The 72,089-nt window shown below is 35.5% G+C and overlaps 2 protein-coding genes and 1 long non-coding RNA gene across 4 annotated transcripts; 1 reads left to right on the top strand and 2 right to left on the bottom strand.

The window, feature by feature from the left end:
• Positions 1-26,221: 26,221 nt before the first annotated feature.
• On the bottom strand, positions 26,222-27,994 carry LOC131024195 (transcription factor MYB15-like). The gene is made up of 3 exons (XM_057953705.1): positions 27,274-27,994; positions 27,013-27,142; positions 26,222-26,808 (listed from the first exon to the last, which is right to left on the bottom strand). The coding sequence occupies exons 1-3, from the start codon at positions 27,404-27,406 to the stop codon at positions 26,466-26,468; spliced, it is 606 nt and encodes a 201-aa protein (XP_057809688.1). The 5' UTR covers positions 27,407-27,994; the 3' UTR covers positions 26,222-26,465.
• Positions 27,995-49,507: 21,513 nt separating this feature from the next.
• On the bottom strand, positions 49,508-50,717 carry LOC131024194 (uncharacterized). Its single transcript, XR_009101689.1, has 3 exons — positions 50,682-50,717; positions 50,019-50,073; positions 49,508-49,645 (listed from the first exon to the last, which is right to left on the bottom strand). It is a non-coding gene; the product is annotated as an uncharacterized LOC131024194 (long non-coding RNA).
• A 7,360-nt stretch (positions 50,718-58,077) lies between these two features.
• On the top strand, positions 58,078-70,847 carry LOC131024190 (uncharacterized). 2 transcript variants are annotated; one of them, XM_057953698.1, is made up of 24 exons: positions 58,078-58,112; positions 58,208-58,392; positions 65,737-65,954; positions 66,035-66,140; positions 66,225-66,326; positions 66,415-66,474; positions 66,611-66,689; positions 66,784-66,931; positions 67,047-67,170; positions 67,258-67,458; positions 67,540-67,688; positions 67,764-67,866; positions 67,951-68,046; positions 68,299-68,339; positions 68,434-68,557; positions 68,872-68,934; positions 69,015-69,074; positions 69,225-69,386; positions 69,527-69,600; positions 69,685-69,778; positions 70,011-70,147; positions 70,231-70,311; positions 70,399-70,504; positions 70,593-70,847. In XM_057953698.1, exons 2-24 carry the CDS (start codon positions 58,213-58,215, stop codon positions 70,665-70,667), a joined length of 2,583 nt encoding a protein of 860 aa, XP_057809681.1. In that variant the 5' UTR covers positions 58,078-58,112; positions 58,208-58,212; the 3' UTR covers positions 70,668-70,847. The 2 variants fall into 2 exon arrangements, with proteins under 2 accessions (XP_057809681.1, XP_057809682.1); XM_057953699.1 differs by lacking the exons at positions 58,078-58,112; positions 58,208-58,392; positions 65,737-65,954; positions 66,035-66,140; positions 66,611-66,689.
• The last annotated feature ends 1,242 nt before the right edge of the window (positions 70,848-72,089 follow it).

Genomic DNA, 72,089 nt, shown 5'->3' with positions numbered 1-72,089 from the left:
AGATTATTGACTTGGTAAACGTCTCTATCCCTCAGCTCCCGAATCCATTCTAACTTCCATTCCCAAGATCCTTCGATCCAAACCCCCATATTTTTTATGAGGCCCCCTTAATTATTGTTTATTCGAAAAAGCCGAGGGAATCGGTCTCTCAATCTCGTCTCCCCTATCCAACAATGGTGCCAAAAGAGTGTTGAATCTCCCTCTCCGATGTGAATCTCCATATTCTCTCTCAACCATCTCCCTCCGCCCTCCCAACTCAGCCCCAACACCTTATTCCACCAACTCGAAGCTGCCACCCTATTCATTTCTAGTCTAAAACCCCCTTCATCCCAATCTATCTCTCTTTTGCTAGCCCTTATCACCTTGACCCACAAAGAATCCTTCTCTGTCAGAAATCTCCATAACCATTTAGCTATAAGAACCTTATTGAACTTTTCTAGGTCTTTAATGCCTAGTCCCCAATCTCCAGAATCGGCACAAAGGTCTTCCAATTTGACCCATTGGATCTTCCTCATCTCTCTTCCTCCCCCCCAAAGAAAGTTGATCGACAAGACTCTAATATCTGACAAGACTCTTTTTGGGATGATGAAGTAGGACAGTTTATAAATCGGAATGGAAAAAATGACCGAGCGAATCAAAGTAATCCTCCCTGCCAGCGATAATTTCTGATTATGCTACGTTAATTATTAATTAAGCTAGTCATATCAGCATTAAATTTGTCTCAAATCTCGATTAGTAGTAAAATCAAATTAAATTAATAGTTCAGTAATTATCATACTACATTTTAAAGTTTGTATGTACAATTAGAATGTGATGAAAGTTTAATACTTTTTTTTAAGGAGATGAAATTAAGTTCAGTAATTAACATGCTACTTTTTAAAGTTTATATTAAAATTGGGTGAAAGTGTAGAATTTTACAAACAATTAACCTTGATTCAATTAATTGAATCCCTTTTCAACCTCTAAAAATACGGAATGAGATTCAGTGTACCACACTTTATGTCCCACTTTCAATTTTGTTTATTTTCTTGTATATTTTTCTTGAATTTCAACTTTGTATGCTTTAATTTAATTTTGTGATTATTAACTAGGGTTTATTCCATCCATTTATGGTATATAATTATTTTTATTTAATTTCACTTTTATTAGCTAATAATAGTTTGATAAATTCAAAATCATGATATATACTTTTTTAAAAATTTATTTTTTTGAAATAAAAATTAAATATAATTCATAGTTTTATAATAAATATTATTTTTATAAAAAATCTTTTTAATATAATAGATATAAGCATGAGACGCAGTGACACACATAAAATTGTAGAACAGTGGATCTCATCCCAAAAAATACCCCACCAAACATAAGATAGAGATACTCATTTATGCCATTGCCATTGCTAGAACCTGAAACTCTAGAATAAATGAAATACAAGAGAATTTCTAATTACATAGTAGTAAAGTCGAGAGAGTTATGAACATATCTATGTTGGAACTGTCTCGTTTCGGAGTCGGGAGTCGGAGTGTCTTTGAGCGATAACAGTGATGACACCAGAGAAGGCGGCGGCTTTCGGAGGAGGATACGTGGCGGCGACGACGGCGACTCGCGGCGGCAAGCAGCGGCGCGATGAAGCACTGCGGTGGTGCGACGTTTTCTTTTTAAATCGGAGACGGAGATGAGAACTACGCGACGGCGGGCTGAGGGATGGAGACGGCTTCTCGATGGATTTCACGAGCCCCTTCAGCGGCGATTTCGCTGGAATCGAGAAGGATAAATTTATGGCTTTTGTCTATGTGTGTGCTGTTGCCAGAGAGAGGGAGAGGGGGGTGAAGAAGAGAGAGAGGCGCGGCTGAGGCGGAACGAATCCTCACGGCGGCAGCCTAGATTTGGAGAAGAAGGGGGGTGCGGTGGGGGGAATTTTACGTGTGCATGTCCTGTTTCGAGATCGAGAGAGAAGAGTGTGTGATTACAGAGGGGGAACGAGATTTAGAGGGAGGTGTTGGGCTTTTCATTTTTTTTTTTATTCCGGCTTATTACTTTGTCTTTATTGGGCTTCCTTAATTGTGTTTTTAGGCTAATTATAATTCAGTAGTTTGTTTAGCCCAATTGACGCTTCTTTAATTTTTTTGAGGGTAATTCTATTTGCAGCCTCCATTTTATTCAATACAGCCTCTATATAAAATAATAATAAATAAATAATTATAAATTTACAATTGTACCCTATAACTTATAGCCCAAATTAAATACATAATTTTATCCTTATATTACCAATATAATTTTTAATAAAGGAATCCTTACGAGATTAAAACACCAACCTCTGCTCCAGATTCCTCAACCCATTTTTTCTCTGTTCCATTCTGCATTTTCCTTTTTCATTCTCAATCACAATTTTTACCATTTCATTCTCTCTAAACTGATATACGAGTTCATATATTACTAGCCCATCAAATACTCGACGTAGAAAATCGTCACCATTAAATACTCCCTCTGTCCCACGAAGCATGACACAGTTTCCTTTTGGTTTGTCCCACGAAGCTTGACCTGTTTCTAAAAATGGCAAAAAAAATTATCCTTTATTCTTCTTTTCACTTTTTCACCTACCACGCTTACCACACAAAATACCAATTTCTTAATTTTCATGCCGAAAAGAGTTGTGTCATGCTTCATGGGACGGAGGGAGTACTTGACAATAAAGGTGTTATTCAATGATTTAACTGATAATATGTTTAGTTAATGATCTTTGATTCGTAGTTTGATTGCTTAAAATGAAGAAAACAAATGTTGGAAATTGGTTGTGAGTAACCAATGTTTAATAATTTTTCGAGTACCGAAAACATTTAATTTAGCAGAATTAAATGGGACAGGATCGATCTACGTTCCGAGTAGATGATCGTAGTATATTTATTTACTCAAAACCGATTTCCGGTGAGTGAGAAATAATTGTTTAAAGTTGGGTACTTGAAACATGGTGTTGTGGGAAAAGATAAGCATTAAATAAGATTTAATACTTATCCCACATTGGAATGTGGATCACATTTATTACAGTATAAAAGCTATTACATCACAGGATGTAATAAAACTGTGTGCACACGTGACGGGTTGCAAAGCCCACACGCGCGCGCCGCCGCCGCCCGCCCGGCCCCGGCCCCGTCGCCCGACGCCCGGCCCCCGGTCCCGGCCCGTCCCCGTCACCCGACGCGCGGCCGTGGACTTGGATCTTGGCAATTGGTCTTTGGGTGGTCTTTGGGCTGGCCTTTGGGCCTACCCTAGGCCCACATCGACCCTTATCTTTTTGGACCAACGAAAACTTGGTTCGAAGGGGACGAGACCCAACTCGGTTGGGCCTACGCGCATGCACACGAAGCCCACGGGCTGTTACTTCTGTTGCTGCCTGTAACTCCTGACACCATTTGAATACCATCAATAGGTATTAATCCAGCAGGCTCCCCCTATTGATGTGGACTGTGCCTATATATAGGTCAGCCTCCATGCATCATTTTTCACCTGAAAATCATCACAAGCAACATCACTCTGATACTCTGCATACTGCATCTGTTGAGTTCTGTTCTCGCCTCGTTCCAGTTCGCCGGAGCTCGTTGGTGTGCGGTGCTGCTACCTACGAGACGAAGCCGTTTCATCTTTGGGGACGACACGCCAAACCGAGAGCACTACCGGGGCGTATCTCGTCTTGCGGACAGAGGACCCTCCTCGACTCGGCCTTTTTTCTGGTTCTGTTAAATTGTAATTTCAATTCAGCTTTCATCTTGTAATCTCATCTCCTACATTTCTGGTTTCATTGTAACTACGCCCGCGAGCTTGTAATCCAACAATCGCAAGACGAGATAAGCTTGCAACGTGGGAGTTTGAACTTGTAAACTGAACTTAAAAACTTTCGAAACCTAATACATTTGCTAGAGATGTCGACCGGTCCTGCGAACTCCACCGAGGCTGCCAACGCCGTTGCCGCTGCCAATGCCGCTGCCTCTGCCGCCGCCTCCGCCGCGGCCGCATCAACCGTGGCACCCGCCACCTCTGCCGCTGCTGCCTCCACTTTTAGTGGTGGTCCTTTTGGTGGTTCAACACCGCTTCCTTTCATGTTTGGTGCTAACCAAACAACTCTTGGAGGAGAAAGTTCCACGCAAGGAACGGTTGGCCAAACCTCGTTTGGGTCAACATTTGGTTCCACTTCGAGTGGTTCCGTGGGGTCCATGTTTGGACAGAACGTTGGGGCCTTCGGGACCAACATGATGGGCTATGGCCATGTGGTGGGGTCGGTGCCAACACAACCCCCAAGGGCGAATGCAACCGCCGACAAGCCGCCTAAGTTTTGTGGTTCCGACTACAAAAGTTGGCGTCAAAAGATGTTCTTTTACCTCACGACGTTGGGGTATGCGGGATACTTGACGGATAACGAGCCGCCCACACCGGCGGAGAACGAGACGAGCTTCACCGTTCGTGCAGCCTATGATGCGTGGCATAATGGCGATTTTCTTTGTAAAAATTTCCTTCTAGGTGGTCTAGGGGATAGTTTGTACAAAGTGTATGTTGATGTAAAGACCTCCAAAGTGTTGTGGGAGGCGCTAGACAAAAAGTATAAGCTAAATGATGCTAGCACTAAGAATACATGTGTAACTAGGTACATGGAGTACAAGATGGTGGACTCGAGGCCCGTCATCGACCAAGTGCAAGAATTCCAACTTATCTTGCACGACGTACTTGCCGAGGGACATGTGGTCTCCGACTCATTCACCGTGGTGGCGGTGATTGACAAATTGCCCCCAAGTTGAAAGGACTTCAAGACCTACCTCAAACACAAACGAAAGGGGATGACGTTTGAGGACTTGATCGTGAGGCTTCGCATCGAATGCGAGGAAAGGAGGATCGATGGCAAGGGGAAGGGCCAAGTTGAGGCCAAAGCTAACTTGTTGGAGCGTGGTGGCCCATCCAACTCCAACAAACGTGGGCGTCCTAATCCCAAGGACAAAGGCAAAGGCAAAGGCAAAGCTAAAGCTCCTGCCCGCAAGTTCGAAGGTGATTGCTACAACTGTGGCAAACCGGGCCACTTGGCGAAAGACTGTCGCAAGCCCAAGAAGAAGAAGGCGAAGCAAGATGCCAACGTTGTCGAGAAGGACTTCGACGATTGGAACGAGGATGACTTAGCGGCGGTGATCACCGAGGAGGTCAACCTTGTTGAGAACCAAGGTGCTTGGTTCATTGACACGGGCGCAACCGTGCACGTGTGCTCCGACAAGAGGCGCTTCTCTACCTACAAGGCTGTTGAAGGGAAGAAGCTAAGCATGGGTAACCAAGCGTCGTCGGAAGTTGCCGGGATGGGTGATGTGGTGCTCAAGCTTTCATCCGGCACGGAGATAACCTTGAAGGATGTGCTGCATGTCCCGGACATCCGCAAGAATCTCATCTCGGGGTCTATACTAGTTAATAAGGGTTTTAGACTTGTATTTGAATCCGAGAAAGTTGTTGTAACCAAGTTTGGAAAGTACCTTGGTAGGGGTTTTCTCACCAATGGGCTTTTCAAGCTCAATGTTCAGCCGGTCAAGCGTGTAACCGGCAAGCCTATCAATGAAAATGCTACTACTTCCTCTTACTTGGTTGAGTGTTGTGATTTATGGCATTGTAGATTAGGACATGTTAATCTAAATGCGATAAAAAGATTAGTAAATATGGATTTACTAAAAATAAACGAGTTTAACACTCAAAACAAATGTCAAATTTGTGTTGAAGCAAAAATGACGAAGTCTCCATTTCACTCTGTGGAAAGGAGCACTAAACCTTTAGAACTAATCCACACCGACATGTGTGATCTAAAGTTTGTGCAAACTCGAGGTGGTAAGAAGTACTTTATCACTTTTATCGATGATTGCACAAGGTATTGCTATCTTTATCTTCTAAGAAGTAAAGATGAGGCTATTGAAGCTTTCAAGAACTTCAAAACAGAAGCCGAGAATCAACTTGGTAGTCGAATTAAGATGGTTCGAAGTGATAGAGGAGGAGAATATGTTGCTCCGTTTGAGGAATTATGCAACGCTAGTGGTATAATACATCAAACAACTGCTCCATATTCACCTCAATCTAACGGTGTTGCTGAACGCAAGAATCGAACTCTTAAGGAGATGATGAATGCCATGTTGATTAGTTCTGGGTTACCCCAGAACATGTGGGGGGAGGCTGCTCTATCAGCCAACTATATCCTCAATAAAATACCACTTAAGGGAAGGGACGTCACTCCCTATGAGTTGTGGAAAGGCAGAAAGCCCTCATACAAATATCTTAAAGTGTGGGGGTGTTTAGCCAAGGTACAAGTGCCTCCACCCAAACAAGTCACAATCGGTCCTAAAACAATTAATTGTATCTTTATTGGGTATGCACTAAACAGCAATGCACATCGTTTTTTGGTTCACAAGTCAGACATTCCAACAATGACTGTAGAAATGACGATGGAATCAAATAACGCTGTTTACTTTGAGAATATCTTTCCTTGTAAAGACAAGGGAAAAGAAGAAGCTAGTACAAGCAATGATACTAGAGAAGAAGCTACTAGTTCTGTACCTGTTGAGACAGTGCCCGAATCGCGAAAGCGACCAGGCCCTGACCTTGAAGTGTCAGAACCAAGACGTAGTAAACGAGGCAGGATTGCCAAGGACTTTGGTCCAGAATATATCGCCTTCATGCTAGATGAAGAACCTTCATCTATCAAAGTGGCGTTCTCTAGACCAGACGGACTACTCTGGAGGGAAGCAGTCCAGAGTGAAATTGATTCAATCATGCAAAACCACACTTGGGTGTTGGTTGATTTACCTGAAGGTTGTAAACCCTTAGGATGTAAATGGATCCTAAAAAGGAAATATAAAGCTGATGGATCAATAGACAAGTATAAGGCGCGCTTAGTCGTTAAAGGATTTAAGCAGCGTGAGGGGTACGATTTTTTCGATACCTATTCACCAGTAACGAGGATTACATCCATTCGAGTGCTTCTCGCGATTGCTGCTCTGCACAATCTTGAGATTCATCAAATGGATGTCAAAACTGCGTTCTTAAACGGTGATCTGGAAGAAGAAGTCTATATGGAGCAACCTGAAGGGTTTGTAGTGCCTGGACAAGAGAAAAATGTATGCAAACTAGTAAAGTCTCTCTATGGACTAAAACAAGCGCCGCTGCAATGGCACTTGAAATTTGACAATGTCATGTTGTCAAATGGTTTCAAAATCAACGAATGTGACAAATGTGTCTACATCAAGAACACCAATAACGGGTACGTTATGGTATGTCTCTATGTAGACGACATGTTGATTATGGGAAGCAGCAATCGTATCATTGTTGATACAAAGAACATGTTAAAAAGGAATTTTGACATGAAAGACATGGGGTTAGCTGACGTGATCCTTGGAATGAAAATTCTCAGGACCACCGATGGAATAACTTTGACCTCATTACATTGAGAAATTGCTCAAAAGGTTTAATGCGTTTGACAAATCGCCTGTAAAAACCCCATTAGAACTCAACGTTCACATGAAAAAGAACACGGGTGAACCTGTCACACAGGAAGAATATGCAAGAATCATTGGGTGCCTTATGTATATTACAAATTGCACTCGACCTGATCTTGCATGCCCAGTGAACAAATTGAGTCGCTATACAAGCAATCCAAGTAAAGAACATTGGAAAGCACTTGAGAGAGTTTTGAGATACTTAAAGTATACTCTAAATTTTGGAATACACTACACGAGATACCCCCCGGTACTTGAAGGGTACTGTGATGCTAATTGGATATCCGACGCGAAAGACTCGTTATCAACGAGTGGTTACGTGTTCACTATAGGGGGAGGAGCAATCTCGTGGAGGTCTACAAAACAGACATGTATTGCTAGATCCACCATGGAATCAGAATTCATCGCTTTAGACAAAGCAGGTGAAGAAGCCGAATGGCTACGAAACTTTTTGAAAGATATTCCATGTTGGTCAAAACCCGTGCCGCCCGTCATGATAAACTGCGACAACCAAGCAGCTATTGGGAGGGCGAAAAGTGGGTTGTACAACGGTAAGTCTCGACACATACGTCGGCGACATAACACCGTAAGACATTTGATCGAAAGTGGAGTTATCTCAATTGACTATATAAAGTCAATAGATAATCTGGCCGATCCGCTCACTAAAGCTTTGAATCGAGATCAAATGTATAAATTGCTAGAGGGAATGGGTGTAAAATCCACAAAATAAGGATGATTATAGTGGTAACCCAACCATGATGACTGGAGATCCCAAGAACGTGGTTCAATGGGAAAACTAAGCTATAAGATTCCAAGTAGAACACTCATCTACTTGCATTCCCTAGAGAGCAACTGAGTGTTGAAGCCTGCTTAGTGGTAAGGTTAAGTCATTGACTTTGAATGATTCCTAAACACCTCGGGGAGGTTGAGTATAGCAGGATACTCGGAAAAGAATCACCTATATAAGTGAGATGTGGGGGCCGCATCGACCTAACACTTACTAATCCAAAGAGCTGTCCAAGGCCCGCAAAGGACAAAAACGTGAGAACGAAATGAGGTTGAGGCGTTAGTGTGTTAATACTGTTGTCTCGGTATACACGAAGGAGAAATGGTTCAAAGACATCAAGTTCTACCAATTCACCAGTATATCCGATAGTATTAACTAAGGATGTTTCAAGGCCGCAAACCACCTATTCTAATGCACTAAGGTCTCTTGAGAACAGAGCTTGTGTCTGCATTTGCATTTGGCTATTTCCACTCATGTGGGGGATTGTTGGAAATTGGTTGTGAGTAACTAATGTTTAATAATTTTTCGAGTACCGAAAACATTTAATTTAGCAGAATTAAATGGGACAGGATCGATCTACGTTCCGAGTAGATGATCATAGTATATTTATTTACTCAAAACCGATTTCCGGTGAGTGAGAAATAATTGTTTAAAGTTGGGTACTTGAAACATGGTGTTGTGGGAAAAGATAAGCATTAAATAAGATTTAATACTTATCCCACATTGGAATGTGGATCACATTTATTACAGTATAAAAGCTATTACTCCCTCCGTCCCAATATTCAAGTCCCGTATTCCTTTTTGAGCCGTCCCATGTAACAAGTCCCCTTTCCTTTTTTTGGCAATAATTAGGACTCAATTAAGCATTTAATTAAGTCTTTATACCCACTTGCTTTTCTCTCTCTCTCTCTCTCCTCTCTCCTCTCTCTCTCTCGTCTCAACCCCACTGCCTCTCTCTATTTTCTCTCTCAATCTCCTCCACCGCCATCCTCTTCCACCGCTTCCCACCTCTCCACCTTCACCGCCTCTACCACCACTGCGCCGGACTCCAACACCTCCTGCTCCGCCTCGCGTCTCCGCCGCCAACGCAACTCGCGCCGCCTCCAACACCTCCTGCTCCGCCTCGCGTCTCCGCCGCCAACGCAACTCGCGCCGCCTCCAACACCTCCTGCTCCGCATCGGGTCTCCGCCGCCTCGCGCTTCCGTCTTCACCGACTCCAACGCCACCGCCGCTTCGCGCCTCCTCCTACGCCGTCTTCCACCGCGGGCAGATCTGCTCAAATAATTTAGGGATTTGCAGGTATTTAGGGAAAATTGTCTGGTTTTGGTTGTTGGGGTGGGGTTGCATATTTACAGAGGGTGGTGCGGTTGTCGCCGGAGACAGGGAGAGAATAGGGAAGGAAGAGGGCGCTGGTGGTGGCGGCGGACAGATCTCTGGCCATGGTGGTTCTCTGCCCAGCGCCGGACTCAATTTTGCTAGATCTGGGAGAGAGACCGCCGGAGATCGCCGGAGAGAGACCACCGGAGAGAGAAGGTGGTCTGTGAGAGATAAAATTTCCAGAAGGTGGCCGGAGAAACCACCGGAAATGATTTTGATTAATTTCCAGTTTTTTAATTTTGCTATATTCATTGTTGTATTAGTTAATTGAATTAGTAAATAAAATAACATTAAATAAAGTACTCCCTCCGTCCATAAAATAAACTCCCATTTGATGGTCGACACGGAAACTAAGAAAATTGATAAAGGTGTTGTGAGTGAAATATAAGGGTAGTTGACTAAAGTGATAAAGGTATTGTGGGGTGGGGCCATGAGTGGTAAAAGATAATAAATGTGAATATAAAAATGATAAAGGTGTTGTGGGGGTGAGCCCATGAGTGGTAAAGGAGAATAAATGTAAGAAATAAGGGAGGGCATAATTGTCCAAAAAGTAGAATGGGAGTTTATTTGGTGGACAAAAATTTAAGGGCAAATGGGAGTTTATTTCATGGACGGAGGGAGTACTAATTATGTGGTCCCTACTACTTTTACATTCATTTTAACTCTCCTAAATACCCGTGCCCAAAAGAAAGGGGACTTCATTAACGGGACGGAGGGAGTACATCACAGGATGTAATAAAACTGTGTGCACACGTGACGGGTTGCAAAGCCCACACGCGCGCGCCGCCGCCGCCGCCCGCCCGGCCCCGGCCCCGTCGCCCGTCGCCCGGCGCCCGGCCCCGGCCCCGTCGCCCGACGCCCGGCCCCGGCCCCGGCCCCGTCGCCCGACGCCCGGGAGGACCCTTGGTCTCCAGGAAGCTTCCCACGTACTGTTACATTGTAACTGCTGTCGGAGGAGTCATGGCAGATTCAAACAGCAGGGCTGTTACTTCTGTTGCTGCCTGTAACTCCCGACACCATTTGAATACCATCAATAGGTATTAATCCAGCAGGCTCCCCCTATTGATGTGGACTGTGCCTATATATAGATCAGCCTCCATGCATCATTTTTCACCTGAAAATCATCACAAGCAACATCACTCTGATACTCTGCATACTGCATCTATTGAGTTCTGTTCTCGCCTCGTTCCAGTTCGCCGGAGCTCGTTGGTGTGCGGTGCTGCTACCTACGAGACGAAGCCGTTTCATCTTTGGGGACGACACGCCAAACCGAGAGCACTACCGGGGCGTATCTCGTCTTGCGGACAGAGGACCCTCCTCGACTCGGCCTTTTTTCTGGTTCTGTTAAATTGTAATTTCAATTCAGTTTTCATCTTGTAATCTCATCTCCTACATTTCTGGTTTCATTGTAACTACGCCCGCGAGCTTGTAATCCAACAACAAAATCATCATTAGAATCAAACTCAAAAAACAACTTTCAAATTCCTAAATTTGTTAGCATCATGGATAATTTAGTATAAGCAGACTATTGTATTGTGGACAACCTCTGTAAAGATAATCAAGGAGAAAACGAAAAATAAAATCATTATTAAATTGAGATTTAATATATAACATTATAGTAAAACTGTAAATAACATATGAAGATACAAAAAATGAATGAGCAAAAATGTTACGAGAAATCAGAAATTTGCAAAAGAATGAAAGATTGATGATGGGGTTCAATCTCCAACAAACAAGCGGCGGTTATGAAGTAACATTTTTTTTTTTTTTTGCAGAATTTCTCAACGGGGATTATAGGGTTAAAATTATCTACTTTTTGTTTTTTTTTTTAATTATTATTTGGAATGGGGCTATAGAGAGAAAAGTGGGGCTATATATAGAACCACCATTTTTTCAGAATTGAGTTTGCCTAATGAAGTGTTGGGCTGCCCTAATAACTTAAGTTTGGGCCCGAGATAGGAATTTGTTAAATGATTTTGGCTAATGATTTCTTTTAAGAGTGATTCTATTTCATAGTCTCCATTTTATTCACTATAGCGCCTTATTTATTAAAATATTAAATATATTAATAGAAACACTATTTTATCCTTATAAATCTTCAAACATTTTTTTTTAATAAATAACTACTTTAGCCTATAAATCTACCGCAGAGTTAAAACACAAATGCACAGCCTCAAATATGAAGAACCAAGACCAGTAACTATGGCGATAACTGGTAAGATCCACATAGTTAATTTTCTGTAAAGAGAAAATTTGGGGCAAATTAAAAGTTCATGCTCAGTTGAAAAAGAAATAAGAAATCGTGGAAATAAATAACCGAATATATGGTAGAGATCCTGCCACTACCTCCACAAAATAGTAGCAGAATGAGTTAAATTCGATATACAGGTGGATGTCGCTGCCATCTCCACCGCCTATAGCAATGATAAGCAAATAACAAGATGACCTCCGACGGATTTCAATTCATGCCAAAGTACGGAAGTGTCTATCCTGCACATTGTGCAATGCACACTGTCGCTAGGATTATGACACATGGCTACTCCTCAAACCCCATTAATTACAATCCAATCCCTTACAAATTTCCAAAATACAAAATTCCCCACAATAATTTCAATTTAGGCAGAAAACCCATAAAATCATGCAATTGAACAAAATATGGCCCAATATGCTTCCGTAACACTTCAAAATAAATCTAAACATAAATCAACATTATACCTTTCGTCGACTGGTCTTCTTCAGGAGTCAGTTCTCGTCGCGTTTTACGGATCGTCTGCCCACCAAGCTTCATCCAACCACGCACTCGCAAGAGATGGTTGCAACCTTCCTCTTTCACTAAGTGCCGACGTTGAATACTTTGTTGATAAATGGAAGATAATTTTTACTAAACCGGAAAATTGGGCAAAAACAAAGCGTTTATAGAGGAATTATAAAATATTTAATTTATTTCATAATATCTCCCCAAAGGAGGAGACAAACTTGTCTAGCTACTCATTGGTAGCTGATACTTGTATACATAAAATAAAAAGAAACTAAAACTAGAATTGAAAAACTTTGAAAAACAAAATTTAAAATTACAAAGATAAATTCTAGAGAAAGAGTGTGTTGTGTGAAAGTGTTGAGAATTTTCGATGTTCTCTTTCTCTCCAGAGCTTGCTCTTTTATAGAGGTTTGATGCCCTCTATAATTGCTTGGTGGTTGGCCTTGGATTCCTTTCCTCGTGGCCAGCTATCTTGGATTGTGACTGTCACCTTCTTTTGTCGGCCACAATTGCCGACACTAGTTAGTGCCTTCACATGGAGCTGAACCTTCCTTTTATCTTTTATGATAATTGTTGGTGTGGCCCAGCTACTTTTCTTCCACTCAGCTTTGTCTTCTGCTTTCAATGAGTGGAGCTTCTGTAGGATTACCAACTTCCGTCTTTTCTGTTAGTGGGTAATTAGTCTTCATCCACCCACTTTTGTCATTTTTCTTTTAGTGGGTGGTCCTCCTGTCTTGAGTCACATGACTCCCTTTTCTTTGTCGGGCATCTTACTTTTTTGGTGCCCGTGGTGCTCGTCCACATGGAGTCCTGTGCTCCTCATACTCGTTGGACCAGAACTTCTTGTTAGGCTTTGGTAGGAAGCCTTTCCCGAACTCCGGTTCCTTCTGCGTGGGACATTCCGCGCAAACATGATCAACCCAATGGCCCAGATGAGCCATCTTGCAAAACTTGTGACGAGTTTCTTTGCTCCCCACCATCTTATTTCGCCAGAGTATTTGCCTTTTTTCTTCAAAGGCCTTCTCGACGAAGCTTGTAGTTGTTCCTGTCATAGTATTTAACAAGAACGATCCAAGTCCTGAATTATGAGAGAACTTGAATTTATACTTTACTTTGTCCATCTCCGTGAGACAGACCCATAAGCCCCATGCACGCCTTGTGAAGATTTGATCCTCCGGGAAAGTAGCGACAATGGAGATTTGGTGATCTCGTGCCTTAATCCGATTTAAGGCCTCCATATCGGGTCTACGAAGCTTAATAAAATGAAAAGCTTTGTGATTTCCTTTTCCTGCCGGTTCTGGTGTTGCACTGAGAAAATACAATTCCAGAACATCTCCCTTGTTAAGGGACGGATTGTTTGACCAGGCATCATAGACCGTCTCTTGGATCCACCTTGGTAGACCCTTGATTTCGCTGAATGCCGGCGATATAGTATAAACTGAGGCTAGCGCCCCAAATTCATTCCACTCCTTGACCTCCTGAGGATTGGCTCCGGTGGTCATCCAGATACGAGGATATTTTCCTCCAACATCAACCCGGCTATATCCCGGATTGATACCTTTTCTGGTATTGATCTTCTCCCATCTAGACTGGTACAACTGCCAAACAGGAGATATTTCAATAGTGTTAATATCAATCTTAGATTTGCCTGTCAGCGGCCTAAGATTGATCTCTCCCTCTTTTACCCCAGAGGTGGTGGGTTAACATGTTGGTTCGGGCGGTGAAGCCTTAACAACATCTTTTTCTTGAGGATTCGGTTTTGACACCTTAGCCTCAAAACTTGTTCTAGGGGTACTTGAATCCCCTGCTACCGGTAATCCGGCCGGTACGGTAATACCTGCTTCGATCAGGGGAGCCCTAATCCCGCGCATGAGCGGCTTGTGGATTGTATCATGAAGATTTATCATCTTCTTAATACATTCTCGTATACGGTCAGATACTTTGGTTTCATCATCCATTTGTATCCTTCCAGCTTGTTTGGCATGGAGTACACACTCTTGCCATTCTTGTTGTAGCATCTCCATGTTGTCCTGGAGTTGCCCCTGGTTTAAGATGATGGCGTCAACCTCAGTTGGCTTCATCCCTTGTTAAGAAATCTGCAAGAACATTTTCATCAGATTTCAAAATGACAATATTAAAATCATAATATTGGCATTCAGCTTGCCATCTAAGTAATCTAGCCTTTTCAGGTTTAGATTTTATTTTCTTGGTTAAGAAAGTCTTAGCATTAGTGTTATCGAATTTCAAAACAAATTTCTTTGCAAGTAGAAATAACGGCCATTTTTTTGAACGCCTTTCTGACTGCGTAGAACTCCTTTTCGTTGATGTGCCATCGCACAGCTTCACTGTCGGAAAAGAGCCCGCTACAGTATCTGCATGGTTCTTCTCCATAGGGGGTGATTTTAGTGAGCACGGCTGCCCACCAAAAGTCACTCGCATCTGTGTATAGGACGAGTTCGCCCTCATCTTGGGGTATGGAAAGCTTTGGGAGATTTTTGCAAATCTCTTTAAGCTTTTTCATGCCTTCGCAATGCTCATCCTTCCATATGAATGGAACATCTTTCTTCAGTAGTGGACTGAAGATTTTCCTATGTTCTGCAAGGTTTTTGATGAACATCCCTGCAAAGTTAACAACTCCAAGGAAACTCTGGAGCTGCTTCTTTTCCTTGAGATCTTCTGGGAATTTCTGGACCTTTTTCACAATATGATCTTGTAGAATTATTCCAGAATCATCGATCTCTATACCCAGAAACTCCATCTTCTGGGTGGCCATGACTGCCTTCTTTTCAGACAGCACTAGTCCCTCCTGTTGACAAACATCCGCAAAGATCTCCAGATGCCTGACACGTTCATGAATGTTTTTTGATGCAATAAGAATATCATCAATGTAAACAAACATGAATGAAGAATAATCTTTGAAAAGATTATCCATCTTCCTTTGGAATATCTGAGGTGTGTTGGCTAGCCCCATTGGCATGACATTCCAGACATAATGTCCTTGCGGGGTTGAGAAGGTTGTGAACTTCTTACTTCCCTCCTCCATGCGAATCTGATAAAATCCCGATTTGCAATCAAACTTTGAGAATACCTTTGCACTTCTGATGCAGTTGATAAGGTGTTCTCTGCTCGGGATGAAATATTCATCGAACTCAAGGATGTCATTAATTCCTTTGTAGTTGATGACCAATCTTGGTTTTCCTCGTTTGATCTCCCCATGATTTCTCACCAGAAATCCAGGACTGCTATAAGGCGAATTCCCTGGTTCGATCAGCTTCAAATCAAGGTGTTCCCTGATTATACTCCTCATATCCTGTTGATCTTGAGTGTTCATCAGGATGGGTCTGAACCTTACGAACTTATGCTCCTTTCCAGTTTTAACTTTTAAGGTAGCTTTGAGTTGGTTCTTGTCCCACCATGCCAAAGGATCCTCATGATAACACTTCAGGATTCTCCTTTTGACATCGGCTATGGACACCTGTTCTTCTTCCTTAATATCTTTATGTGATATCAAGGAGACTTTAAGGATTTGTGTTTCCTCTTCAGAGAGATCTGGGAATCCCTCGGTTCTGCATTTGAGCAGAATATCTCTGAATCTCCTTTGATCCTTCATTTGTGGTCTCCGGAGTCTGCCATCATCACCACGCTTGCTGCGGAATTTGACTGGCATCGAGCGATTAAAAGCTCCTTCGAGCCTTTGTACAATGATTTGTGGTCACAATTGGTTGTGAACACAAGTCTCCTTGCTTCATTGTCCTGTGTATATCTTTTGAAGGTTTGCAGAAAGTTGTTTTCGAACAAAATATCTGCTCATGTATCATGGAAATAGATAGGTGGAGTCTTAACCTTGTACCAAGGTGTTTGTCCTGCTCCACCGATCAATATTTCAGTCTGTTTCACTCCTGTTGTTAGAAGCAAAATTTTCTTTGAGAAATCCCTTCCCGCAATTCGAGGCAGTTCTTCTTCCACTTCTACTGGAAAGACTCCTCGTTTTGCTGTGCAGATTCCTGCTCCCGAATCAACATAAGCAACAAAATATTCTGCTTTAAACTTCTCGTATAACATCCCTACAGAGATGTATATCGAGAATGGACTTGTCATTAGATCAGCAACCTTTTTCCACCGATTGTGATCTCCATTCCACTTGCTTTCCTTTGGAATATCTGAGGCGCGTTGGCTAGCCCCATTGGCATGACATTCCAGACATAGTGTCCTTGTGGAGTTGAGAAGGCTGTGAACTTCTTACTCCCTTCTTCCATGCAAATCTGGTAAAACCCCGATTTGCAGTCAAACTTTGAGAATACCTTTGCACTTCTGATGCAGTTGATAAGGTGTTCTCTGCTTGGGATAAAGTATCCGTCATACTCAAGAATGTCATTAATTCATTTGTAATTAATAACCAGTCTTGGTTTTCCTCGCTTGATCTCCCCATGATTTCTCACCAGAAATCCAGGACTGCTGTAAGGCGAATTCCCTGGTTCGATCAACTTCAAATCAAGGTGTTCCTTGATTATGCTTCTCATATCCTGCTGATCTTGAGTGTTCATCAGGATAGGTCTGAATCTCACGAACTTATGCTCCTTTCCAGTTTTAACTTTCAAGGTAGCTTTGAGTTGGTTCTTGTCCCACCATGCCAAAGGATCCTCATGATAACACTTCTGGATTCTCCTTTTGACGTCGGCTATGGACACTTGTTCTTCTTCCTTAATATCTTTATGTGATGTCAAGGAGACTTTGAGGATTTGTGTTTCCTCTTCGGAGAGATCTGGGAATCCCTCAACTCTGCATTTGAGCAGAACATCTCTGAATCTCCGTTGATCCTTCATTTGTGGTCTCCGAAGTCTGCCATCATCACCACGCTTGCTGCGAAATTTCAATGGCATCGAGCGATTAAAAGCTCCTTCGAGCCTTTGCACAATGATCTTGTGGTCACAATTGGTTGTAAACACCAACCTCCTGGCCTCATTGTCCTGTGTGTACCTCTTGAAGGTTTGCAGAAAATTATTGCCGAATAATATATCTGCTTCGGTATCATGGAAACATATCGGTGGAGTCTTGACCTTGTACCAAGGTGTTTGTCCTGCTCCGCCGATCAATACTTCTATCTGTTTTACTCCCTTTGATAGGAGCAAAATCTTTTTGGAGAAATCCCTTCCCGCAATTCGAGGCGGTTCTTCTTTAACTTCTGTTGGAAAGACTCCTCGTTTTGCTGTACAGATTCCTGCTCCTGAATCAACATAAGCAGCAAAATATTCTGCTTTGAATTTCTCGTATAACATCCCTACAGAGATGTAAATCGAGAATGGACTTGTCAGTTGGATCAGCAACCGCCTTCCACCGATTGTGATCTCCACTCCATTTGCTTTCCCTGACCATGATTGGTAATTGTCCAGGAAATCCCGTCCTAAGATCAGGACGTCAGCTTTTTGCCCGGCTCTGCCTTCGATCTGGATCTCAAAGCCTCCAATCTCCAGAATACCGATATATCGATTGCTTTCTGAATTTGCCAAATAATACAACGTATTGCAAGGAAATTGATTTTTCCTTTTCAGTTGTATCAATCTTTGTGGAAACATTTCTCCATCCTTCGGGGCATTTGAGTTTCACTCTTATGCCTAGAATTGATATTTCCTGGATCGCCTTTCTCTCGTAGGAGTGAGAGAAACTTCTTTCTAACGGCCTTGAGGTCAGCCTATCTCCTTGGAACGATAGCCTTGGTGCTCCCAATTTGAGACTTTGATTATGTTTCAGCACCTGCTTATCCCCAACTTGGATGTCAATTTCCCTTATTATGGGAATTTCAACCCGGTCAAGGCTTACTGCCTTGGCTACTTCTTTGAATATTTCGGGGACCTCAATAAAATCCTTCCCAGAAATAAATTCGTGTCGTGGGAATTTGATAGGGCATACGATATTTGATATGTGATCGAGTATGGCTTATTTCCTCCTGTCAATAGATCCTTCTTCTTGTAGTCCTGATAGAGTGTCAGAGCTCGACTAAAGGATGAATCTTGAAGATTATAAGCGATTGTGGATATAACTCGGTTATAATCTTCTTGGCGTAGAGATTGTCTGAGAAGGCTCCCAGTACTGAATCCTTCGTATTTGTGACCCTCTTGTCACAAATTACAATATCAATTGGTGTATCCGTCCCTGGTTTAAGTCCGGACTTGATCACCAATTGGATTGCGCCAATATGAATCCATTTCATCGTTCTAACGACTTCTGGCTTCATTTTTCTGAGATCCCTCCGCACATCTTCGGCTGGAACTAATTGGATCTCCACTTGGTTGTTTGTTATCTCTATCGAAAGCGCCAACTCTCGACTTGTGGTGCCAAAAAAGACATGATGCTTCCTTTTGAATGGACTCAAGCTTTGTATAACTTGATTCATTCTTCCGCTCGAAAACCCTTGGAAAGTTTGTACATCCATGGTTTTGTCCTTGAGCTTTTTCACGAGCTTATCCACCACCTCGTTTTGGGGAATCAGGAAATGGCTGATAAAACCTTCCTGATCCTCTTTCTGAAGATGGGTAGCCTCGTCCTCCTCCTTAGTCTGACTCATCTCCGGATGATCCATAAGTTGTATCCGAATTTTCAGAGCTAAAGACTTCTTCTTGCTCGTATATACTCTCATCAGAGGATATATCTTCGAACTGATATATGGGTATTAGTTCCTGGTTGTAAAGGGCGTCTTCGATATCCGGTGTGGATTCGAATCTCCTTATCCCTCTTTTCTCGTTGTCTGGGCAAGTGGTAGAAATATGCCCCTTTGCACCGCACGTCCAACAGTTGCAATCTTTGAAACTTTCATTTGTTTTGGCTTGGGTTCGCCTGAAAGTTTTCCTTGCCGGGATTCACTTTTGAGATGAAAACCGGCTCCTTGATGGTCCGCTCCATTGGCCTATTTTGTAGGAGCGTGCCTTCTGTCTGGTCCACATAGTTCTTGGCTTCCAAGAACTCCTTCTTGATTTTCTTTCATAGGGTTGGTACCTATGTTTCTTTCTATTCCTCCTTTGATACAGCAACTCAGCTCCAATCTCTGTTGGAAGATCAATGTTGTCACATATCAATGGAGAACTTTTGTTGAGTCTTCTCAATTTCTTGAGATTTCTCTGGTCCGCTGCTTTCTGGCACCATTCGGACAGCTTCTTGTGGACATATGACATCCTTCATGATGCACTATCAAGTGGATATTCTCCTGGTGACACGTATTCGTTGATGAGCATCTCCCTCCATGGACTTGGGAACTTTGTGAAAAAGAGGTCCCTGGCGGTCTGATCATCAACTACCCCCATATGTGTATATAGGGCGTAAAGGCGTAGAAATTCATCGAGAGCTTTTGGCTCTAGCACCACCAATCTTAGATTGTAAAGTGCCTGTTGATATTTCTTGCGCTTTTCTTCTGCTGATGCTTCAAAGAAACCCATTCCAAGAAAATAGATTTTTATCTGGTGGGTAGCATTTTCAAGGATCTCCAGAGCTGATTCTTTGGTGAACAACTCATTCTTCGCCTCCGTAGATGCCTTATCCCAGAATTGTTTTACCATGCCGAAAAAACTTGCCTCGAAGATTTTGATAAATTTATTTTTATCATATTCTATCGTGGCAATTACGATCTTCATGGCTGAAGCCCAGTCCTCGATGAGAACTTCCCAATCTTTAAAACTGGCTTCATCAAGGTTGAGAATCAATCCATATGGGTGGATTGGTTCAAGTGTAGCCTTCCCTACATGAGTATCCTGCATCTTGGGCCTGCGTCTTCTGGTTCGTTGCTACTGACTCGATTCTTCACGCGCCGCACCTTTCCTAATGATTCTTCTTGTGGATGCTCGGTTTTGGGCACCTCTCCTCCTTGGTTCATCTTCAGATCAACCATTTTTAAGTTAGCAAATGACTCTGCTAACTCTTGTAGATCTTCTAATCCGATTCGATCAAGGTTATTCATGTTTTTTTCCTTTCACGATTCGGATTATATCTTCCGGCTGCAACTCCTTGGGCGCTGCATTAAGTGGTAGTGGATACGTCGGGTCTTTAGACCATTTATTCCGAAGTTTTCCGGAAACACGGTGTCCACCTTTCGATGTCCTCCACTCTTTTCAGGATATCACGCAAGAGTTTTTGAATTTCCTCTTGTTTGAGTGTTATTTGGACTCATCTCCATCGGTAGATTATATAGCTTGATGCCATAATATTCCACCGTTCTTTGGATCTCCCGCAAGTTGACGTTGTCGGAAGAGTTTGGCTCGATCTTTTGATAGCTTGGGTAAGCTACCCCTGCCTTGTCCTTTGGTTCCATCAAGTATGTAGTTGATGGAGGTCGGCTCTAGCTCGTTCATTTGCCGATTTGGCCTCAGCAATCTCCAGTAAGGCCTCAACATCCATTTAAAATATGCTCGTTCATTTACCGATTTGCTGATTTAGGGTGGCCTTCTTTTAATTATTAAGACATGGGCTTAACATCCATTTAATTTTGGGATATAATTATATTAGTTCCAAAGGACCGATTAAGTGTTAATTGAATTGCCTTGTAGTAGTGGATTAATTTAATATGGATTTAATTAAGGGTAATTTTAAAAAGGGATAATTGCCCCTAAATACATTACTTTTCCCCATTTTTTGGTATTGCACATCACCTTTGAAATCCGCGTCAGAATACATCACATTTCCTTTTTTTTTCTTTCTGAAATTGCACATGGTCAGCTAACCACAAAACGTGTAAATGACGTGGAAGCCAGAAACGCCACGTATACACGCCGAAAAATTATTTTAATTGACGTGGCAAGCCATGTAGGCAAAACTACGTAGTTTTGAGTTCTATTTTTTTTTTTAATTTTCGAAAATACAAAAAATATCAATAATTCTAAAATCTGAAATTAAGCTAATATCCTAATTTTCGCACCATACTTCTTCTCACAAGCTTCACAAAAAATAATTTAATAAGCTTGGGCCTTTTAGCTAAAAACCTATGTTGTATTGTTGAAATGGCATGACAAATTTACAGTTTATATAAGCATGTATATAGTTTCCGGCATGTATTCAAAGAGTACTCTCGTACTCAGCTTTACATATCTTTACAAATGTGTAGGTTGAGCAATGATTGATGATGATGGTGCGAACGAGTGGAGCTTGTTTCGTACTTAGTGAATAAACTTTTGGTGATACATGTTTTCACTAAATGTATGATACTTTTGTTTTTCACTTGCGTACACTCAGTAATGACACATTCTAAAGGGATATTTGCCGTAAAATACACGAACTTTTAATAAATTTTGAATTTTTTCCATGACCATTAAAATTTGAAAAAAAAAATACACCACCTTTCATTTCTTTCTAATTTTTCCCACGGCTACGAAATACCCTCAAATAGAAGCTGATTTTAGAGCTTTTAACTCATTTTTTTTATATACTTAAGCGTGAGTGATTTTTATTTCACAAATACATAGACTTTATTATGACACCTTTATTACGTTTTAAAATTCAGAAGTTTATTGAGTAATTGATATTTTATTTTTAAATGATATTGTACATTTATTTATATTTTGATTTTATTTAGTATTTATTTAGTTTTTTAAGGGTTCGGTACCAATTTCCACCCCTAACGTTGGCATCCTTATCGTCTTTAACATCCCAGAGTCAGGATTGACGTTGTTCACTACCATAACGTGCCAAAAGTGAAGCAAATTCCCCCTCGCGTTTTCACGGTGAATTAACACAGTTTGAATTTTTTTTTTAATAATTGTGGCCCGCCGACCTCCTTCCATCCACCCCAGTCACCTCATTCCCCACGCGGTAGCAAGTGCTCCTCTCGAAGCTCGCTATTGCCCCTCACGACGATCATCGTGAACTTGTTGTCTTCAATTAGTAGCTGGATCAGCGAATCTAGCGCCTTCAGCTTGAACTCTAGGCCACTGATCTGGAGGCGCACGAAGAGGCCTCTCACGAAGAACATGGGCTCCTCCTTCGAGGAGGTCGGGTCAGGGCGGGAGAGGACAATGGCGGTGGAGTGGTGGAGGACGTAGGAGCTCGAGGTCGCTGATTTGCTTCGACAACCACCCCTGCCGCCATGTCGAGGTCAGATTGCAACAACAGCTTGCCGCGGCAGTTGTGGCAGAGGATCTCGGTGCGGCGAAGGGTGGAGATGAGTGCAAGGAGGAGCGGCGGAATGAGTGGATTGTCCGACCAGTGTGGGGGAGTCGAAGATTTCGGCGGTGAGAGCTTGGACGACGGCGAGCTTCGAGTGGAGCACTTGCCACCGTGCGGCGAATGAGGTGATTGAGAGGGTGGATGGGAGGAGGTCGGCGGCCCACAATTATTAAAAAATAAATAAAAAATCAAGCAATGTTAAGTCACCGTTAAAACGAGGGGAGATAATTTGCTTCACTTTTGGCACGTTAGGGTAGTGAGCAGCGCCAACCCTGACTCTGGGGTGTTAAAGGCGATAGGGGAGCCAATGTTGGAGGAGAGGATGGAAATTGGTACTTAATCCTTTATTTAAAATGTCATTTAATTTTGATTTCACCATGTATCGCACGGATGGTTATACTAGTTTAAAATTAAACATGAGGCCCAAGTAAAATTAATTAAAACAAGGTCTCTTCTTATTAAAAGCAACACAACTCAACATCTTTAAAAACGACCCAACTGAATTAATAAAGTAGAAGAGGGCCCAACTGAATTAAAATGAAAACGGCCCAATTAAGTAATAGGGTAACCCTCACTTCTTCTTCTTCCTTAAAACTCACATAGAATAGGTTTATCTCTCTCGGCTCTCATCTCAGAACCCGCCGGAGCCACGGCGATGAGCCGCCTCACAGCCCTCGACTCTTTCTTCTCCCTTGGAAAATAGGGCATGCTTACACACACACATCTTGGTAGCGGCAAGGCGGCGCTGCCTTCCTATCCCATTCCGACGACTGCAACGGCCAGCCTGCACACTCATAACCCCTAAACAATTTTCAAATAAAACTTTAAGTGTGAGTGATTTTCAATTCACAAATAAAATTTTTAAGGCGTGAGTGTTCAATCTGTTGAGTTCTCATTTTTGGTCAACAAAAAGTATACGAGAATCTAAAGCATTCTTGAGGGATTCGCCAAGGATGTCATTTATGTTTGTCATTGGTGCACAAGGCCTCTCATCTATGTTATCCTCCATGGAACAAAATCCTACAGCTTACATGTGTTAAGGTCGCAAAGGTCTGCTCCTCCATCTCCCACTTATTATTTTTTTTTTTTTGCAGATGATAATATTCTATTTTTTAAGACGGAGAAGACCAATGTCCATAATGTGAAAATTGCTCTCGATCTTTAATCAAAATCCTCATGACAAGTGATTAACTTTGATAAATCGATGGTTTCTATCAACCCTAAATCCGTCGACATCCAAAATCGAAGAGGTTACTAAGGTGTTGCAAGTCAAAGAAACCACGGGACACTCCATGTACCTTGGTCTCCCAACATTTTCTTAGAGGAAAAAGAAGATGGAATTCGGTTATCTTCGGGAACGTGTCTGTGGCAAGATTAGTGGGTAGAAATCGAAACTATTATCTGATGGACGTAAGGAAATATTGACTAAGTCGGTTCTCTAGTTAATCCCGGCATACACTATGTCATGTTTTTCGCATGCCAAAGGGAACATGGCTTGATATCTATAAAATGTGTGCAAACTTCTGGTGGGGTAACATCGAGAATGGGAAATGAATGCATTAGATAAAATGGAAAATATTTGTCTTTCTAAGTCGAAGGGAGGCGTGGGTTGTCGAAAGTTTTTGGCCTTCAACAAAGCCATGATGGTAAAACAAGCGTAGCGTCTACTTCAATTTCTTGATACCTTAATTGCCAGGGCCCTCAACGAAAGGTACTTTCGGGACACAACTATTTTGGATGCCAAGCCCACTACTAACACATGTAAGGATCGGGGATGGAGCTTCAGTAACAATCTTCAAAGATAAATAGATCTTAGGGATGAAAGAAAGGTTGGATCGCTTTTGTTGGTGAAGCACAACCTAACATGCGAGTTGATGATCTCCTTCCTGCTCCAGGCTCGTGGAATCAAGAGAACATTAGTAATTTGTTCACTCCACTTGAAGTCGAGGGTATTCTTTCTATTGAACTTAAAGGCAGGGAAATCGAGGTTTTTTGTTATTGGGGGCACGATGAAAAGGAAAATACACGATCAAATCGGGTTACCTTTTAGCCACCGACTTCTACAAGAAAAACGACACAACCTCTAATGAAGATAAACTTTGGTTGAGATGAATTTGGTCTGTGGTAGTGCCACTCAAGGTTAAACATTTCTCTTGACGGCTGCTAAACAATTTTATTTTCGTCGATGTGAATTTGAGATATTGTCATATTCCCACAAATGACATATGCTTCAACTGCACTAAGGATTGGGGAACAATGAGGCATTGCATGTGGTTCTACTGCATGGTTAAAGATTTTTGACAGGTAACTTATTTTTGGGAACAAATTCGGAAGCTACCGCACCTTTCAATGGAGGACGTCAGTAAATTGATCTTGAATGCTAGGGTGGTCGGGGGCTCGAGGAATGGTTTTATGATGTTGTAGCTAGTATTGTAGCATCTTTGTGGTAAGAAGCATGGTAATACTGAGTTGGATGATTCCGTTATTGTTGGCTCCAGTCTCTCTTTGCTAGATAATTTTCAATTCGCTAGTTGTCGGGTAGCCATCAATAATGTGTTACTACCTAAGGAAGGAGCTCATGTTTGGATGCCGCTGAAGCGTGGTGTTCTTAGGCTGGACATAGATATACCTATCCATTGGGATACTTTGAAATTAAGAGTTGGTTCGTAGTAAAAGATCATAAAGGACGAGTTTAGGCAAATGCTACTCGTTGAATCGGATTTGTGGAAACAACCCATGATGGAGTTGCACGCCATGATGTTGGGCATTGGATTTTGCTTCATAAACAATCTTGGCCAAGTGCACTTGTTCACTGACTCTCTCCTCGCTGTTCATGTCATACATGATTCTCACCGTGGATCTGACTCACTAAGTAATGGTATGAGGCTTTTGCTCACGCTAGGAAGCACATGGTCCTTGATCTTTCTCATGCTCGGAGGGAGGCCAATCGTGCAGCCCATAGCTTAGCAGACTTTGTTGTTTTATTTTCAGATGTTATGATATGGAAGTCAGATTTTTCATCATAGCTCCTAGATATTGTTCAATCTGATTTGGCTTAATCTAATCGATTAATTCTTTCCCCTTAAAAAATAAAAATACAAATAAACATAACTTAACCAAGAATTGAACTTAAGATCTCTTGGTTCATAAACTAACACATTTTCCATTTAACGGATCACAATATCTTTACTAATTATTATTATATATTTCACTTACAAAGTAAAAAAGATAAATTGTGATAATATATACTCTCTTTGTTCACAATATCGTTGCAACTTTTGATAATTTGATCTGTCCACAATATCTTTGCAACTTTCATTTATAGTAGTAGGATCCACAAACTCCACTCACTATAATATCTACTACTATCCACCATTTTCTTATAATCCGTGTCATTCAAAGAGTGATAACGATATTGTTTGACTTCCATTTATAGTATATAGCTTGTTCCACGAGACTGGTCTTATATACGAGACCAACATGCAAGAATTTGTGACATACAAATTTATTTTCTATGTTGACTATGGAAATAAAAATTCAAAAACAGGAGCTATTTGATCAAATAATATATCGTGCAAAAAGAAGAATATATTTTCCAATTAGTTACATTTTCTTTTTACCGTTGGTAATGGTATATAAGATATGAGAGGGTGTGAGAGAGATACATGTTTTATTTATACAATGTTTCTCATACAACAAATCTTCTAGTTTACAATTAGGATGCGAAGTCGAAGTGAGAAAAAGAAATAAGACAAAAAAAGAACAAAATAATTCTGCTGCCAGAAAAAGAAAGAATGGCCGAGTCAGAAACTCTCCCTGAATCAAGAGAAAAAATATGAAGAAAAGGAAAGAAAAGGAAAAAAACTTGGCCCTCAAAACATTTAATTTCAATTCCCTTTATAATGTTTCAAGGCCATTTTGCTCCACAGATAAATTCAAATCCCATTTGAAAGCATTCAAAACTACTGAGGAATTCGAGTTCGATGATTCCAGAATAAACATTTCAGAGTTAGATACCTTTGACTTTTCTGATTTTCTGCTGCAAGATTTCGGATCTACCGATGTAACATCGCTTCTCGCGGATGATTTCTCGATTTTTTTGCGATTATTGCTTGATTTTTCTTCGTCGGAAATCTCAGTCGATTTATTTGATTTATCTCGTTTCTGGAGATTCGTCATCCAGTAGTTTTTTATATCGTTGTCTGTTCTTCCGGGCAGTTTCGCTGCAATCCCAGACCACCTATATTCATTTATTCGTTCACACAAAAATCAATTGAATTAAAAATACTAATAAATTGCTAATGATTATTGGGGAATCTGGTGTTCAGATTCAATGGCTACCAAAATACTAGTAAAAAAATTACCAATAGTCGAATACGATCTGTTAAGACGGTTTCACTCAAGTTTGACGAAATAAGTAAAATAGTGTTTTGAAAAATCATACTTGTTTCCGAGTTCTTGATGAAGTTTGGCGATGAGATCTTTTTCTTCTTGGTTGAATTCCCCTCTTTTCACACCAGGTTTCAGGTAATTCATCCATCGCAACCTGCAACTCTTTCCACATCTTTGCAGCCCTGATATATAAATCCAACAATTATTGATAGCAACAATTAATTCTTTTCAACTCTCTCTTGCATTTGGATTGAAGGACAGAGAGAGTCAAAACAAACTTGATAATCCAAATATTAAATCTAGAATTTGTTACCGGCAAATTTGGGCAGCAATCGCCAGTTCCAATGACCGTATCTCACAATATAAGATCTCAATTTATTGTCTTCTTCTTCGCTCCACGCGCCTTTCTTCAACCCATCTTTATCAACATAAGCGGCCTTCACCATTTTTATCCGACACAAAACCGATGCTATTAATCCAACTTCAAAACCTTTGAAACAACCTTAGTCTTGTCTATATATGCCCCTACCCCTATATGACCAATTAAGTTGGGTGGAAAACAAACTATATTGCTTCGAAAAGCATACAATATTTGTTTTGACTTGTGAAAATAAGTTTTGATTTCCGTAATTAAATTAAATTTAATATTGCGTTATTGGGTTTTGGTCATTCATGTAGAGTTTGCGGTGGGCGACCGCGTAGTTTCTGAGAGTGTGGCAGCACGTGATGATTTTGCCTCAGCTCCCAAGAGAGAAGTGACACATGGAAATGCTCATTTTGTTGAAATTGCGGTCATCTTGTCCTCTAACCAAAACACCTTAATGTTGCGGTAGTTGGCCTAGCTAACCTATATATATTTCCCACTTTGTCTAAACCTATTTGTCAAAGATCAACTACTTCTTTTCTTACAAAAGTTTGTGGGGCTATGTACACCTTATGTTTCGAATTTTGGATTTTTTTTTTTTTTAATTTCCCAAACTTTGTAGGAGGACTACAATTTTGATACGCCGCAAAAAAAAATCGACATTCAAAAGATGATTCAACTCATCGAATTCTAGCACCAAATATATAATAAATGAGTGCAATTATATTAACTGTATTCGGAAAGTGAAATTACAAAATCAATTTAGTTTTCACCTCATTTAATATATAGTTGAAGTAAATATATGGTTAGCTATTTCAGTTTTCCGAAATCAAATTACTGATCATGGGTCAAAATTGAAACGTTATGTGAAGTTTGAAATTCTTAAAAAACAAATGAACATTTGGAGTATTTATTAAAAAAAATTCAGAATTTGGACCATAAACTATAAGTAATCCAAATTTTGTGAATAATTGTGCGACTAGTCAAGATTAGTTAAACGAATTAAATATCTAGATATTCAAACTCATATCCAATAATATATTTAGGACTTGTTTGCTAGAGACGATTAGGAACTATACCTATAAAGCAAGACTCAATATGTATATTATACATATCTTTGGGATTCTGTATACCGCCGATATGCCATATAAATTACAATTATACTATTTATTAATTATTTAATAGATTAAACTAACGTAATTTTACTCATCTACCATATATTAATATACTTATTAATCTACTAAAATGCCATTATCTTACCATAATTTATAAAGCAGATAATTTATGTAACTAAGCATAATGTTAATATCTTATACACAATTATAAGATATTTCACTCATATACATCAAATTTTATCTTATACGTAGTCATAATATACTCCCTTCATCTCTTAAAAGTGTGTATCACTTTTGAGGACACAAATTTTAATATATGTTACGTGATTAAAGAAAAAAAAAATCTATTTTATTGTATTATAATGTGATGGTATATGTTTAAAAAAAAAATATATACATTCTCATGAAATGCATCAAAATAATAATATAGGATAAAGGGAATACTAAATATTTTAAATCTAAATCATGACATCTGAGACTGTGTCTAGTACTGGAGTCCGTCCAGTTTTATATTAACAGGGACCCCTTAGTTTGGTAGTTAATTAGTGGGAGTGAGGCCTCACGATTGCAACATTTTAGGTTGTATTTTCACTAAACATGCGTCAATAGTTTTAGCGGTATGCATTTGTTTGACTTATATACCAAATTGAACTTTGATTAGCTTTCGAATGACAATTAATCGTGATATTAATTTAATTTTTGGTTCTAAATTCTGATTAAATAATGATCCTATTTTTATAATTCGATGTCATTAAGTTTATCTTATTTTATTTTTTATTGGTAACTCGATCTCGACATGTTCCTAATTTTAGCCTCCACCTGTCGCCAACTTGAGTAGGTTTTAAGTCCTTATCTTGAACATGGGTATTTCGATGCGTTGTTGAACCCACAAAAGTCAAACCAATGATAAGGTTTTTAATATTGGCAACGCATACATATAAATATTTCATGTATATTTCGAGAAACTACTTATGCATAAATAAGCCTATTTCAGTTAAATTTATAATATGGATAAAAAAAGGTTGACCTACCAAATTTACCTTAATAATTTGCGCACAAAGTTTTCTAAGTTAAATTATATGCTCTAGATGGCACGTAAATTTAATAAAAATATACAATATATATTTAACAGAACTTTGTGATGGTAAGCTAAAAACAACTCTTATGATGTGTTCTCTTTTATTCAAAATTTATTGTAGAAAACTAAGGAATAAATAAAATTTCACTCTTTAAATCCTTCATTTCTTTTTTCACATTTTCTACTTGGCCCTTACTCATTCCTCTTTTTCACTATAAAGGAGAAATTATATTATTCCTCTAAAAATGGTGTGATAATATTATTCCTCATTTGTAGTGAAAATAAGGAATAAGTAAGGATCAAGTAGGAAATGAGGGAAAAGAGAGGAAGAATTTAAAGGGTGAAATTTTGGTTATCCCTCTTTTTCTCATGATAAATTTACAACCAAAGAGAACGCACCTTTAGAGTATAAAATAAGGATATATTTACATAATTGATCTACTTATAATCTAACGATTGAAATTTAATCTTAGAAAAATTGTTTGTAAATGTATGAATTCTATGTAGAACATGTATGAATTCGCTATATAAATGTCATAATTTTGAAAATTAAAATTTGTACTTATGAAATTCGGATTCAAGACCATGAATTCATCCAATAAGGTGATGAATAAACTGTAGATCTTAATGATTTAAGTATTGAAAATGGTTCTTTTATTTATATTTTAAGATGTGTTTTTATTTTATAGCCCCCTCATATATATATATATATATATATATATATATATATATATATATATAGGAATTGGTTCAATTGAGATTTATATATATTTTGAGATTTTGAGATAAATGAACATATAAGTACATTTTGATGAACTTGTCAATTAATTTTTATGAACGCGCGTTGGTCTGGGGTTCAATCCCTACAAGTGGCGTGTTTTTTAAATAAATTAAATAGATTCATATGTTCATGAGTTATATTGGTTATGTTCAAAGAATTTATTGATATGTTCATTTATCTCAAAATCTCAAAATATTTAAAATCTCAATATAAGCTAACCCTATATATATATATATATATATATATATATATAGGGAGAGGTTCAAATAAGAACCACTAATTAAAATTAGAACGGAGAACCATTTTAAGCCATTCGATCATCAAGATCTACGGTGGATGCATCATCTTGGTGGATGAATGCAGATCTTGGGTTCGAATCCTGAAGGGAGCGAAAAATTTATTTTTTTCGGATGCATTAAATTTAACAACGAATGCATTAATTTATATAGCAGATGCATTAATTTTAATGGTTCTTATGTTCTCACGATAATTATGGTTCTCACTATAACCGCACCCTATAGGGAGAGGTTCAAATAAGAACCACTAAATAAAATTAGAACAGAGAACCATTTTAAGCCATTCGATCATCAAGATCTACGGTGGATGCATCATCTTGGTGGATGAATGCAGATCCTGAGTTCGAATCCTGAAGGGAGCAAAATTTTTATTATTTTCGGATGCATTAAATTTAATAGCGAATGCATTAATTTATATAGTAGATGCATTGATTTTAATGGTTCTTATGTTCTCACGATAAGTGTGGTTCTCACTATAACCGCACCCTATATATATATATATATATATATATATATATATATATAGTGAAGAAAGAAGATGCTATGGATGATGAATCAACTCCAAATATCTCTCTCGCTTGTGTCCGACCATGCTTTGAACTATCTATCTCTCTCGGTTATATTGGTGAGAAAAAATGAGGCAGCTAATAATATATATTATATAGACTGAAGGAGTAGATTCTATAAGATATATAGACAAAAAAAGAAAAATAGAGTGAAGCCGATACAATCGGCTTTATGTCTATCACAAAGAGAATCTAATTTTTTACAAAGATTGTCTCAAGATACCAATACAATAATACAAGCCTTGGGAAGATTTTTTTGTCCTTTATGGACCGGCTTCATGCCTAATTGTATAACACAATTTTTTGGTAACATGCATGATTCTATAAGATTATTTTTTGGGGAATCGAGGGAAGATTGGTTTGACTGATTCTAGAGTATATATATATATATATATATATATATAGTATTATATGTATATTTTTTCAATTTAGAGATATGAATATATATATATATATATATATATATATAGTAACGTTCAAAAATATATATACATACATACACACGCTCGGACACACATATAATGTCCCGGAAAAAGAGGGCGAAAAAAAAAACAAAGGAAAATAAAAAATTCGCATGCATGCATGCACTTAAAACAAATAATAAAAACAAAAAACATAATTTTTAATGCACTAAAAACCATGAATTCGATCAACATCACTAATTCTTGTAAAAAAATGCATTGAAAGTGATGAGTGTGTAAGAGTGTGTAAGAAGTGTCATATGATTACATTTGATATTGACCCAATTAAGGGTAATTTAGTCTTTTAGGGCATAGAATGCTTTGTATAATAAGCTAGGGCATTTTTATAAAAAATGAGTATTTTAAATTTCTACCATTTGTTTATTTCATCTCAAAACATATATATATATATATATATATATATATATACATAGGGCTGTAAATGAACAGAGCTACTCGCGAGCTATTCGAGATTCGATTCGAAAAAAGCTCATTCGGAGCTCGATTCGATAATAAACGAGCCGAGCTCAAGCCTGATTTCGAGCTCGAAATTTTTATCGAGCCGAGCTCGAGCCTGACAGTGCTCGGCTCGTTGAGCTCGCGAACATGTTCGAATTCGATTGTTCGCGAACATGTTCGCTATCCTGTTCACGAACCTTCAGTCGAGCCTTCAATCGAGTTAGTACACGAGCCTTAAATGAGTCGAACTCGAATAACATATTAATTAAGAAGATTTTATTAAATTTATAACAAATTCGAGCTTGAACATCATATATACGAACATCTAACAAGCCGAGCTCGAGCTCAAGCTCGAATTCGACATTATCGAGCATCACCCAAGCCGAACTCGAACCGAGCTCGAGCTTAGTATGTGGGTGACGAGCCGAGCTCGATCATCAAAATAAAAGCTCGACTCGAGCTCGAGCCGAGCTCGAACACCCGAATATTTAAACGAGCCGAGCTCGAGCCTGCTTGTATTCGGCTCGGCTCGGCTCGTTTACAGCCCTATATATACATGGTATGCGGCTGCCCGCATACAAGTTTTTGCGGAATCTATACTATATTAAAACAGCAGTTTTCAATTAGAAATTGATTTCAAATCAATTTCAATGGCAATTTTGTGATTTCTTACAAAAATAATGATTTATTGTATATATTCAAAAATTAAGTAACTAACTCAATTAAAATTGCATAACCCATAATTTTTAAAAAAATGCACACCCCACGTTTAAAAAGAAAAATTGCATAATCCACGTTTATAATTCCATAATGAATTATATGTTTATATGTGTATATATACACAATTTATAAGGCATTGGTTATAAATAATTTATAAATTTATATTTATATAATAATTTATAATATATTAAGAAGATAATTTTCAATTTCAAATTGATTTCAAAATTAATAAGTGACAATTTTGTAGTTATAAAAAATTGAAGTTTTATTTGTACAATATAATTTTTTCTTCGTGTTCTTATTTTTTAATATTATTTCTTTCTAAAATTGTGAAATTAAAATTATTTATAAAATATATCAAATTAAATATCATGATAAGAGCATTAATTTGATATATTTTATGTAAATATTTGATTTAAAATGGAGAGTTATATTTATTTAAAGATTAATGATTTTTAAAAATTCTCTCTCATCTCTCCTCTTTTTTTGAATAAATCAATTTTTTCTATTTTATTCTTTTTACTTATTATTTATGCCTTTTCACAATATCAATTTTTATTATTGTGAACTTTTCTTTATTTTTTTATTTTTTAAATATTCAACTCAAATATATTAAGTGAAAATTAATTTTTTTCTTATATTTATAAATATGATTATTGAGTTGGTATTAATTATATATATAAAAATATAAAAACGTTTTCCGTGCATCGCACCGGGTGCAAATGCTAGTTAATTATATAAACTAGTTCGGCAGTTTCTGACTCACTCATTAATTTTTGTCCTTCCAAAGTTTAATATTATTAATTGAATATTCGATGGGTTGTACCCACTATTTGCGTTCACATGGTCAGCACTCAAAAGATTTGGATCTTGGGGAAACTATGCGAGTATTCTCAGATCTATAAAAAAAGGATTGTAAATTCTTTTCTTGCTATTTCTGGTTCTGTAACAACTAAGAAGACTTTAGAAAATAAAAATTTATAGAGTAGGAATTACCCACTAGTTTTTACTGAAATTACGTCGACACCATCTCTTGGTGGAAAAATTAAAATATGGGTGATTCTATTCATAGAATCCATTTTACTCTTTCTAGCCCCTTTTTAAAATACTAATAATAATTAATTAAAAATTTACTATTTTACCCTATATTCTATAGCCCTAAATTAAATTAAATATTTAATTCATCATTTCAATTTCTTTTTATTCACAAATTTTTGAGGTTTATCTGTAGCCCCATTTTCTTATAGTAATTGCTAATTGTTCAATGTTGAAACTCCTAGAATTTGTCGACGAGCAGATGAATCTCATACATAATTAAAAGCACACAGAACTCACAATGAATTCTAAAGCATAAGATGATTCCGCCACTTCACTTGAACCATTGTCCCTGTTGAGTAAAACAATTCCAATTTTTGCAATTATCCAGTAATTATACACACAAAAACACACAGAAGAGAAAGGATATTGCTTACCACAAGTGAACTTCGGTGAGTTTAAAATACGGGCCAAGAACTTTCACCGCGGGCGATTCATCTACAAAGAAATCCATACTGCTTCAATTCTTGAAATGGGTTTTATTTGCTAATAATCAACAACGGCTAATTAAACATTTATCTGTAAAGAATTTAGGTTTTTCTAAAAAAATATATTTAAAAAAGCAGCGTATCAGTTTCTCTATGAATTGAAAAGAAAAAGGATAGAGAAAATCAAAGGTTTCTGAATTTATGTCCAAATTCAGTTAACCACTTGCGATGCGAGAGACGAGGAATGGGTGTGGAGAAAAATCTCTCTCCCCTTCGCACTTTTCTCAGAAATCATGTATGAAATTCAAGTGCTCACGGGCAAAATTCAGGAGTTGGACTTCACGGGCGGTTTCAATCATGAACAACTAGTAATTACTATAATCAGGCGATAGAGAAACCTCAAAAATTTGTGGCTAAAAAGAAATAGAAATGAAGAATTTAAAATTTAATTTAATTTGAAGTTATAGAATATAGGGTAAAATAGTAAATTTTTAATTAATTATTATTAATATTTTAAAAAGAAGGCTATAAGGAGTAACATGGGGGCTATGAATAGAATCACCCCTAAAATATATGAACAGAATAAAGTAGAGAAAGTTGGGTTCAATGAATAGAGGGATACTGGGCCTGCTCACGTGGCTTTTTAAATACTCCATCCGTGCAATTGATTTTGCCCTATTTTTTTTCTTAAATTACTTTATTAATTTTATCCTATTTTTATTTTTGATAATAATTTGACATAATAAATAATATGACCCCATATCTTTACAAATTTTTACTAATATATTAATTTAACACTCCTTAATAATTGTATAAAAAAATAGAACAAACCTAATGAGACAGAGGGAATAATTAAATTAATCTTGTGTTGTATTGCATGAAAAGATTACTTTCTCTGTCTTATTAGTAATGTTCTGCTACCTTCATCTCATAAAAACATGCATAGTTTGAAACGGCACGAGTTTTGAGAATCCTGTGAAATATAGTGTGAGTGAAGAAATGATCTCACATTAATTGTGATGTATAGTGAAAGAATTATTACTATAAATAGGGTATGCATGTTTTTATGGAACGGACGAAAAAAAATTATGCATATATTTATGAGAAGAAAGTATTATTTTTTAATAGTACAAATTAAAAAAAAATGTAATTAGTATATACTTCGTCCGTTTAATTTTAATAGACTCACTTCTGTTAGACACGAAGATTAAGAAACTTACATTTACTCAAAATAAAATAAAAAAAGCCTATTCTAGTGGGACGTCCCAAGAGAAAAAAAACAGGTCTACTAGAGTGAGACGAAGGAAGTAAAAGAATTAATAAAAAAAGTATGAGATATTACTAATGAGACATCCCAATATAGTAATTTGGACATTACTAATGGGACGAATGGAGTATTTTTTTAAAAAAAATTAATAGTATTATTTTAAAGTAATTTTATATTTAAAATTCATTATTTATTAATAATATACGAGTATCAAAAAATTTATATTGTATATTTTAGGAATTGAAGCGTTCATTTTTGTCAAAGTCCTTGTTGAACCAAAATTGGGTGAGTTTATAGTAATTGTAAACTTGAATCTCAGACTTCAATTTCTTCCGCATTCCTCCTGCATTATTTACACAGAACAATATGATTCTCTTTCGGTAAATTTGTTCCATCAAAGGCAAAAGGGAGAAAACTTGAACCCACACCAAGACAACTCTCCATCAAGGCCGACTAATTTCATATCCAGCGTCATTCATCATTTTGCTGCTATGTACATCGAAATGCCCAATTCATGCTTTTCACTTGTACAAATTCCAACAACCCAACTTATCCATTCATACAAGGATAAGAATGCTGAATGTTTAAATCGGAACTTGTGGTGTTGAGTTTTACTCTGGATGACGAGTGGTTGTAGTGCGTGAGTCGGGTCAGAGCAACGTCCACGGTGGCGCCTTCAAATTGTTGTCCGTCCGGCCAAGGAAAGAGGCGGCGCGAAGGGGGAGAGGAGGTGAGAATGTAGGGAGGTTGCGACCTTCCCTGCTGTCATCGGAAAATCAGAGAGCTAAGGCGTCGGCCGTACTTGTGAGGTAGAAGGTGGCGAGGTCTGTGTGTGTGTGAACTGTGCAATCAGAGAAAGAGGTCAGAGGGAGATGGGGCGGCTGATTTCGCCGGAGAAGAGAAGAAGTGATCGAAGGGGGAGTGTTCGATCGTCTGTGTGTGGTGTGTTTGAAGGAAAAGAGTTTGGGCCTCACCTTTTGTTTGGCCAGATTTTAATTAAGTCTTGAGCCTGTATTATTAATAAAGTAGGCTGCGGTTTTTTCTGAAAAAGGGCCTCTCATTATTTAAGTTGGGTTGATTTCTTTTTAATCAAATGGGCCAATATTTTAATTTTAAAATCTGGACTGCCATATTTGATTAATTAATTTAGCAAATGATTTTATAATAATATTATTATTACGTGCATATATTAAATATGAGTACTTATTATATGAGTTAAGTATGAAATGAAATTCCATTCGCATCATGCAATAGAATATCAAGATGCCATGAGTACTTATTATATACATCAAAAGATCAAGATGCGCGAGAGAGAAGGCTCTCTGACATTGTTGTATACAATATTAGGTTAAACCATTAGAAACCAACAATTGTCAAAAATACGAACTAGTTCTTCATTGTAAATTCAAAATTCATACTTGTGAATATATTTGTAGTTCATAGACTATGCATTTTTCATTGTAAACATCCAAAGCCTAGCGATGAACACATTGAACCTTATTAAATGTACTTCATTGTAACAGTGTGTTTACATAGTTGGCGATCCCCTATTTTCCTAACCTCTCGCGCATCACAGAAATAAGTAAGGTGTTGAACAAAAACAATTTTAATAAGTAAGGTGTTGAAGTAAGGAAAAAAGTCGACGAGTAAATTTCGGGTGTGAAGTCTAAAAGTTGACGAAGTAACGGGTGCTACCACAGAAATAGCAAATGGAATTGCAACCGCGTAAATTGCTAAGTAACAGGATCATAATCGCGTAAATTTCCAAGCAACGAGATTGCAATTGCATGAATTGTTGGCTACGGTATTGCAACCGTGTAAATTTCTAAGTACGGTATTGCAATCATGTAAATTGCTAAGTAACAAAATTACAGTCGGGGAAATTGTTAGTAACGGTCATGACCGCATAACCCGTGTGATCAATCTAAGGTTATCTGACTAGTCAAGTTGACTTGCATCTATAAAACATGGAATCCAAGGTGAAGGGATTCCCTTGTTTATCAAGGTCGTTGACGTTGGTGTAGTTCCTCCGAACCACGTTTAAATGTTTATGATGTGTACTTTATGTTTTCTCTTTTTGTCTTGTTGAATCTGTTTTTTACCTTGTTATATCAACTACCAACAAACCAACAAGTCTACTCCAAAAGAAAATTGATTGTGTTTTTACAATCTGTACTTAGGTCCAGTCTTGCTCTATCGGCCAAACCTTTCAGCAAGCTGGCCTCACACAAACTGCACTTGCATACACTAATTTCTAAACCTTATCAGTCCGACTCAAGTCACTGATATTGTACACACATTAAAGATTTTTATTAATGTAAGTTTTTCTTTCCACCAAATTCCGTATTTGTGTTTGAACAAGAACCTCATTGTTTGTTTACTTGTTGTAAGTAAGCGTACGTGATTTATCAGTAAGGCAGCTCTCAGCAAGTTGACATGTCTCTGACTAGCTAACTAATTATCATCTAAGTTGTTCAATACTCTGATAAAATGAGCAAAAGTTGCTATCGTACTCTCTTCTCTCTCTCTCTCTCTCTCTCTTCTCTCTCTCTCTCTCTCAATACACCAGAACATACTCGCCTCGGAACCAAAAGAGATCATCTTCGATCTTCGGTGGTTGGTAGTAGTTTGTTATTTTCCCATTGAGCTCCTATGGTGTTGTCTCTTTCGAATGTCATGTCAAGTATAAGATTGAAGCAAAAAATCTGATTTCATCGTATACATCTTGATACCGAATTCTGCTTTGATGGGATCATCATTAAATGTAGTAGAGTGTAAGTCTTTTGCTGTAGGTTGACCCTTCTTACCCTTATGTTGACCTCAGTTGTTGAGTCCACAAGTCTCTATCAGTATGGTCTTTTCGTCAACAATGTTTTATACGCTCAGTTGGATCCCTCTTTCAAATTTTGGATGAACTTTTGCATTTTTTCTTTCGAACTTATGATCCTATAAATAAAAGAGGCTTGCTCCCTAACAAATGAGCTACGATCTAGGATTACATCAGTAAGACTTTTTTTGTTAAATTAACAATTAAATAAGCAAATTTAAAGACCGCACAATGGACTCGAGCCCAAGACCTTTGGCCTTAGGCATTAACCACTCTACCGCAAGCTAACACACACACACACACACGACATCAGTAAGACTGATTGTCACACCCTAATTCTTGAAAGAATAACTATAATTGAGGTGCGACCGATTCAAATAAATAAACAAGGGAAAACCTTGTTGAAATATGAATAATAGGATAACAAGTCAGGCTACGCCCATTTGAATGAAGAAAGACATATATCAAATGATACTAATCAATCGACAACATAGCTGTCACACCCCAATTCTTGAAGGAATAAATACAATCGATGTGCAACCAATTAATATAAATAACACAAGGGAAGATCCTTGTTGAAACCCGAATAGTAAGATAAAAATCGGGCTAGGCCCTTTTGGATCACTAGTTTTGTTTCATGTTTCTGACAACCGTGATTCATTGGCATAAAACTAAGAGTTAAGAGTTTAAGCTCGATCAGAGATGTCATTCTAAATCTAACATGAAAGTCTTAAGTTGAGGAAACAAAAGACATATAAGAGTTATTGTTACAACGGAAGTTTAAATAAAAAATTTAACCCTAGCCTCAGCTTAGTCCCGTCAGCACCAGCCAACCAACCTGAAAATATTTGAAAGTATTTGGGCTAAGTACTAATGTACTCAGTGGGCAAGCATTTTCTGAAATATTTCATATTTTCGTAAAGACAGTTTATCCAATCATAATTGACACAACTTAGAAAGTTTTAAATTGAAAGAACTTCTAAGCATGTTAAAATAATTTCTTTCATTTGTGCGCACATGTCACACTCCCTTTCCGTTACTCGCTGTGATTCCGGTCCTTTTAGCCACCGACGGATCCATTTCTCCTGCTTACTTGAACTGAGGGCGTAACCCAGTCAAGTTCCCATTCGGGACACAATGCTCCGGAACACATCCGGTCGAGCACCCTTGTAACGCCTCTTACATAAATTAGTGCCCAATGGAGATCAACCCACCGAAACAACTAACAAGTGTACACAATTCTCAAACAACGTGCTAGGTCATAAGAGAACCTCGATCGATTCGTTGTGACAAGCCTTAAACGGAGCAGAGTGCACAAAATATTTTATTGGATAAATAGTTTATATTTCATGAAACATTTAGAGCTTAATAACTCAATCATACATTTGGAAAGTAAGCCCACCTGGATAGGCAAAGTCTGAAGATCATAAACACATAACTTGTCTCGGAAAAGCCGCGCTAATCCCCTTGGTCAACAAAGCCTACAAGAAATTCTATTCTTAATAGGTTTCCTGAATCTAATCTTAAGTCATAGTGAAAGTGTTTAACATTCTATGATTTACTTAGCCGGATTTTCAAGATTTAATGAATAAATAATTGAAATATAAAATCTTGAGCTAAAGACACCAACAATATCCTTGCTCGGCTTTCTTTGATAATTGAATTTAATGAAAACCAATTTAAATTATAAATACTTTCATTTGCCAAAATGCTTAATGCAAACCATTTCATGCTCAACTCATATAACAAGTAATTACACTTAATATATGCACATAATATATAATTGTAATACCTCAAATATTTATATTTATTATATAAGTTTAATTATTAATATTTTTCTTGTACAGTTTATTATTTTTAGATAATTACATGATATATATAGATAAGCACCATTAATTTTATCTAGTTATTATTATTATTATTATTATTATTATTATTATTATTATTATTATTATTATTATTATTATTATTATTAATGATTCCTATTAGAACTAAAACTCTTTTGTCATCTTTATTCTTTATCCTATTAGGAGATATACATACGAAACAAATTTTATAGTTATCAAATTCTTTTAAAGACTAATATAAATTAGAGGCAAAAATTGAACGATGAAGCGCAGTCTGTTGGTAAGACGCTTCCTCCCTCCAACCAATAGGTCGGGGGTTCGAGTCAACCTTAGGAAAGCTAGAGTGGAGTGTGGTTTTTCCTTTCTTTGGTTGTAATAATTTTTTTTAAAAAAAATAAAAATAAATTAGAGGCAAAATTGGTACCCTAAAAAAAAAGATGAATCACGCAAAACCTGAACATGGCATTAGGAATCGGTACTTATTCTTCCCTTTTATTTTATTTTCTTTACGTATAGATTTCTCGTATTTGCTTTAGTTTGATTAGGTAGCAGCTTTTGATAATAATTTAGTGATTGTTTTTCATGTAACCTTTTGATTTTCTTTCATCTGTAAAGTTTTTCATAGAAGGTCAATTCATATTTAATACTAATTATTTAGTTAGTGCTTTTGTTTAGTTATAATTCATTTATTTGCTAAGATAATGGTAGTCTGCAAAGATTATTTGGTTACATTTATAAAGTGGCGTTTTTTTTTCTTAGCAAACCAAATTTAGAATCCTAAGGTGTTTTCTATACAGAAACTGAATAATTCATCTTTATGGTTGATTTTCTTTATAATGAAGAGTCATGCAAATTTATTAAATTCCTTAACTATAAAGTTAGTTTAAATTCTTATTTATTTATTTTTTTTGACGGTCAGTTTAACTCAATTTTTTTTGTATTATTCTTATGGTTATATATATATATATATATATATATATATATATGATTACATAATTTTTGGTATAGGATTTTTGTTTTAAGTTATTGTAGGATCCTCATCAAAATGTTATATTTATTTAATTAGGTGCGGTATAACTAGGATCCTTGTTCCGGATTTGATTGAATTTATAAGCTTCGACATTAAGGTGAGGGATTTTACGCTTATTCATATGGTTATATATGTTTTTATTATCGCGTTTGATTTCTTGTTTACGTGCATTTTATGACTATTATGTGTGATCATGGGACCTAAGCCATTGATCTATGATGTTATGTGCGATCGTGGGACCTAAGCCATTGATCTATGATGTTATGTGTGATCATGGGACCTAAGCCATTGATCTATGATGTTTATGTGCGATCATGGGACCTAAGCCATTGATCTATGATGTTATGTGCGATCATGGGACCTAAGCCATTGATCTATGTATGTATTTGGTCATGGGACTTAAGCCATCAACTCAAACTATGATTATGTTTGTCAAGGGGCTCCGGTCTCTTAGCGTATGTTTGCAAATTGCAAGTATGATAATGTGATTTGATTATATATGTGACGTATATGGATATTTTTGTTATGTTCCTCACTGAGTATATTTTCAATATGCTCACCCCTTATCTTTTCAGTTTTGCAGTTTTGGAGTCGGAAGTCGAGAATGACTAGAGATTTAGTTTTCCCATAGAATTTAAGTTGAACTTGTTAAGTTTTAGTTATCGTTCTTATTTTATGTTACTACTTTAGTATTGGCAAATTGATTTTTAAATTAGTTTAAATTTTGATAGTCAAGAAATTTTGTTTTATCCAATAATTCTTTTAGTTTTTAAGTTGAAAAGTTTATGAAAATTGGGGTGTTACAATAATAATAAATAATATTATTCTTATGCAATCATTTTTTTCTTTAAAATAATAATTAATCAAACTTAAATATAAAGTCTAATTAATTTAAATAAAATCTGCAGCCCAAAAATTAAATCAATACGCCAAACTTAAATTAAATCAACCCAAGACATATATAAAACTCGCAGCCCATGCTTTAAAATAAATAATAATACAGACCAACAGGATTATAAAAAAAATCGGCCCACAACTAAAAGCCCAATAGCCCAAACCTATTTCCATTTTTGTTAAACAAACCCACCCCCTTCTTCTTCAACATTTCTCACGCATACACACACTCACAGGTACTGATCTCTCTCTCCCTCTCGGTTCACTTCCCCGGCGACCGCAGCAGGCCGCGGCCGCTGCTCTCTTCTCGCTATCCCCCCCTCTTCTCCGGCGACAACCTAGCGAGCCAGCCGCCGCTCGTGGGTCAAGCGGCGCTGCCGCCTGTACACTCTAGCCTCCAATCCTGAGGCTACCCCTTCGACTCCGGCGACTCCATCAGCCAGAAGGGCCAGCCACCGCACTTCCACTCCAAACCCTAAAACCCCAGACCCCTAATCGACCCTCTCCTCTTGAATCCCTAACCCCCAATTTCAGACTTCTCCCTCTTCGAATTCCTGCAACAACGACGACTCCTCGCCGCCGCCGTGCCCTAACCTCGACCTCCCTGTCTCTCTTCAATCCCCGGCGACAGCACGGCCAGAAGACAGCCGCCGCCTGTTCACACAACGCGGCTTTGCAGCCGACGGCAGCAAGGCCACCGCCGACCGTCCCCTCACCTCCAACTCGACTCACACCACTATCTCCCTAATTCTCCGGGCGAATGACAGTGAGAAGCCGCCGCTGCCTTCCCCTCTACTCTCGACTCTCATCACAGCTCAAAATAAAACCTGTACAATGATTCATCTGCTTTATTTCTATTTCAATCCAGATCTTGCATTTATGATTCTGTATAGTTATCAAAGTAAAAGCTTGCATTTTTATGGGTGTGTATATATGTATGTTGGATTTTCGGTACAGAGCAATGTATGAAATTGCTTGGTTTAGAAATAACCTTGAAGAAGATGAGCTATGAAGCGATGTTGGTTCTGCAGGAAAGTTATGTTGAAGAGAAATAAGGAGAGAAGAAGGTCTTTACCAGTTGGATCTCGTTGCTAGGCTGAGGAATTAGGGGAATGAGAAAGATGTTTTAAAGGGGTGAGGATGAACAGGGAAAGCATGGGATGAACAGCTGAAGGTAGGGATGGCAGCTGAGAATGAGATTGAGTGCTGCAGGGATTCACCCTCTTCACTAATCAGATGTAACATTTAAAAATAAGTAAATAACTAAATAAAACATTTAAATTTCAACACACTTAAATAATTAAAGTCCAACATAGACTTTAATTTAAATCGTATATAATTTAAATGCTAACATATAGAATTAATCTATATTGGCCACGAATTTATGAAGCACTTGGACTCTTATTTCTTGAAGAATAATTATCAGATTAAATAGATCAAGATCATCTAAGCAGAGTCATCATCAAGTTAGAACTCATGTTTCCATCTACGACCAGGAAATGATCAACTTGGGCTACAAGATAAGATTGGAGGCTTGAAGTCTATATAAGGAGGCCATATTTTCGTGGAAGATGGCTGGAGATTTTCGTTCTTAATTGCTCTCGCCATGTAGTCGAGTATTCTTGTTTCTGCTAGCTATTCCCCCTGGTCTAGTACCATCTGTAGTACTGTTTCTGATACTGTACTTTTTCTTTTTCCTAGCAGTTGTGAGCGTACATTGTAAAAGAGTCATATAGTCTTATTTATTGTTGGTTCTTGTTTCTCGAGGGATTAGGTGATGTTCGCCGGTGTTCATGCCTAGAAAGTTAGTCCTTGTTTAGCTTTCAGTTATTCACCGGTGGTGAGGTTTTGGGAAGATGTAGAGGCTAAGTAAGAGGGTGTCTTATTGTGTAAGTCCTTTGTACATCTTAACTTCATATAGTGAATAATTTTCGCTTGGCGATGCTCCCCAGATGTAGGTTGTTTAACCGAACTGGGTTATCATTTGCTGTGCTCTATATTTCATACTCACATTTATTGTTACAACACATCTCACCACATATTTTATGGATTAGTTATTTTTTCATAGTATATTCATAAAATCACTTTGAATCAATATGCAATGCACAATTTTTTTTTAATAATTAAGTTTTACAAATATTTTTGTAAATTATTTTTGTTGGATTAAAATAAATCACTTTCTTAATCCGACGTGAATTATCTTAAATTCTAACTTCAACATTAATCTAAACTTAGTAGAAAAAGAACAAGGTGTTACATAGCTAAACCTTAGGATCACAAGTTTTATTTCATTCTTCTGATAACCACAAGTTTATTTCATTATTCTGATAACCAACTTATGTGTGTATTTTAGTTGTTCATATTCTTGGATTATTTTGTGCTTTAATTAAATTTAATATACACAATTGTCGATGGTGACGACGTCCGTTCGGAGGCGGCAATGCGGGGTTTAGATAGCAGAGATAGGCCGGGGAAGGCGGTGAGAATTTTGGGTTTGGGGTGTGGGTTGAATTTTTGTAATTAAAAATAACTTTTTTACTTAACAGAAAGTTAATATTAATCACAAAAATAAAATTCTATTAAAAATGTAGCTTAAATATTATATATCCTAACTATTACAATCAATACTATTAATAATTGAAAATTAAATGCTAAAAGAGTTATATATTCTAATTGAATGCATTTACATTAAATTAGAATACAAGAAATTAAAATGGAAAGAACAAATAAAAGAAAATTGAAAAATAAAAATAAAAAATGGTACACTAAGGTGATTGGTATGATGGAATGGAGGTGGGAATGAAATGATAATTCCTACATTGATTCCATTTCTTTGCTTGGTATATTTTCTTTGTAGGAATCACCATTTCATTTGGAATCACCATTTCTAGCTATATCCATGGGAATCATCATTCCTTCCACCAACCATGGTATTAGTCATTCCATTACATTCTTAATCCTTCTAAATTAAAGTTTTGACATGTATATCTTTATATATATAAAAAGTAAAGTAAATGTAATTTAATTCAATTGTAAGGATATAATTGAAATTTGAATGAAAAATTATAAATCAATGTGAGAATTAACGCCGCATGCTAATCTCCTATGCTCCTACAAAATCACAACTTCCAACAAACCAACAAATTTAATACTCAAAATATTTTTAATCGACTCTTCCAAAAGAAAAATATTAAATAATTGCAATTAAAAACAATATGAAATAATTGAACTTTTAAAGTGCAGTGAATATCCTAAACAAAAAGTGCAGCCAATTGTTATATCTTTAAATGAATTGAACTAATTGAATATTATTGAATTACAAACACGATATTAACTACAAGTTTGAAGTACAACTACATATTATACACAAGTATTTAAAACAATTCTCATTCAACAAACAGCACAAATCTTATCTATATAATATATGAAAAAAAATATGTTCACTTTTTTCCACTAAATTTTCTCTTCTCTTTTTTCTATTTGATATTTTAAAAAATACCTTCATCTTCGATTCATGGAAAAATATTCAACATGGATGTTAAATTAAAAATCATGACAAAATCTTTAATTTAATGTGAAAATTATAAAAAATAAATTTGAAATGAATAAGTCATGTACTTTATTGGTAAAATAGTTACTAATGCAATAAAAATGATTATTTGTAAATCATTTACAGCATTTTTTTTAAAAAAAAAGACATGCTATCAATTATTATTATTTTCGTAATTTTGATTTTAATTTTCAATATTTATTTCATCATCAAATGGGTGAAAATTGAATTCATGATTAAATATCTAACTTGTATTGAATAAAAAATTATAAGAGATGAATAAAATCATACATGTTTGAATTTGTTCAAAATTATTGTTGCTTTTTAAAATATGATAGCTTTTTTTTTATTTCTATTAATGTATGTATTTTTTTGTATCTGTACAATTATCTTTTATAGGTATTAAATTATGTTTGGATATCTTTACGTGTCTATTAATATTTTAAAAATAATGTGTTGAGATATGGTCTGTCAGGGACCAATATGCTTAATAATAATTTTTATCCCTTAAATTGTGAAGATCTTTTATGGAATTATAGCTTAATTGAATAAATTTTTGGTCCAGAGTTTGAATCTCATAGGTTGAGTTTAATTAAGCATTTTCACAGCAAATTCATAATTTACATAGCGAATTCATAGAAAACTTATTTTATATGATAAATCTGATTTAATTTGTATAATTATATAAACTCCCTCTATAAGTGATATTATACCTATATATAGACACATGTTATATTTTTTTATATGAATTATTTAAGTTATATTAAAATATTAGATCACTTTGCAAATAATAAATTTGGTATAAAATTACTAAGATTAAATGCAAATAAGTCCTTCCATAGGAGGAAATCAAATAAATAAACGGTGTCTTCTTTTTCATATTTTTGCACAGTCAATTTCTTTGTTCTTAGCTCTTAGCTCGATTTTCTTTACTTTTTCATAAATTTGCTGTAATCAAATATCCAACTCAATATTACGCGAGTCTAAAATTATATTCGCCGCGCATAGCGCGGGAGGTACACTAGTTTGTATGAAACCCATATTATTATTATTATTATACTCAAAATATATAAAGTATTTTTTTGAATTAATATATATACTTTTAAAAATAAAACTTAAATTTTTTATCTATACAATTATATTTATAATTTTTATACTTTCAAAGTGATGTAAAAGGTAAATTAGTAAAATAAAATAATTTCATTCTATTTATAAACTTTATTTCTAGCTATGAATCATAAGAATTGAATCGAACAAAGAATCACCATTCCATTCTTTTGATATTTTTTATACACACCAAGCATAGGAATCACCTAATTAAGGTTTATCATTCAATTCACATCTTCATTCCATTCCTATTTCTATTTCATTCCACCCTCATTCCATTCCATCGTACCAATCACCTTTTAAGAGTAGGATAAATGAACACAAAAAATGTTAAGTTGCCGCCCTACTCGACAAGTTGGCGCGACACTGATAATAATAGCGTAAGTAGCTTGAATTTTTTCTTAAAAGAAATGTTAAGTGGCCGCCCTACTTGATGCAAAGCTAAAAATGATAGCCAAGTAGCTTAATTTTTTTTTTCCAAGCAATAAGCGTCTACAATCTTAGTTAAGAGGGTGTTTGGTTAAGAGGGTGTTTGGCCGAGCTGGATATAGAATCTTAATTAAGAGGGTATTTGGTCGAGCTTAAAAGCTCTTTAAAACAACTCATAAATTATTTAAAATCTTATAAATTTCTTTAAAACCTTATAAGATGTAAAAATAAGCATATAAAACTATATATTGCGTTATTCAATATTATATAATGATTTATTCATTATTCTCATTTCTCAAAAAAAAAAAAATACTCTCATTATAATCTAACCCTATATATATATATATATATATATATATATATATATAGAATATGACGATATTATATAATTTCTGTTTTAATGAAATTTGTAATCACATATTTTTTTGTGTAAAATGATCACACATATTTAGCAAATGTAAATACACCCTCCGTTCACAAAAAATTTGCCTCAATTCGTTTTGGTTTATCCACAAAAAGTTTATCATTTCTATTTATTGTAGTAAGGTCCACACAACTCCACTAACATTTAAAGTGGGACTCTTATTCCACTCACATTTAGGGGTGAGCAAACCCGAACCGGACCCGCCGAACCCGCTCGGACCGACGGGTTCGGTACGGACCGGACCGACCCATTGTATATGTATGGTCCGGGTCGGGTCTAATTCTTAGGACCGATTTTTTTTCCGGTCTGTCCGGGTCGAGACCCGATCGACCCGCCGAACCCTGACCGACCCATATCATTAAAAATTATTTATTTATTATATATATATATTTAATATTTATAATAATATTAACAATATTAAATTTCAAAAATTTCTAAAATCTAAATGAGGAATGATTTTGATTTATGTTTTTTGTTGTGATTGTGGATTGCAAATGGTGAAACTATGATATTGATATGTGTTTGTATCGTATTTATTATGTTTTATGTATGAAAATTAAGTGCGAAAACAGGAAAAAAAATAATTTCGGCCTCGGCGGGTCGGACCTGGACCGAACCGGACCCGTTGCTCGGGTTCGGTGCGGGTCCGGGTCGGCCCGCACACATTTTTCGGTCCGGGTCGGTCCTTCATTTTAAAATTTTCGGTCCAACAAACCCGGCGGGTCGGTCCGGGTCCGACCCACTGCACACCCCTACTCACATTTTATTGAAACCCGTGGCATCCATAATGTGGCAAATTTTTGTGGATGAAAGGAGTAAAATATTTAAATAAATGTAAATAAAATAACTAAAATATTCATACCGATACGATTTATGATTATACATAGATTTATAACATATTTATTTATTTATTCTTTCTTGAACATTTAGTCAACATATTTATTACTCAATTACACAATGCTACTACTCCATCCGTCCCACTCCAATATGCTCATTTTTTTTTTGGCACGGAGATTAAGAAAACTTACTTTTTAGTAGGAAAGTGGTAGTAAAGTGGTGTGGTTCACACCAATTAAGTACAACTTTTTTACCTAAAAAGAAAAATGAGCCTATTGGAGTGGGACATCCCATAAAGGAAAATGAGCCTATTGGAGTGGGACGAGGGGAGTATTAACTAAGAACATATAAAACTTCAAAATATCAAAATATGGCATCTAACAAAGAGTCTAATGAGTTGAAGAAATTTTCAGATTACATTGCGAATATTGGAGAAAGAACAAATGGTAGCAATAATAATGGTTATGCAACTATCGATCTCTTTAAGGTTGTATTATTTTAACACAAAATCTTGGGTACACCCTGAGTGTACTGTACAATCGGGTTGACCACTACTATCTTAATGTTTAGTGATCACTATTTTTACAAGTGACAAAACTGCAATTAAACAGTGTAATTGTAGCACGAAAACACCAAACAAAGTATCGTATCCACAAGGACTATTATGACGAATGTAACGCCCCAATTTTCATAACTCTACGATTTAAAATTCAAGAAGTGCTAAAGATGGAAAATTAAAATTTCTTAAATTTCAAAAGGTTTAAAACTAACAGAACCGATCACCTACCCACCGTGGGCAAGTATAACGTGCCCACCATTGACGTGACAATTTTAATTAGGAAAGAGGATTATTAAATCTTACTCTAATTAAAATTATCTTACTATAATTACAATTGCCAAATCATGGTGGGCACGTTATGCATGCCCACGGTGGGTAGGTGATCGATTCTGTTAAAACTAATTTAAAAATCATCTTGCCAAAACTAAAAGTTATAACATGATATAAAACGATAAACTAAAATGTATAAGTTCAACTTAAAATTCTATGGAAGTACATAATCTCTAGTCATTCTCGACTTCCATGGCCACCTCGACTCTAGAACTGCAAAACTGAAAAGATAAGGGGTGAGCATATTGAAAATATACTCAGTGAGGAAACATGCACATATTCACATACGCCTAAACATGCAAATACTTCACATTGTCATACACATATACTGATAATCTGATGGGCGAACTGAGAGCCCCTGAACATGTATTTCAACATGGCTAATATTCTGAACATGTATTTCTACATGGCTGAACATGTATTTCAACATGGCTAATATTCTGAACATGTATTTCTACATGGCTGAGATTCTGAACATGTATTTCTACATGACTGAACATGTGTCTAAACATGGCTTGAGCAAGTATAATCAAATATGAACTAAGAGCATATAAAAACATACATGAATATAACCACAAGCATATAATCTCTCACCTTAAAGTCGAGACTAAAAATTAAATCCGGAATGAAGGTCTTAATCGCACCGTTCCTAATTCAAAAAAACAAAAAAAAAACGCAACGCTTCAATGAAAACTCCTACAATAACTTAAACTAAAATTCTATAAATAAAACTAATACATATGTATATATATATATTCTTAAGCATATGAAAAAAAATACAAGATTCTGTAGACTAAATAATACTACAAAATTTATCATGTAATTGACCCTTTCAACCACAACCTAAAATAAATTAAATTATCTATAAACCCATTCATAATAAAAACAAATTCCTAAATACAAAAATAAGTAATTTAACCTACTTTATGAAAGTCACAACTTAAGTTTTCAAAGCCAATACAGTATTCACCCATTAAGTATTCCTAATCAAATATTTACGAAACAAGCTAATGGTCTAATTATTATAATCTACTAATTGAAACTAAAACAAACAAATATATAAAAATATTATTCTGACAAATTTCGATGATTTCCAAACACCAAATCAAAACTCAACTAATTCAATTTAAAAGAAATTCATATAATCGAGGCTACACCTAATCTAGTTACTAAAATATTTTCAAATGCCTACTGCCTAGAATCGACTATAACAGAAAAAGAAAGAATCTATGCATTAAAAGAGAATAAGATGTGTACCGATTTTACTTGCTTTGCGTTCTGTGTGCGTGTGTTTTAGGGTTTGAAAAATAGATCTCATATTTATACTAGTTTCTAAAGAGTTTTTGATAAATATAAAAATTACATTCTATGTATATCTCCTACTAAGATAAAGAAATAAGATGATAAAAGAGTTCTAAAAAATCAATAATAATAATAATAATAATAATAATAATAATAATAATAATAATCTAGTCTAGATAAAATAAATGGTGCTTATATATATATATATATATTATATAATTTTCTAAAAAAATAATAAGTTGTACAAGAAAATATTAATAATTAAACTTATATAATAAATCTAAATATTTGGGGTGTTACAACGAATCACTCTAAGTAATCCTAAGTTAACTCTAGCAATATTCAGGCAAAGCAAACAAATTAAAGATTTTAATAAAAACTAAACTTAGAACGTAGCAAATAAAATTCAAGTAAAGAATAATCAATTGATAACACAACTGATCCTAGGGTAGTAATTTCATTAACTAAATCCACATAATAAATCTATTAATCCTATTAACCAATTTAATCAAGTTATGATGAGAGATTACTTAATTAATCAATTACTCTTGCTAGAGCAGCAACAATCGTAGATTAGTAAATTCTCTATCTCCGCTAGGTTTCAAGAAAATCTACTAACTCTCAATAGTTCCTAAGAATAGCTCCCTATGATCCACTTATTTCCGCTATGTTTCAAAGTTAAGATCATAACATACATTCCTCAATCCGCTAAACAGTTATCTCCGCTAGGTCTCAAACCGAATAGCTACACATGCAAACTATTGATCAGATAATTCACACAAAATCAAGCACTAGGAATTATGAATCATAAATTGGAAGGTAAATAGGTATTAACAAATAAATCACATGAATTCAATTAACTATTTACAAACCTTATAATCAGATAAGAAAACTAGTCAGATATATTAAAATAAAATAGAAACATAATTAAAAAGAACGCAATTGTAAAAAATTGAATTAAATAAAACTCTGAATAAAACTGATGTACAATCTTGAATCTTCAATCCTTGCAGAATTCCGATCCAAGCTCTAGAAAACTAGAAAGCAATAATAATCTAAAGCTATAAAACTGAAAAACTAAAGTTGAGAACTGAAAGATAAAGTTGGGAACCCTAAATAGGTCAAAAGAAGACCTATATATAGGCACAGGAGATAAATACAGTGTAGAACTCGAAAACACTGATAAAATCCGAAAATCCCGCAAAATCCCAAAAATTCGAAAATTCCCGTCGCATACTATTCACTGATGCGTGCGACTTTCTTGTTTCGGCCATATCTTCCTCGTCCGAACTCGGATTTGCGAATCGTTTGCGCCTACGAACTCATATCGCGATGATCTACAACTTTCATTAAGACCAATAGTCCAAATTCAAACTTCATATTTCTGTAAAATTCATCAAAGTACGAGCAAGTAACATATTTCATAAGATAAAGCAATTTAAGCACAAAACAACTATTCAACACTCAATTTCCTATAAAATTAACATCATATGAACATTAAAAACCATGGAAACATGAGTGTTATTAACTCCCCAAAACTTAAGTCATTGTTCGTCCTCGAATAATGAGAAGAACACAATAAAAAACACGAATAGGTAAGAAATATAGCTCATTGATGCCTCCGAAAGATAAAGAATGATAGAATTATCAAATCCTCAACAATCAAGCACAAAATTCACCAATAAATACAACCTATAGTAAAATCAACTTCAACATTCCAAACAATTGAATCTCACATGGTATGTGTATCACTCAACTCTCAATTTAATGGAACAGGACGTGTATACTCTCATCGAATTCAATGCAATGTAGATCACTTACCATAGACTTGCCAATTGTCTACAATCTCTATCGCTAAAAGTGTGTCAGGACCAAGATCAAATAGGTCTTTGCTTTGAGTTATAATGTAGGGACATTGGTTAAGGTAGGGAAAAATATAGGCTAAGTGACTCAAATAGATCAAGAACACCAACCCTATGACTTCACTAATGAAGCATGAAATAAGTTTCATCTTCCTCCCAACTATGCCACCATAATCAACACAACTCAAGGGATTTAATCATCACAATACAAAACTAAACACTCTTTTATGCTCTCCACTTATTTCCAACACACAAAGTCGATTTTCTAACAAATTTCTCAATAAACACTCGACTTCACACTTTTTTTCTTTTCGTTTTTTTTTTCTTTTCTCTTTTTTTTTTCTTAAAGCTTATAAGAGTAAATAGTAACACAATATCACCCCTTCTTTTTCATGACCCACTATGAATATTCACCACACAAAGATCCCCATATACTACATCACCCCCTATTATCCGGCTAAAGAATAAAAGCTAAATAGGCTCAAAGTGGATAACAAATGATAAATTTTTCATTAAGGACAGTGTTTGGAATAATAATGTGGCTAACAAAAGATGGCCTAAAATCATCTCCTAATCCTGGGCACAACAGTTACCTCAACACAGAAACCATTACAAGTTCTAGAAAATCACCACATGCATGACAAAACTCACAACAAAGAATAAACTGTGTATGATAAACAATTATGGCTCAAAATCTCACAGGTTTATTCAACGTCCAAAAGTCAAGGTTAAAATCACTCTAGAGTTATGCAAATTAGTTCCAATTATGCTCAAATCATAAAAAAAAATCGAACTCCAAATTTTTTTCACAAAAATCATCATTGACATCTTACCAGAAATCAAATGGAGCAATAATCAACTCAAAAATCAAAAATAAAATAATCACACACCACCAACCAAGCAAGATAAAACAATATAGCCAACAAAAATAATAAAAGTGATATACATATCTACTCTCACCCCCTTCCCCCAAACTTATTACAGAACATAAGTTCGAAAATAAGTTTGGATGGATGATGATATGTGTGTCACTACTCATAGAAACACATGCTCCATGGTGGTGGTATGGACAAGGGCCGAGTTCTGCATCTTCCAAGCTCAACTGCACAAATCTACCAAAAAGAAACAAAACAAACAAAAGAAAGAAAAATAAAACAAAGAAAAATGGTTGGGTTACCTCTCAACAAGTGCTTAATTTAACGTCTAGAGCTCGACGATACCTCATGGCCTCAATGAACATCAAACGCAACGGGCGTGACAAATAGCCCAACACGACAGAGATAGAAGACTCATACGCATCAGCTGCGCGAAAAATAACGCTTCCATTCGGCATATCTATCATAACTCGTCTCGTAGCCAAGAATGATCGACCAAGAATCAACGGCGGATTTGCGTCTTCAGGCATATCGAGGACCAAGAAATCCATAGGGAAGACGAGCTTGTCAACCTTCACAAAGATGTTCTCAAGCTTGCCTCTCGGCTTCACTCTTGATCGGTCCGCCATCTGAATCTCCATCGAGGTTAGCTTGAGATCTCCAATACCAAGACGATCAAAAACAGTAAAGGGCATCACATTGACACTGGCCCCTAAATCACAAAGAGCCTCGGGAAAGAGCTCTCCTCCGATCTCACACTCAATGGTGAAGCTACCCGAATCTTTCTTCTTCGGTAGTAGCTTCATTGGCAGCTCAATACAACCATCTTCTGTCGGCGGGATTTTCTCCTCCTCATCACCCGTCTTCTCGGGGTGAACAACTTCTTTCTCATCTTTCTCCTTGGGATCCTGTAATTTTGAGAGAGTTTGAGGCTGTGCGCGCCGGTCCAATTCTTCAAGTAGTCTCTCTAGCTCTTCCACTTATACGTCTATGCTCTGTCTCCTCGGGATTGGACAACTTTCTTCTCATTCTTGCAATGGGAGATCTCCAGCTTGATTTCCTTGGCATCCACCTTTTTGCTCGGCTTCACAGCACATTGCTCTTCAAGCACCTCCCTCTTCATCAGCCTACGGGGGAACAGAGCCTTTGGGATGTATTCCCTAAGTGGAATATGAGCCTTGTATGGTTCCTCACTTGGCGGTTCGTGCTCCTTGCTCGTCTTCCCTATCTTTTGGGGATAGAGTGCCATCGAAAATTGCATTGCATTGACTCTTCTGCTTGCCTTCTGTATGTCCAGGCATGTTCTGCGCAACTGCATGGCTAGCCATTTGGCTAACTTGCGTCTCAAGACTGGCCATCCTCGCACCCATACTATTCTCAAGATTGGCAATCTTGGCACCCACAGTCTTCTCTATATTGGCCATCTTGTCGTCAATAGTAGTCTCGAAACTGGTCATCTGCACCAACAACTGTTGCATCATCTCTTCAAGTGACACCTTCTTAGGCTCATTGACAGTTACAATCATCCTTGTGGAGCTCCGATCATGTGGCAATTGGTAGCTGTTGGAGGCCATCTCCTCAATCAACCTCGGCTTCAACTCAAAAGTGTTTGCCTGCATAGTTGACCCCCATCCACCTCCATCAAATTGCCCAACTTGAGATTGGTACATGTAATCGAGTAGTGAAGGTGGTGGTGGAGGATGTGCACGTTTGTTGCCCTATAATATTTGTCTTTCCTCATCCAGCTGCCTCTGCAGTTCTGCAATCATACGCATCGTAGCTGCAAGATCAAAGTTCTCGGCCATAGCTTGCTTCTTCTTCTCGTAGTTATCCCTTTTGTGCTGCTTTTCGATTTCCAAATTCAAAGGTACTAGTTGTTCTTTTCCTTTGGATCTCGTGATCATACACTCCTGAGACAACAAACGAAAATAAGAAATAGAAAACTAAAACTTAAAAAAAAAAATAGAAAATGCCTGAAATAATGCCTAAGTCTAATCAGAAATATTAAGGTGAATTCTAAACAGTCCCCGGCAACAGCGCCAAAAAGTTGATCACTGTTTTTACTAGCGATAAAACTGCAACTAAACAATGTAATTGTAGCAACAAAATAGCAAGCAGAGTATCGTATCCACATGGACTATTATGACGAATCACTCTAAGTAATCCTAAGTAAACTCTAGCAATATTCAAGCAAAGTAAACAAATTAAAGATTTTAATAAAAACTAAACTTAGAATGTAGCAAATAAAATTCATGGTAAAGAAGAATCAATTGATAAAAAAACTGATCCTAGGGTAGTAATTTCATTAACTAAATCCACATAATAAATCTATTAATCATATTAACCAATTTAATCCAGTTATGATGAGAGATCACTTAATTAATCAATTACTTTCGCTAGAGCAGCAACAATCGTAGATTAGTAAATTCTCTATCTCCGTTAGGTCTCAAGAATATCTACTAACTCTCAATAGTTCCTAAGAATAACTCCCTATGATCCACCTATCTCCGCTAGGTCTCAAGGTTAAGATCATATCATACATTCCTGAATCCGCTAAACAGTTATCTCCGGTATGTCTCAAACCGAATAGCTACACATGCAAACTATTGATCAGATAATTCACACAAAATCAAGCACCAAGAATTATGAATCATAAACTGGAAGGTAAATAGGTATTAACAAATAAATTACATGAATTCAATTAACTATGTACAAACCCTATAATCAGATAAGAAAACTAGTCAAACATATTAAAATAAAATAGAAACATAATTAAAAAGAACGCAATTGTAAAAATCTGAATTAAATAAAACTCTGAATAAAACTAATGAACAACCTTGAATCTTCAATCCTTGCAGAATTCCGATCCAAGCTCTAGAAAACTAGAAAGCAATGATAATCTAAAGCTATAAATCTGAAAAACTAAAATTGGGAAATGAAAGATAAAGTTAGGAACCCTAAATAGGTCAAAGAAGACCTATATATAGGCACATGAGATAAATACAATGTAGAACTTGAAAATACTGATAAAATCCGAAAATTCACGCAAAAATCCCGAAAATTCGGAAATTCCCGTCGGACACTATTCACTAATGCGTGCGACTTTCTTGTTTCGGCCATATCATCCTCGTCTGAACTCGGATTTGCGAATCGTTTACGCCTACGAACTCGTATCGCGATGATCTACAACTTTCATTAAGAACAATAGTCCAAATTCGAACTTCATATTTCTGTAAAATTCACCAAAGTACGAGCAAGTAACATATTTCACAATATAAAACAATTTAAGCACAAAACAACTATTCAACACTCAATTTCCTATAAAATTAACACCATATGAACATTAAAAACCATAGAAACATGATTGTTATCAGACCCGTACCTACAATAGTATTATTTATATGGGATTGGGTCAGGATATGGGTTCAAATAAGGGTGCATGTCAAAGTTTAAATGAAGGTATAACCCGGTTGTACGGTACTCTCCGGGTGTACCCAAGACCACATCTTATTTTAATTAACTTAAGATCTAATAAAAGACATTGTTTCAAGTACTTGTCATACTCCAACAACGTCCACGACAATTAGTATTTCAAAAAACGAGCAATAGCTGCTCCTGCTCATATATTGTACAACTTGCAAATATTTATACTCATATATCATTAATAAATAATTAAATTTTAAATATAAAAATTACTTTATGTAATATTTTTCTAGAAAAAGATAATATCTCATGTGCATGGCACGGACACAAAACCAGTGTGCTAAATAAATAGGGATGTCAAAAAAGCCCGAAATCGACGGGTCGACCCGAATAGACCGATAAAAAAGGTGGGTTAGGGACTGAAAATTTTTAGCCCGAAAAAAATTTAGCCCGAATGGCCCGAACCGAAAATAGCCCGAGCCCGATAGGGTTGGCCCGAAAACCGAGTGAGTTGGCCAGATTAACCGAACACATTCTTAATAATTGATTTTTAAACTTTAATACTTTACTTTTGAATTCGATAATAATATTTTGATGCTTGTAGAATATGTTTTGATTTTTTCCAAAGGTTAATTACAAAAATCTATGATATAAAAATCATAGAAAGATTGTCATTTATGTTAAATCTATATACAATTTTTATTAGAAACGAAATTAAAATTAGATATTATGTAAACTTATGTTAAAAAAAAACACTAATTTTTGTATTTAAAATAAAGCGAAATGTCTTGATTTAAAAAATACGATATATTTTAATTACAAGTATATGATTATCTATAAAAAATAAACATATAAAAAAATCGTAAAACTTGTGGGCCCGAACGGGCTAGCCCGAAACCGAGTGGGTTAGGGTTAGGGTCGAAATTTTTAGCCCAAAAAATAAAAAAACCGACTAGCCCGAACCGAAAATAACCCGAAACCGAACGGGCTGGCCCGAAACCGAGTGGGCTGGCCCGATTGACATCCTATAAATAACCAAATATCGGGTGGCTAATTAAGTAGCCAGGACTTGTTTTTTGAGAGGAGCTAGGTAGGTAGAACTTAATTATGCATATTAATAAGTTATATGGAAATACATTCAATGGACTATATATATGGAGGAGGTGAAATCTTCCAAATTCCAATAATGCAATATTGCTAATCTCACCATACAACTTCACTACAAGGTAAGTTTGTATGCATCACGCATTTTAAATTAATTGGTTGAGCGACAATATTGTTTTAAATGTATTGGCATGAAGAACTTGATCATAACATATAGGTAAGATGATAAGAGTGGCGGTGATAGGCGGCGGTGTAAGTGGGTTGGCAGCAGCATATGTTTTAGCGAAAGAAGGTGTGGATGTGGTGCTGTATGAGAAGGAGAAGAGTTTAGGTGGTCAAGCCATGACTGCTATTGTTCATGACACTACTCCTTTCGATTTACGTTTTATGATTTTTACTCAGGTTTGACTTTCTATATACTCCTACTATTTAAATATATGTCATATACGTACTATATAAGAATAATAATTTGTACTTCAATTTTTAAAAAATCATATATAATTTGATTCTTATTTTTTTCAGAGAGATAAATAAAACATATGGGTTATAATTCCCCATCTTAACTAAAAACCATTTTTTTATATGTATATAATGCGTTTTTTTTTTTTTTTATGTTAATGTTTTTTTATATACTACATTGATGTTCTTTTTTATGTTAATGCGTTACTACAATAATGCCTATTTTATGGCTATATCATACAAAGATCAACCGTCTAGGATTATATTTAGTTAACACATGAGAAAAAAAATGTTCATCTAACATTAAATTATTAAATTAGTTTTAAATATTTAAATATTATGTGTTACAATAAAAGTTTAGATAATGTTAGATATCGACATGATAAATCTGAATGCTAATTTAGGTTGTGTTCTCTTTGATGGAAAATATAAAAAATGATAAGTGTTCGTAGCGGAATAACTGACTCTAGACGCATGTTTTAATAACTCTTTCATACGTTTGAGTTTTCTTGCGGTTCATAGTAAACTTTCGATCCACTATCATGAGTTAGTCCATTTCTGTATTCTCGCTTCTTAATTCCCTCCCTTGGTCATGATTCTCCAGATTAACTATCCGTAGTTAAGTCCGATCGTGACAAGATAATAACAAATATATTTATATCAAAATAAATAAATTTTAACCAAAAGAAATTCTATTTTTTAGATATATAATTAATTATTCATCTATAAATTTATATTAAAATTAAATATAAAATCTACCTTTTCATATTTTATTTTTAAAATTAAAGAGTCCTAAAATGAATGAAGATAATCTCACTCTTTTTAGTTTCATTAAACATATATATATATATATATATATATATGGAGAGGTTCAAGAAAGAATCATAAATAAAAAAAGAACGGAGAACCATTTTCAGTCATTCGATCATCAAGATCTATGGTGGATGCATCATCTTGTTGGATGAATATAGAACCTGGGTTCGAATCCTGAAGGGAGCATTTTTTTTTTATAATTTTTTTAGTGCATTAATTTTAACAGCGAATGCATTAATTTTTACAGTGAATGCATTAGATTTGATGGTTCTTCCGTTCTCACAAATAATGTAGTTCTCTCTAGAACCACACCCTATATATATATATATAGGCCAAGGTTCAATGAAGAAGGCCTAAATGTAAGAAAGAAGAGAGAAGTAATCTCATCCGTTGATCTTATCTAATCTAACGAACATGATTTGTTCACGCCATGTTCAACGGATTTTTTCGTTGAACATTCGTGAACATATACAATATTTTTGGGGGTTCTGGGTTTCGACCCCCCATATGTTCAACGAAAAAATCCGTTGAACATGGCGTGAACAAATCATGTCCGTTAGATTAGATAAGATCAACGGATGAGATTACTTCTCTCTTCTTTCTTACATTTAGGCCTTTTTCATTGAACCTAACCCTATATATATATATATATGTATGTGTGTGTGTGTGTGTGTGTGAGAAAGTTCAATATAAACACAAATATTTTCAGAGAAAGGAGACCAAATCTTGTCCGTTGATCTTATCTAATCTAACGGTGAGCGTTCGTTCATTTAATGTTCAACGGGAATTGTGTTAAACGTGTACAGGGTTCGAACCCCCAAACGTTCAAACAAAATTTGGTATGTTCAACCGCATTTACTGACATGTTCATAACATGTTCAATATTTATTCATTCTCTACTTATATATCCGTTTCTATGGAACTTAACCATATATATATATAGGGAGAGGTTCAAGAAAGAACTACTAAATAAAAGAAGAACATAGAACCATTTTCAGCCATTCGATTATCAAGATCTATGGTGGATCGTGGATGCATCATCTTATTGGATGAATGCAGATCCTGAGTTCGAATCCTGAAGGGAGCAATTTTTTTTTATTTTTTTATTTCATTACTTTTAACAGCGAATGCATTAATTTTTACAGTGGATGCATTAAATTTGATGGTTCTCACAAATAATGTAGTTATCTCTAGAACCACACCCTATATATATATATATGTGTGTGTGTGTGTGTGTGTGTGTGCATGTGTGTGTGTGTATAAAACACAAAAATTGATATCTAACAAAAATATATGAAATGAAATAAAATTAATATTAAAAAAGAAAAAAAAAATGAGGGAGAAAACAAAATTGGTATGTTCGAAGATAAAAGGAAGGAGAGGGAAAGTAAAAGGTTTTAATGACAAGAGAGCAAATAAAATATTTTAATTTTTTTTCATAATTTATTCATTTTAAATTTATTTTTAATGATGTTTATACCATATTAAATATTTTATCACGAACTTAAATTTAAGATGCACAATAAATATTTTTTCATAAATCAAATTCGATGATGTTTAGAAAATAATCAAAACAAAAAAAGAAGAAAAGAACAGAGAAAAATAGTAGGAAAAGAAAGGGAAAAACAATGGAAAAAGTGGTGGGAGAAGTATGAGAAAAAAAGGAAGAAAAAAACTGCTCCCTCCGTCCACGAAAAAGTGTCCCATTTGGGTGCTGGCATGGATACTAAGAAAGCTGAAAAAGTTATTTTGAGTGGGGTAAAAATTACAATAGGGGTAGTTCTAATGACATTGATTAGTTTGTTAATATTTTCTTGTCTTTTAGTTGTTGAGAGTTTAAACAATCCTACTCTTTATTGAGTTCGATTTTAATGTTAAAGACCAGTATTTAATTTTTATGCCTATTTTAATTGTTGTGTTTTTTTTAACATATTCATTCTTGTTTTTTTATGCCTATTTTAATGTTAAAGACTATTTAATTTTTATTTTATTGTACAATTGTAGAGAAATCAATTGATTAGTTGGCACTAATATATAAAAATAAAATTAAATTTACTTTAATTTGTTAAAATATAAATATAAAAATTATTATCCACACATATATTATGTGTGGCTTAAAAAAATTAATAGAGGGTGCACACCAAATATAAAAATAAACTTCATTAAATAAAATAAAACTTAAAAAAAAATTACCGCCATATAATAAATGCTACAAATAAATTTTCTGCTACACATTTTAAATGTCAATAATAATTGAAAGTTTCAAATTGTTTCACCTACACATTTTTCAAAATATGTGTGGATAATTATGTGTGGGTAAAACATCAATTAAGATTTGCATAAATAATTAATTAAAGCCAAAATATAAATGTAGCTAAAAATATTTTCCCACGTTTCTTACATGTCAAGAATAAATAATGATAAAAATTCATTACCCACACATAGATAATTTTGAATTATGTGTGGTTAATAACTTTTATTAGTTTGCCACGTTGGCGCAACAAATTTAAAAATAAATTTTATTATCCATAAATAAAAACTTAAAAATAACCGTAAAATAATAAATATCACGAAAATATTTTTGCCACACATTTTAAAAGTCAATAACTAATGAATTTTTTGTATGTGAATTACCTACATATTTTGAAATTATGTGTGGGCCAAACTACCACACATTATTATGTGTGGGTAAAAACTCAATTTCTTGTAGTGCGGAATTCACACGTGAAGTCGAGTTAATTTTCAGAACATATTTATTATTCCATTGAGCTAATCAACAAACACACATAGCCCAAAAGCCATTAAATCGGGCTGTAGATACAATTTGGAGGGTTTGTGTGTATTTCTTCCACTTGTTTGAGTTTAGAGAAAGAGTAATTTAATTTTGGGGGAAATGGGATTGACTAGGCGTGGGGGAGTTGGTTTCGTAGTTTTAATGAGTTAATTGTGTGGATTAATTGCATAGATTAAATAAAAGTGTGGATTTATTAGTGAGTTAATTGTGAGGGTTAATTGCATCGATTAAATAAAAGTGTGGATTTATTAATGACATAAGTTGTAAATAAATTGAAAAGTAAAGATATGAATGTACAAAAAGGTAAACATGACACTTTTTCGTGGACAAAAAAAAGGGGTAAGTAGGGACACTTTTTCGTGGATAGAGGGAGTACTTTTTTCTATATATTATATAGATTAAACTTAATTAATCATTCTCTAGCACTAACTGCAAAAATATCTACAATTAATTAAAAGAATGGGCTTATGGGCTTTGTTTAAATTATCCATCTTCAACACAATTCCAAGGCCCAATCCATTTTAGCTAAAGCTCAATGCGAACTTTCATTTAAATCATGAAACAATCTATCCGGCTGGCCATGACGAAGAACGAAAATCAAATTTTGGCATCTAATCTTAAAATAATAAAATTTGGCCATTAATTAGGCGGTATGCCTATTATATCCTTTTTACCCGCGTGACCCAGCCAGCCATCTCCTTTTACCCATCAGATCCAGTCCAACCCTCTCTCTCTCTCTCTGCCGTCGATGAAGAGCCGATTCTCCCCCTCTCTCACACTGATTCCAATTTCGTAGTCACCGTACGCGTGATTCTCCTATCTTCCTCTCTCTCTCTCTCTCTCTCTCTCTCTCTCTCTCTCTCGCCCCTGCCGACGAAGAGAGATGATTCTCGTCTCTCTCTCAACGCTTTCGACGAATTTGCAGTGATCCGGCGAGTTTTGATACGAGATTTTGTTTGGTTTTTGTTTGTTTGTTTGTTTCATGTGCTACATCTTCTTCATTCTATTAATGTTGTTTCTGTATTTGTACTGCACGTATGACACTTATGGCACTATTAGTGTCATAAGTGCCAAAAGGACCATTTTAAACACTTCCCATGTGCCATTAAGAGTTTAGATTATCCATTTAGTGTTTAGATGATACATTTAGAGTTTTTTGTTTGTTTGTTTCATGTGCTTCATCTTCTTCACATCCGTGATTTATTCATTCTATTGTTGTTGTTTCTGTATTTGTGCTACACGTATGACACTTATGGTACTAATAGTGCCATAAGTGCCAAAATGACTATTTTACTTGGTTTTATTTTGGATTTCCATTGACACTTATGGCAATATTAGTGTCATAAGTGCCATAAGTGCCTAACCCGACCCGGCACGCGACCCACGTGTCTAATCCTACCCTGTCCGCCTAATTAAGGGTAAAAACGTCCGAAATCGTTAAAAAAAGCCAAAATTTACGTTTTGTTCAATTAGTGACCATAAATTGTGTTTTATGCTTCATTTTGGTTACTTCAAAATTTCGCTCTTAAATCATTATACAAACTAGTACACTCTCATGTGTGATGCAGTCGTATAAAAATTAAGTGACACTTTTAATAAATAAATATAAATATTAAATATAATTTATAAGTAAAAACCAAATTATTTTTTTAGCAAAAAAATAAAATAAAACATAATAAATAAGGATATTTTCTTATGTTCAATACTTGTTATAGTACAACCATAAATTTATATCATCCACAAAAATTAAAAATTTTAATTAGTTACCATCTCATTTGATATAAAAACATGCAATCAAAATTAAAAAGTTCTAAAATAATCTCATATAAATTCCTTCTCCATAGTTGCAGTAAAAACAATTACAATTAATATATATATATATATATATATATATATATATATATATGTGTGTGTGTGTGTGTGTGTGTGTGTGAATAAATTTACCAAAATTGATAGCTAACAAAATATACAAAATAAAATAATATCATTATTTAAAATAAATCAAAGAAAAAATAATGGTATGTTTAATTAACATTAAGGAGATATGAAGAGAGGAGAGAGAAAAAAATATTTACTCTAAAACTACAAATAATCATTATTTATTCGTTCAAAATCAATCTTTAATTACCTTTCACACCAAATTAAACATAATCATTAATATAATATGCACATTGAATTTTTTTTTTTTTATGAATAATACTTAAGAGTGTTGGAGTTGATAAATGAATAAAATTGAAGGCCAGTTTATTTGTAAACTACGATATTTTTTTTTTCTTCTTTGTATTCTTATTTTTCTGTTGTACTATTTTATTTCTAAAATTGTTAAATGCAACTAATTATAAAATATTTGATATTCATATCAAATTAAAGATCGCGAAAAAACTTTAATTTGATATATATTATATGAATATTAGATTTAAAATGTAAAAATTATATTTATTTCAAGATTAGAATTTAAGAAAATTCTCCTTCCTCTTCTTCTTTTTCGAATAAATATATTTTTAATTTTTATTTTTCATTCCATTTTTTCTTTTAACTTATTTTATTTTCTTATTTTTTTCTTTTTCATAATCTCAGTTTTTATTATGGTGAATTCTTATTTTTTTTTTCTATATTCAGCTCAAATATATTAAGTTCAATCTATTTTTTTATTTTATATGATAACTAAGTTAATATCAATTTTATATAGGATAAATATCACTTTAAACCGTAAATTATTTTCGCACCTTGAATTATCGATTTTGTATTAGTTGTACCAGTTATTTATTTTTCACCCTTTGAATTTTCAATTAATAGGAAATGTAAATTAACAAAGAATAATTTTAAATACATTGTATCATTCAGCGAGTTACGTCAAATTTTCAGAGTTACAAGCGATACAAAATTAATACTAATTAAAAGTTCGAAAAATATTTTTAATAATTCACAAATAATTAATAAGATATTTACTCTTTTGCTAACATATATGAAGATATATACAAACGTTTCCAATGTACTCGTAGTCGTGGCATGTACCGTGACAAACAACATTCTTCTTTTTTTTGCGCCAAATTACACTGTATGCTTATGGTGCCTGAATAAGAAATGGAGAAATGAGTTTGATATAGAACTGATGGCGCAGCTCCTCAGATGCGTTGGTCGAAAGCACCAATTCTCGAGAGCTAGCATTAGATATTTAATGATGGTGCTTCCTCAGCGCATCACATGTTCGATGAAATGCCTCACCATTCATTTTCCCTAAATCCGTCATCTCCAATTCCAACTCAACTTGCTTTTCTCAATCTCAAAGAAATGGCGATTTTTTTTATCTGGGCTCCGAATGCCTTACTCATGCTCATGCTTCTTCATCTTTTCTTTCTCTCCAATACAAGTGTGCGCGGCCTTTTTTGTTACGAGGCTCTTGGAATTATCAATATTGGGAGATTTAGTGGAAATTGGAAATGCTTATTTTCTCTATTAGGTACTTTGTCTGACCAAAGTAGTCCTTAATTATGCATTCATGAATCATGGATTAAAACTCCATTCGTCCTATTTGCATTCATAGATCCAAGAACTGAAACTTTATGTTCACTGTTGAGTTGAATTCAAATAATAGAAGAATGTGAAGACAGTGAATGATTGATTTATTGTTTATCGAAAAGATGTGTGTAAGTGTGACCTGTGATTCAATTATTGGACAGGCTATGTATCCGGAAGTGATGGAACTATTTGAGAGTGTTGGAGTTGATACTGACGTCTCTGACATTTCATACTCTGTGAGCTTGGATCAAGGCCAAGGTTATGAATGGGGCACTCGAAATGGACTCTCCAGTTTGTTTGCACAAAAGAAGAATATGTTGAATCCATGGTTTTGGAAAATGATTAGGGAAATCATTAAGTTCAGAGACGACGCTTCTCTGTAAGTAGTATCATAATTAAGAAAACTCAGCCCTCTTTTGATTGTAATAATTGCATTTATTAGTTCTCCACTAATTGCAGTTATGTTGAAGAGCTCGATAACAGTCCATATATTGACCGGAATGAAACACTGGGGACCTTCGTCCAATCCCGTGGTTACTCTGAGTTATTTCAGAAAGCTTTTCTTGTAAGACTATTCAAAAATCATACTACTACTTTATATCCATGTCATGCAAGCAAAAATCTTACTTTGAAATTTGTTTCTTTCCAGATTCCAATTTGTGCTTCTATTTGGTCATGCTCTTCTTCATTAGTGATGACTTTCTCTGCCTATTTAACACTTTCGTTCCTGCGTAATCAGGACACTTTGGAGGTAGACTTTTACATTTGTAAGTAAATTAATGTCGCATCGTTACCATACCTTTCTTTTAAAATGTTTAGAATGATTTTCTTTTTTGCAGCTTCTTGGTCTCACTAAACGGCTTACAACGAAATGGCTTTCACAAAGTTATGTCCATGGGGTAGGTAGTGATTTTTGTCAGATTCTTTAATCTAGAAAGTAATGTCATTTGAGGAACAAGCTAGGCATGATTCCTAAACATTAAATTTAAATAAACTCTTATTATAGGATTTTAAATTTAAATGGCTTATAATCAGATCAAGAAAGAGCTAGAATGTAGAGGCTGTCAAGTGAAAATCAATTCTGAAATACATTCAGTTTCTACCTGTGACATGGGTAAGTAAGCGTCAAAACACTACTCCTCACTTGTTTCCTGTCAAACAAATATTCTCAAATATAAATTAGTGTAACAAAGAAAAGAATGATGCAGGTTGTACTATTACATATAAGGATGGCTCGGAAGAAGCATATGATGGGTGCATAATTGCTGCACATGCTCCAGATGCTCTAAAGATCCTAGGAAAGCAGGCGACATACGATGAATTAAGAATACTTGGTGGTTTTCAATATGCCTACAGGTTTCGTTTATGATTGACTTGTTATGGAACTTTTGCCTTAGATGGTAGCTAGTATATTCTTCTTCTGATTCTTTAATGTCACGACTTCACTTTTACCTATCAACTCTTACTACAGTGATATCTTCGTTCACCATGACGAAAATCTGATGCCAAAAACCCGAGGGGCATGGGGCTGGAAGAATTTTCTTGGAATCAACAACGACAAAGCTTGTATAACGTATTGGCTAAACAATATCCAGGTTTCGTACTTTGAATCAAATCCGATCCCCCATCGACTGAAAACTACACCAGTTTCTTGCTGACTTGTTTTCTCAATGGATGTACAGAATAATAGTGTTCCATTTTTCGTGACTCTAAATCCACCTCATACACCTAAGCATATATCTTCCAAGTTGTCAACTAGCCATCCTATACCATCAGTTTCTGCAAGCAGAGCTTTGTCAAAACTTAATGATATCCAAGGGAAGAGAGGACTATGGTTCTGTGGAGCATATCAAGGCTATGGCTTCCCTGAGGATGGAGTAAAGGTATTTTAATTTTACCACGTGCTTTTGTTCACTCCTGGATCAATATATGTACACTCTATTGACATGATTTGATGTTTACAGGCAGGGATACTTGCTGCAAACGGCATGCTTAGAAAACACTATACTTTTTCAAACAACCCCAAATGCATGGTTCTATCCTATCTTGAAACTGGGGCTTGTGTTGTCGTTACGAGATTCCTTGAGCGATTTATTGTTACTGGATGTCTAATGTGAGCTTCTCTACTGAACTGAAAAATGTGTTTGAAACTATTGTGTATAACTCATACATACTGTTTGTGCAACAGTCTTTTGGAAGAAGGTGGTAAAATATTTACCTTTCAAGGTACAAATAAAAAGAACAATTTAAAAGTTACTTTGAGAGTTCACAAACCCCAGTTCTATTGGAAGGTAGGATTAGGTTATTACACCTTAAAAATAGGTTATTTCATCAGTATATATATGTGGTCAAACTGGATAATATTGTTCTCACAGGTCGCAATGGAGGCTGATTTAGGATTTGCCGATGCCTACATTAATGGTGATATTTCGTTTGTTGATGCAAACCAAGGCCTTCTCAACTTTCTTCTAGTAAGTAGACGGATCCAAAACTAATTTATCTTTAATTTCTTTTTTTATGTATAATTCATAGAATTATTTTTGTGGCTTCAGCTCTTTTACTGATAAATTTATAAATAGGAGCTTTGTTTATGAAGTACGAAGTTTAATTTCCCCTGATCTTCTGTTCTTCCGATATTTACTTTGAATCAACGAAATTATTTGTCTATCTTGTCTATTTGTTTCACGCTGCTGATGGTAGCAAATGAAACTTGTATTTTGCAGCTGATGATAGCAAATGCACAGATGAATGCGTACAAGGAAAGGTAATTATAATTTATAATCTGAGTGTGTTGATTTGGTCTGGTTGCTATATATAACATAATCTGAGAATATATTTTACGGTGTTGATATCTCTAGAAGACGGTGGACACTATTTCTTTACACATCTTTAGCATCAACTGCAAAAACATTCATCAAGCATGTTTCCAGAAGAAACACGCTATTTCAGGCACGCCGTAACGTCTCGCGGCATTATGACCTAGTAAGTGCGCATATATTTGTCTAGTCCTTGGGATATATTTCTTCATTTGCTAATATAATTTGGATTGAAATATGTCAATTAACGCATATATTTTTGTATCGTACAGACACTTTAAATGGGTTATAAACATTTAATGAATAGCATTGAAATATAAATCTTTATTAATAGTTTTAAGGATTACAATATTCGTGGTGGATGTGACATCAACATCATGATTTTTAAATAATATTTTCATACCACTACATTGTTATATCTTTCTATTACTCTCCAATAGTTTGATTTATAATTGAAATTTATTTTGTTTCTTTTGGCAGAGCAATGAACTTTTTTCTCTATTCTTGGATGAGACAATGACGTATTCTTGTGCAATGTTTGAGGTAATAATAATGATTTCAATAGATAGATCTGTTGATAGGCCTTGTATCAATATTAGTATTACTTAACACTGTTATTGCAGAATCCGTGTGAAGACTTGAAGAATGCACAGCTTCGGAAAGTCCATACTTTGATCGAAAAGGTGAAATTTTTACTGACACAGTCCTTAAGTCTTGAATTGATCATGATAATCAATTTTTGGCATATAAATTTATTATTTAAATCTAATACTTTATTAATGTGGATGGGGCCTCACATAGTAACTCTCATGCTGGATTGTCTTTGACTACAGGCAAGGATTAATAAAGATCATCACATTCTAGAGATTGGATGTGGTTGGGGAAGTTTTGCACTTGAAGCAGTAAAAAAGACAGGATGCAAATATACTGGCATTACATTGTCGGAAAATCAGCTGCAATACATAGAATTAAAAGTGATAGAAGCAGGTCTGCAGGTAATAACGTTTTATTTAGTACTTATTGAAAAGCAAAGATTTCCCATGCATGTTTACCATGAAAGACCTCTAATTCATTATATTACAGCTGGCTTGATATGAAGTTTTTCATTTCTCAAGTTATAAATTCTCAATATCAGGATCAAATTGAACTTCTTCTTTGTGACTACCGCCAATTGCCGAACAACTATAGATATGACAGGATAATATCATGGTGAGACTCTTGTTGTAATGATCCAATGAACTCAACCCTCTTAAGCTTACCGTAACTATATATGTAAACATGCTGAATTTTCAGTGGGATGATAGAACATGTGGGGCATGAATATATGGAAGAATTTTTTAAATGCTGTGAATCTTCATTAGCTGACAATGGTATTCTTGTTCTTCAGGTAACCGCTACTTTTGCAGTTTTTAGTTTCCCAGCAAATATTGTGAAAAATATTGTTAAGAAAATATTATATACTTCCTCTCACCATCTCCCCGTCTCTTCAATCTGTTGAACCTGTCCACTCCAAAAAATTGCAACCTAAAAATATTACTCCATAATAAGAAGAATAATATAATACAGAGTTTTAAATATAAACTCTAACAAAAACTAGCTGGTTGATTTTATTTCATCAGTTCATAGCAGTAGCTGATGAAAAATATGATGAGTGGAGGAGCAGTGATGGATTTGGCACAGAATACATATTCCATGGTGGATGTCTGCCTTCACTTAACAGAGTAATATCTGCTATGGCTGCCTCATCCAGACTTAGGTGATCCACGTTTTCCTTCTTAATAAATAAGGGTATAAGGTAAATTATATTGATGCTTATATGATTAAAATGATTATATGCAGTGTGGTGCACTTAGAAGAAATAGGATGTCATTATTTTCACACCCTCAGACATTGGCGGCACAACTTCCTTCAAAACCAAAGGTACTTGCACTTGACAGTCTTGTGCTCCTAAACAGTCAATGCTTATTATATTTTAAAAGTTTCTAAAGGAAACTTGCTTCTTGTTAGTAAAATTCTTGATCTTGGATTTGATGAGAAGTTTATACGGACGTGGGAATACTATTTTGACTATTGTGCTGCTGGATTCAAATATTGTGTTATAGGAGATTATCAGGTTGCATACATAACTTCTCTTTTACACAATTTTCTGTTACTTTTTGTGTCATGAAAATAATGTTTTGTCATTTGTCACTTAATGACAGATTGTATTCAGTCGACCTGGTGATGTTGCTGCATTTGGAAGTGTTCCATACAATCCTCTGCCTTCTACCAGCTGATTTCTCAGGGTGTTTGCTTTCAGTTATTGAAATAAAGGCTTGATGTTTTAGTTGTTGGATACTACTAATAAATGATGTGTGAAAGTAACATATTAGAAGTCTTCAGTTCTAGGAACTTCAATAAATGCAAGTACAATTTTTTTTATTATCACAATAAAATCAAGGAGGTTCATACTATAATCTTGCAGCACCACAATTCAAGAGCGGGGCTAAGAAAATATGGGCACTGTGCATTTTTTTTTTAATTTTTAAATTAGATCTTTTATTGGTGGTTTAGAAATAACACCATATAGTTACTTTATTTTATACTCCTTTCACCCACAAAAAATAGTCTTAGACGGGGACAACATGAATTTTAATAAAAAATAGTTGACTAAGTTGAGTGTATGATGAGTGAAGAAGGCGTTTCATTTAAAAATTAATATTAATAATGATAATTAATTGTATTATGATTGTCGAAAGTGATCATTTAAAAAATAGTATTAATAATGATAATTAATTATATGGTAAGGAGATAAAGATGCCCACCATGTTATAAAAAGTTTCTAAATGAAAATAGAATAATTTTTGGGGTGATTCTATTCATAGCCCCAATTTTACTCTTTATAGCCTTTAAACTATTAAAATATTAAAAATATTAATAAAACTACTATTTCACCCTTGTAGCCTCTAAATAAAAAGTTTGTAAAATTCACATAGCCCTAAAAATTCAAGTCAGAAGCGGGTTTGCTCGCTTCGCTGCTCATCTAAATTCGACGTTTTTTTATTTTTCTGTTGTTCTCGTCACAACAGAGGAAAGAAAAGGTGGTTGTAGCGTTTGAAGTATAAGTCTATATAGTCACAGCAAGAACCACACAGATCGAACATGAGAGAGATGAAGGCTTAGAGTTTTTATTTTTTGGGTAATACTAAACATTTTGCCTTCTCTATGAACGAAGGATTGTTTCCACTGTGTTGGTTTTGGTCCAATCACTGTTTTTCCAAAGAAGAGTTCTTTCGATAAAAATGGTTGTTTGATGCTCTACGCTACATTAGAAACAAAAATGATTTTGGTTGTTTTTGTTCTTTCGACAAAAATGGAGTTATTTGAAGAGTAATCCTTCAAGTATTAATTTTGTACAATCGTTTTCCCCTCAATGCTTTATCCGCCAGATTTTTGATATTTTTGTCGTCAATCGACGAGTTCATCACCATTGAATGAAAGCTTGAAGAATTTATAATTAAATCCCGCATGTTATCTCTTCAAATTTTTAGGGCTATGAAAGAAGTTATATGTAAATTAAATTGGGGGCTATAAGGATAAAATAGTGTATATATATATATATATTAATAATTTTAATATTTTATTAAATAAGAGGCTATGAAGAGTAAAATATGGGCTATGAATAGAATCACCCTAATTTTTGTAGATATTTCAAAATA

The sequence above is a fragment of the Salvia miltiorrhiza genome, chromosome 5 (assembly GCF_028751815.1).
Source record: "Salvia miltiorrhiza cultivar Shanhuang (shh) chromosome 5, IMPLAD_Smil_shh, whole genome shotgun sequence".
Lineage (NCBI taxonomy): Eukaryota > Viridiplantae > Streptophyta > Magnoliopsida > Lamiales > Lamiaceae > Salvia > Salvia miltiorrhiza.
The sequence above is the reverse complement of the archived record's forward strand: the minus strand, read 5'-3'. Positions and strand labels throughout refer to the sequence as shown.

Coding starts and splice junctions, on each gene's coding strand:
- LOC131024195 (XM_057953705.1), bottom strand. CDS start 27,406: ATGGTGAAGGCCGCTTATGTTGATAAAGATGGGTTGAAGAAAGGCGCG. Junction 27,143..27,273: donor ATTGCTGCCCAAATTTGCCG/GTAACAAATTCT, acceptor TTTATATATCAG/GGCTGCAAAGATGTGGAAAG. Junction 26,809..27,012: donor CATCAAGAACTCGGAAACAA/GTATGATTTTTC, acceptor AAATGAATATAG/GTGGTCTGGGATTGCAGCGA.
- LOC131024190 (XM_057953698.1), top strand. CDS start 58,213: ATGATAAGAGTGGCGGTGATAGGCGGCGGTGTAAGTGGGTTGGCAGCA. Junction 66,141..66,224: donor TATTTCAGAAAGCTTTTCTT/GTAAGACTATTC, acceptor GTTTCTTTCCAG/ATTCCAATTTGTGCTTCTAT. Junction 69,075..69,224: donor TCCATACTTTGATCGAAAAG/GTGAAATTTTTA, acceptor CTTTGACTACAG/GCAAGGATTAATAAAGATCA.